The sequence below is a fragment of the Chanos chanos genome, chromosome 12 (assembly GCF_902362185.1).
Source record: "Chanos chanos chromosome 12, fChaCha1.1, whole genome shotgun sequence".
In the NCBI taxonomy this organism is placed as follows: domain Eukaryota; kingdom Metazoa; phylum Chordata; class Actinopteri; order Gonorynchiformes; family Chanidae; genus Chanos; species Chanos chanos.
In genome coordinates this window covers 2,674,406-2,745,473 of record NC_044506.1, presented here as the reverse complement: position 1 = coordinate 2,745,473, position 71,068 = coordinate 2,674,406, and the positions used below count along the sequence as shown (strand labels likewise).

The window sequence follows — 71,068 nt, the reverse complement described above, 5'->3', positions numbered from 1 at the left end:
GGAAGTGGCACCGGAGAATCTCGTGGAGGGTCTGAACGGAGGTTGGGCGCAGGGGGGCGTTCGAAGGGGCCAGAGAGAGGAGCTCGGGAGGAGACCCATTGGGCCGTTCCCGGATCACCCTTTGGGGGCGGTGCACTATCAGGAAGGAGGAGAGGATGAGGGAGAAGTCGGAGAGAAGCGGAATGAAGCTCTCACCTCCATTGCTGGCGGCCTGCAGGCCTTTAACCGACAAAAAGGCGGATTTGGATTCCGTTTCGGGAAAAAGTAACAAAAAAAAAAGAAAGAGGACAACAAAGGGTCTGGACCCAGTGAAAGTGAGAGGCGTGAAGAAGAATGAGGGGAGAATGGAGATGAGCTGAGAGAGATGACTGGGCAAAAGCAAAGCAGGCACTGGAAACATATCCACCAGGATCAATACATAACCAACATACATGTGTTTGTGTTTGAGTGTGTGTGTGTATCTGAGAGAGAAAGTAAGGCAGAGAGAATGAGCAGAAAACAATGGCAACCTTAGACAGAGACACACACAGCCTGAGAGAGAGAGAGAAAGAGAGGGAGAGGGAGAGAGAGAGAAAGAGAGAGAGGAGAGAGAGAGAGAGAAAGAGAGGGAGAGGGAGAGAGAGAGAGAGAGAGAGACAGAGAGAGAGAGAGGGAGAGGGAGAGAGAGAGAGAAAGAGAGAGAGGAGAGAGAGAGGGAGAGGGAGAGAGAGGGAGAGAGAGAGAGAGAAAGAGAGAGAGGAGAGAGAGAGAGAGAGAGAGAGAGAGAGAGGAGAGAGAGAGAGAGAGAGAGAGAGAGAGAGAGAGAGAGAGATTTTCATTTGCTTGCCTTTGTCTTATGTGTGCACTCAGCACGTTTTTTTTTTCTCTTTCACAATAGTTCAGTCTTTAAAGTTCATTATGTTACACAATTCAAGAGAAATTGATTTTTATCTCAGCAAAATAAAAGACATGCATCACATTGTTGTGAATATCTATCCACTGATCTGATGGCAAGAGAGTTTGAAATGTATAGCTCCACCATTCACTCTGATCCACCGTCTACCATTAAAGACCTGTGGAAACCGTATGCTATGGTTTACCTCATGTTTTACCTCTCATCAGGTTAAGAGCACGGTACAGCAGTCAAGAGTGTTCAGCCTTGTTTGGATTACACATTTGGATTATATTCCCACATTTGTCAGCGCTAAAATGCGATCTTTCTGGTGTTTTATACAAATCCAAAATGTAGTTTAACACACCGTAACCGTCAGCTGACAGTTATTCTCATGACTGTGTGTGGGCGCTTCGCTACAGATGTATGGGGTGTTACATGAGTAATTTATTTTATTGTATTTAAAGGTATTTAAATGTTAGTCTTTGTGTAAACACATGCTGCAATGACACATCGTTCGCAATCGCGATCTCAAAGCTTCGAGCTGTAATTCAGAGGCTCATTGCTCGGCTATTCATTAATCCTATGTCTACAAGGAGCACAACACACCTGCGGCCAGAGCACTGATGGAAATTAGAAAAAATACAGAATTTTCACGGCACGCTTTCTCTTTTAATAATTAGCCACCGTTCTTCGCTGAGAAAAAGAATAACGAATTATTAATAACATGTTTCACTTCGTCGCATGCTCCGCCAGTTTATGTCAACCCCCATCTTAATCTGCCTAGAGACAGGTGATATGTAATAATACTTATAATATTCATTGGCTGAGCGAAGTTTATGAACGTCTGCTGAAACTCCACAAACTCAGTATCAGCGTAACAGGGAATCGTCAGTGTTTGGGTCATAGCTGTGAGTCCTGCGCGTTTCGAAAGGGATTCTTTAATCAAAACAGCACAAACTGTCGTTGAGAATGGGGGTTCCAACGATTGGGTTTGTTCTGTTAGTTGTCGCTGTTCTCCCGGCACAGTGTGGTAAGTGTTTATTCATGTATTTAGTTATTTTTTAAATAAAACAAAAGAAAATGTACAAATGAAAGTGAAAGAAATTTTTATTTTATTTTATACATTCTCGCTAATTCGTCCGGACAACCCGAGTTACATGTTATTATTCTATCATGGTATTATTCTGATTATTAACTCAGTCATAAACGGTCTTACTGCAGTTTTATATAAATTATTCATAAACAGACATCTGTGATTTTAGGTAGAAATGACAGCGGAAAGAAGTGCCCTGACTGGTTAGTCGGGTCTGGTTTGCATACCTGAGTTTGGTACTTCAGAGGACCAATCACTTCCCCCCCTTTACTGTTCAAACCTGTCTTTGTTGATTTCATCACTGAAGACACAAACAAACGTTTAGAATTAATTCATCCCTCAGCAAGGGATAAATCTGCATATTTTGGCTCTTTTGAATTCGTGATCAATAAATTATTCTTTTTTTTTTTTGTATATGTTCACATAAAAATGTAGAGTAGGTTATTTCCTTAACCCTGTCAGTCTCTCTACTGACTATGTAAATGCAACTAACCAAGAGACTATATATAAGCAGCGTATATAGCGATGTATGTGCTGTACCCGGACTGTTAACGGGGTCACATCGGGAGTGATAAGCGTTTTGACCTGAGTTAAAGCTACGAGAAAGTAGCGCGCCACAGAGTCGGATTCTTTTACTTATTCCTTTGTGCATTAATTGTGGAGCACTTTTAAAAGGCTATAATACAAATGCCTTTAGAGTAACCAGATAAGTTTTATTTTCTGTTTCATATAACCATTATTTACAAAGTTTCTATTTCACTATTTTGCAAACTCAAAAAATAAATAAATAAATCAGCAATAGTTCCACGGTCACTATTGAAATGTATCAAAGCTGATGTGTTTTTTTTTTAAGGCGATTTTTCATATAGTGTTATTTGGAAGCCTACAAAACGTAAGTGTGCTCAGCATGATTAAGGAAGGCTTTTTTTTTTTTTTTTTTAATCTGATCTCAGAGCCTGCCAAAAAAAAAACAGACATGACTTTTTTTCTTTGTTAATTAACCTCAGATTAGCAGCTGGGAGAAGCGATGATGCAGTATGACATACTGTCAACACAGAAACTAAATAGTGTGTCAGTCTGAGAGAGAACTCTCTATACAAAACTCTATACTAAACAATAGTGTGTAGACTCTGATTAGTGATTTAATTTTTCTTACCTTTAATTGTATTTATTTGACTTAAACTTAGTAACTCATAGTTATCTGACTGACAGGTAACACAGATGTACAGAATCCAGTACTACCTCATCACCATTGTTTTGTAGCTCTGCAGTCTTGAGTAAATGACCCTCAGAAAAGAAGTCTCTGAAGTTCACATATCTGGCTCTTCTTTCCTCCAGAGAGACACTCTCTCTATTACATATACACCGCCCTCTCCAAACCTGTCTCTGTACCTGGAATCCATGAGTTCACTGCTATGGGCCTGCTTGATGACAAAGAGATTGACTACTACAACAGTCAGGACAAAGTCAAGATTCCAAGACAAGACTGGATGAGAGAGAGTCTGACAGCTGACTACTGGGAGAAAGGCACTCAGTCACGAAAGAGTAAAGAGCAGTGGTTTAAAGTCAATGTCAATATTCTGATGGATCGAATGAGACACAATCAGTCTGGTGAGTAAAACTTACAGAATTCAGCACAAAAACTTAACTTTTTTCTCTTCTTGATTCACAAACTAAATATTTTGCTATTTGTAATTATTTGAATCCTTTACCATTTCAGATGTCCATGTTCTTCAGTGGAGACATGGCTGTGAGGCTGAGAGACACTCTGATGGATCAGTAAGATTTGTGAGTGGTGTTGACCAGTACAGTTATGATGGTAGTGACTTCCTGTCCTTTGATGATGACACTATGCAGTGGGTGGCCCCAGTTGATCAGGCCGTTCCCACTAAAAGGAAGTGGGATGATGTGCCCATTCTCAACCAGTACACTAAGGGTTACCTTGAGAAGGAGTGTGTGGACTGGCTCTCCAAGTTCATGACTTATGGGGAAGAGGATCTCAAGAAACATTGTGAGTACATGTGGTCAGGTGAATCAGTATTATAGTGTACTACCTTTGTAAGTACATATGAACATTGTAAACCCTGGTTTGATACCGTATTGATACTCTATTGTTTACCACATGTCAGTTTACTAACACAATGATACGCCAATACCTAAGACTTAAGCATGGCAATTGACAAACGAGAAAAGTGAAAGTTAATCTGATACACAGATGGTTTTACAGACTTACATTTACATTTAGTCATTTCACACATGCCTTTGTCCATAGCAACTTACAATCAGCAAAGTAAATAGGCCTGAATCAACACATCTCAGCACCCAGAGGCTGGTGCCAAGGGACTGTGTATGGCTTTATTGGGCCAGGATTTTATATATATATATATATATATATATATATATATATATATATATATATATATATATATATATCTATATATATATATATATACACCTCAGTTCTACAGTGCAAAAATACAAAGCAAGGTTTGTGTTTAAGAAATCAAAAAGATGTGAAAGTTTTTTGAGGTGATTTTTGAATATGTTCAGCGTGTTCAGAACACAGTGAGCAACTTGCTCCTCCACCATTTAAGATCTAGATTTTAAAAAAAAGTAATGGTTGAGACCTCAACCTAGACTATAAAGTCCCATTGAGGCAGACCTTGCCGGCACCCTGGGGTGTATGGTTTGATATCAGACTGGATACAGATGGGTGTAGTTCTACTGGCTACTCTGAAGGCTTGTGTCAAAGTCCTTAACCTGACACAGGCAGCGACAGGGAACAGGTGGAAGGAGTCAAAGAGATGAGTGCCATATGAACATTTTTCTAGGTTAAAAACTGGGCAAACAGGTTTGTTTTAAATTCTTTGGAGCAGATTGATTGAACATTGAGGGAGACCAGCAGGGAGGCCATTGCAGTAGTCCAGATGAGAAATGGCCAATATGTGGACTATAAGCTGCACTGAGTGCTCTGACAAGACCGGCCCCTTGATCTTCCTTATGTTGTACAGAGCATATCTGTGTGGGTTTTTAATTGTGTGGGTTTTTTTTATTACAGCATTTCCACATCTCTCATTCTTCAGTCTTAAACAATGACAAAAAGACAATGTTTTGGTCTTTAAAACACTTTAAAGTTCTCTTTACATTACAACCTCAACATTACCTTGACTTGTCACTAAATGGTGAAGTCTAGGAGTACATGGTCTAAGGATTGGTTCTTGCATATATTATGTTCACAACTAAGATAACAAATATAATGGCACCTGTGCAAAGTGGAGCAAAAATAAACCAGTGTCAGTTAAAAAGATAGAGAAAGAAATCCCTAGAAACTAGTTTTGCTTGCTATGCTAAGTCCCTTATCAAAAAAACAACTTTCTCTCCCTCCAGCTCCTCCTGACGTTTACGCTTTTGCAAAGAAAGCTAAATCACCGGGCAAGCTGACCCTGACCTGTATGGCCACTGACTTCTACCCCAAAGATATTACACTGCTCATCAGAAAGAATCGTATTCGACTGGATGACACAGAACCCCAGAATGTCATGCCAAACGGAGATGGAACCTACCAGCTGAGGAAGAGTGTGGAGATCCCTGAGGCTGAAAAAGCAGATTATGACTGTTGGGTGAACCACAGGACCCTGGACCAACCAAAAATTGCTATTTGGGGTAATTAAAACTGCCATAGTTATAATTAGGTAATGGTCCCAAAAAGGTGTGTGTGTGTGTGTGTGTGTGTGTGTGTGTGTGTGTGTGTGTGTTTGAGTGTGTACATTTTGTTTTCTTTTCCGGATCATTACTAAATTGCCACCTGGTTATATACACATGATGATGATATGGCTACATTATATTATTATATCTAAAATTTATATTATAAATTATATTATTATATAACTATATTATTATTATTATTATTATTATTATTATTATTATTATTATTATTTGTCCTGTTTGTAGATGGGAACTGTGGGAACTGTGATGGAGAAAGAGTTCTTGGTGGTGTCATTGGTGGTGTTGTCGGAGTTGTCCTCACTCTGATGGTGGTTGGTGTCATCATCTTTGTTCTCCGTAAGAGAGGACTACTTGGTGAGTACTGTGATTCAACCTTGTCCTACAACCTACAGTCTTTCCTCATGCTGAAATGCTGTTTCAGAGTCATGGAACTGACTTAAATAATCTGCTAACATTAAACATCAGCTCTGAAGTAGACAAGTCAAAGTTTAACACGGTGTTCAGTGGATTCCCAAACAATGCTTAAGTAGATCTCACTTTTGGAATCTTGAATTTTAATGAATTTGTTTACTTATCCCACAGGCTCATCAAGACAGAGAGGTAAGCATACTCTCATTTAACAGTTTCATTTTTTTAATCTAATTTAATATTATAATAAATTGCTCAGTGGTTGAACTTGCCGTTCATCATTTGTTTCCTAAGATAAAATGTTTGTTTTTCTACATACAACAATAGGACTGTCTCTGATGATGGATTCTTTTACGTTAGAGTCACAGACTGACATTTATACTAACATCTAAGTTATTCTAGTTTAAATAGAATAACTTAGATGTTTACAGCTCTGAAAATCAGTAGATCCTTAAATTACTGAACTGTGAGGTTAATCAGAAAACATGGAACTGCCCTTGTTGGACAGAAATCGTTTCTATCATGTCTGGCTCATTCAACAGATATGTTTGGATTGTGTTTACTGATTTTAGTGTTTGAAGAATGATTATGATTTGACATTGAACAAGCTTGTTAATGAAATTCTTCCTATTTCTTAGACATAAATGTCCAGCCCAGAACATTTGATCAGTCAGGAGGAGTCTCTGTAGTGACCATGGGATCTCCACCTGGTGAGCATTTAAAACTTGAAACAAAATGTGAATTAAAAATAAGACTTTAAACACAACGTACTGTAGGAATTTTTATGTAATTAATTAATTATGTCTCTGATACTTAGGATATTTACACAGCATTAGAGTTTTACAGCTGTGTTCCTTAAATATAATCATATGTTTAAAATCATGTTACTCATGACTCTTTTTGCTCTGTCTGTCTGTGCTACAGTGAAAGCAGATGGGGGACTTCCAGTGAACACACCACTGCTGACTGAGACAGGTGAAAAGAAACACTTGTTTTGTCAAGTCTTAAACTGCAGAGATAATGAAATGATAGTTGGTCTTTGACAGGTTCTTAAACCTGTACTGTGTGAGAGTGGAAAACACCTCATTCATGTCATTCACGTTAAAGAATGACAGTTTTCAAAAGTCATTTAGGATGATTCAGGGTCTTTGTTATTTTATTTTATTCTATTTTTAAATGAGTGTATCTGAAACATCTTACTGTTAAGAGTGTGTTAAGGCTCTCCAACACCAAATGCAGTTATTACAGAGTAAATGTTTGTTGTTGTGTTAACAGACTCTTTTAAGAGATAAAACTGTACAGGCTGAATGGTGCATGGCAGTGTTAGAGGGGCTGCAACACAATGTCTTTTTCTGTTTGCCTCTGATCTGAGGTTTGGATCAGGAAGATTATTAGGGTCTGATTGGTTGATGTAGTCCACTGCTCTATGTGGACTTTTTTGAAAAGAGTAGACAAAAGACAAAGCTAACTGACAAAACACTTATTCTTAACATAGTTGATTCTCCTTTTGATCAAATTTTAAAAGGAGAAAAAAATATAAAGACCAGAGCACTAAAATGTGCCAATGAACTCCTGGTGTGGCTACAAAATATGTGCCACTTCTAAATGCACTGATATCTTTTTAGCGTTCCTATGTAATCTTTTCAGATGTGCTTTTACATAGACCATAACAGTTTTGGGAAATGGTTTATAGCTTTGTTGTAGCTACCATGGCAAGCTGTTTGAATCACTACAGTTGTATAATAGTCATCTAGCTAATACATGAATGAAATTTTTAAATACATTTCTAAACTCTGCAGCAAACAGGCATACATCTGTTGAGCTAACCTGCAAGAGAAACTTCTCAGGCCCTTAGAATTTGAATCATATTGAAGCACACGAGTCTGCTTCAGTATTTTAAACTGTCTCTTTCTCTTTCACTTTCAGGATCAGAGGATAAAAGCTCCAATCGTTCATCTGATTCAGGTAATAAAATGACAAATTTGGAATGTCTTATATTTAATTTATTCCCTGTTTTTTAAACCCCAGTTACTGGGTTTAAACCCTCAGTTACTATCACTGTATTTGCCAGTAGCTGTGCCACTTTAAAACAAAAAATGGAATGGATCTTCGATTATTGTAATGTGAAACAGTTGATCTACATCATAAGCAATATACTGATTGTCTTCTTAAAAAACTGTTTAGAATTATTTAATAAGAGTCATTAATTGATTTAGTTATAAACCCTTGTGTCATTTTTGTAAAGTGACAAAGAGTTAACACATGCATCGAGGCCTTTTGATGTATATTTTATTCAAAATATTTACCTGCAACTCTCTGCTGCCTCTTCCAGGCCAGGGGAGCAGTGGTAGTTCACCAGGAGGCAGCAACGAGAATGTTAATGAAACTGCACAAATGCTGACAGGTAACACTTTCCACTTTCCTTTAATGTCTCTTTTTAAAATATTTCACCAGAGTAGAGCTTCTTCACAGGCCTAAAAGAGACAACACACAGAGTTCAGTTTCACAAGTGACAAGCTCTCAAAAAACCAAAAAAAAACCCAAAAGAAAACTGTTTCTCTTTATGGCACCTATATTTTACAGTAACAGTATTACAGTACATCATATCTGGTCGTGTTGAGCATTTCTGTTTAATATCTTTTATTTCAATATTTCAGGATCATTAGGGGTCTTTAGGGGTCCAAAGGGGGTGACACGGGGGTGACACATAGAACTCAGTTTGATGAACTGACAGAAGTTAAACATTGTCCATATTTTACTTTGCAACCTTTTTTGATTGAACTCCTGTTGTGACCACAACATATTTCACTGGCATGTTCTTCATCGTTCACTGAAAAACTGTTTTTGTTTGTTTGTTTGTTTTGACATGGAAATTTATGTGGACCATAGCAGTTTTCACAAAAGATTAATGGTTTAATTTCCATTTACTGGAGACCTTCAAATGTTCATGGTTAGCTTGTCAAGTTTTCCCACTAAAACACTGATTTTTTTTTTTTTTAAGACAGAAACATGGTTATGCTTAGGCCTTTTTGTTAACACTCTAATTCAGCCTTGAGAATTCTATTTATGGACATGTGAAAAAATGGAGAGTTTGTTATAAATCAGTGGAATGTGTAACTGTGAATCTTCACTTTATCCACGCATGTCTAGATTACAGATAGTCAACTTCAGAAACTGTAAAAGGCACTGAACAGAATATAGAGTAGTAAGCCACAAGCTGGCAGTATCTCAAACTAATCTCAAATTTATCTCTACATTAGAGATGCTATCTTTTTAGAGTACTTTTGTTGAAGCAAGACTCCCTTCACTCCTTTCAAGGAAACCCTGTTCCTCTGTTAGTGCTTGGCAGTTACAATTCTGTCCGATATCCTTTTTCTGTAATGGCAAAATAAAGGTAGTGCACGACATTAGTAAGAGAGTTAAGCCAGTCTTTGAAAGTCTTCTAGAAATGTCTATAGGGAATAACTTCCACACTCTAAACCCCTTTGACATCACAAAGAATCCCAGTGGGTCACAAAACATTAGCGGCACACTTATAATGTTTTTACATAACTATATCTTTTATACAGAGAGGAACAGGCTGTGTGTATGATTTTGATAAGCGAATGTTGTTGCTCTGTCTTTAGTGACAACATTTTATTCTAATTATTCTAACGATATAAAGTAACTGTATGTAAATTTTTCTTTCAGCCTGGGCCCTGTCCTGAGAAAAGGTTTGTGGAAATTGACAGCAAAGGCAAACACAACTATAACGATCAACAAATTAAACCATACGAGTGACTAAACAACAACTCTTACACGACTTTGTTTACATTTAGCCACAGGAAATTGAGTTAACTTTATTGTAAAAAATCAAAATGTGACATTTAATGCAACATCAATTGTGTTATGACTCTGGGATGCTGTACAAAAACTAGGACACTGTTTTGCATTTGAATGAATTGAATGATTTTGTGTTTTCTGTTTTATCCCCTGTTTGTGCTGTTATGACTTTAATATAGTGTGGGATCTCTTGAAACAATCACAGGCTCAAGATATAAAACAGCCAGTGTCGCTGGGACATTGTTTCATTTACACTGCATACTCACAGTGATAGGGATGAATTATATGAAACATTACAGGCCTTGATTATCATTACTGATCAAATAATTATGACGATAGGATAGGATAGGGTAGGATAGGATAGGATAACTGTAGAAAAAAAAGATGGAATATTCTTGCCTGTTGTGTGAATGTAGAAGTTTGAACTTGAGGTATATCCATGTATTGTATTTCACAATATTACTAAGGGAAAAAGGCATTCTGGGATATTTCTGCATATGCTGACATATTCCTCCTGTATACTCCTGTCACTATCATGAGTACTGATCTAGTGCCTACTGTCACTTCTGTTATTTAGAAAGCACTGTAGCTGAAAGCTGTAAAAAAAAAAAATCTTTTTATCACACAAGGACAATGTTTCTGACATATGAACAGTATGAACATTTTATATAACATTTTATTATGAACATTCAGTCTGATACTAAATCATAGCACTTCTCTTACCTCTTATTTGAATATCGTAATTACCTCCAGGCATGGGCTTGTGCTATTAGAGGCTTAAGATTAAGAATTTGTTAAACCTTTATTATTATTATTATTATTATTATTATTATTATTTTGCATTTATGTTCTGTCTCTCGTAGGTCACGAGAAACGCATTCGAGCTTTTTCAGGTTTTAACAGAAAAGTAATCATTTTCGACGTAACTACCCATAATCAAATCTACTGTGCTATAATAAAACACCCTTCCTAACTCTGTACTGTCTCGTCTTCATTTTCAACTCATTTGCTTCTTCGCCTCTCTCATAGCAGAGTTATGGGGAAAATCCTTTTTTTTGGTGGGGTGTTTCCCTTGTGTTCCCTAAGGAAACGGGACAATTTACGTAGTGTAGATGATATTCGTATGCCTGCTGTATTATTGGCTGGAAAGTGTTTTACATTTAAAGCTCGTCATAATCCGTCGACAGTCCGCCATTATCACTTAGAGCAAAGCACAGGGAACAACAAGGAAGCACCAGAAAGCACCAGAAAAACGCTTTTGAAGAGAGGAAAAGCTGCTGTCCTCTAACTGCAAGCAACTGCCGTGAGGATGGAATTAATCAAGATTTGTTTTCTGCTACTCTTCGGCGTAGTCTTGCAAGCAGAGTGCGGTAGGTCGGGTTGTCGTCTTCTTGTGTCAATAAAAACGCCCACTTTGACAGCAATCGAAAGTTGCGGGTAAATTTATGCGTTGGCGGCTGAAAGTGCGTTGGCTCATTTGGAAAACTGCCTAATTACTTTAAGTCCATTTTTTAAAAAGAGGAAATGCGTTTTCACGTGAGTTGTGACCAGTTTCGTTTTCGTTTTTGCTTCAAAAACCCCCAAAACTTCAAAGCGTGGTAAAGTTGGTTATAGATTGGGATATTCAGTTTTCTCTCACCTATGTCCCGAAGACAGCCCCTCTTAAAAAAAAACAAAACTGGTAGTATACCTGTTTCAGAAGACACAGAATCCACTACAACGTGAAATAATAGCTGAAATTTTCGATATTTTTTTTTCGATATTATAGTTTGAACACAGCAGCCATCGCTTCAATTGCTTTGTTTTGTAAGGGGCCGTCAAACAACTCCACGTACTGCACTGAAGGGACCGTCAAACAACTCCACGTACTGCACTGAAGGAGGAAAGGGGTCATTGGGGTCAAGGGGTCAGGTGAAATATGACAGAAGTCTTCTTCTAGGGATACAGTACTAAATCAGTTTGTAAAAATATGCATCAACAATCGACAGAATGTCTGTTTCAAACTATGAAGGTTATAGTAAATGCACATTAAGATGATTTACTACAAGTGAAATGTTATGTGAAAATCATTTTGTTGATTTTCAGAGAATACATTTCAAAAGCTGTTTAAACAGAATCATGGATGTTCGTTTTTTGACATGCTAGTTGGTATTAAAACATATTCACTGAAAATGAATAAAATCACTTTTACACCTCATCAGTGCTCCAGTGATTCTGGAATGAAGTAACTGACGTCCCACAATGCATAGAAGAAACTCCCTGTTGTAGGAGCTTTCTTAGAGAAATATTCACTAAAAAAATCCTTTCTCATTCTGAAGGCTGTAGTAGCTCAACATTAGAGTGTGTCACTTAGTACAGGTGAGAATGTGTTGAAAAGTCAAACTGCATGGAACTGAGGGGATTTTCCCCCAGAAAATATTCACTAAAAATCAACTAAATGATTTTTTTCTTATTATGATTGACGTAGTAGTTTCCAATTACAGTGTGTAACTTACTACAGGTGACATTTTTGTGAAAAGTCCAGTGATGTGGAAGCAGGAGTCAATTATTTCTTAAAAATATTCACTGAAAATCAACCAAATGATTTTTTCTCATTATGATTGCTGCAGTAGCTCCCAACCAAAGTGTGTAGCTGACTACAGGTTACATTTTTGAGTTTCTTCTGAAAAAAAAAAATTTTGACTTTAGAATTTTCTACGAACTACAGAAATGTGTGGGCTGAGGGCTTATGTTTTTTTATGGTTGCATTTTTATCATTGGAATCCTAAAATGAGTCTTCTTTAGTGTTCATATTCAAATCTGCCAAAAATGACCAGAAAATTAACAGGAAGAACCCACACAGCGCAGACTAGTTTTATTTTCATGAGAAACTTATTAAAATTTCTGATGAAATCATTGACTTATTAAAATTCTCAGCTGTAGTAAGTGACACACTCTGATGTTGAGCTACTACGACCATCAGAATGAAAGAGGTCATCTTATGGATCTTTTAGTGAATATTTCTCTAAGAAAGCTCCTGAAACAGGGAGTTTCTTCTAAATATGCGTCGTGGGAAGTCAGTTGCTTTGCTTTGGAAGTAGTTGAACGTTGAAGGCGATTTTATTCATTTTCAGTTCACATTTTTTAATACCAACTGGCATGTCAAAAAGCAAATGTCCATGAGATGTGTAATTTGCAGACGGTCCTTTACATGACCGTGGACTATCCAGCGAATATCCGAATCTAAAACCGTCTTTACTACGCCGAGCGTCTAAACAAGATCTGACCTCGAGCTGCAGGTTACAATAAACACAACGTGTTTGTATCGTTACAGTGATCGGCGTAAACAGTCTTGGTGTTTATTTAACACTGGCAAATCAGGGCTCCACACTCACATTTTCCACTAGTAGCTGTGCTCCTTGCTGAAAATTTTCAGAGCACCAGCACAAAATTTAGGCACACTACTTAAATCGATATGCAACACAACACATTCATATTTTTTCCATATTGACTGTATTAATGATAAATGCTTTGGTAATAAATAGACAATTTACAGAATAACAATGTTTCATCACTGGCCAGAGTTGGAGTCGTATTAGGTTTGCAATTTACATTAGTATTGCATTAGTATTAGTGTTGCATTGTAAGTGCTTACTCACTCAGGCTGTATAAACGACTATCACCAGACCACACCAAAGAACTACCAAAGGATCAGGCCACGACAGCTGACAAACGACTGATTGAAATAATAGGCCCCCCCGTCTTCCCGGGGGGGATGCATTCCAAGACCCCTGCGAATACGTGAAACCGCAGATAATACCGAACCCTACATATAGCCTAATGTGCCCCCCCCCAATGATATGCGGGTAGCGTGTACAGCGTGACTCACATCCAGAGCAGGGCGACGTGAGATGATTTCATCAAGCTTCTGCCAATACGTTTGTAGCCCGCTTCCTCAGAACTACATTAGCAGTGCTACAAAAAAAAAAAAAAACGACTTGGTGAATCATTCGTACCGGTTCACCAGCACAACTGAGTCGTTCTTTTTTGTTATTATTATTATTATTATTATTATTATTATTATTATTCCCTTTAAATTCAGCTACTTTCAGTCAGTTGCGTGCCATCATTTGGAAACCTTTAGTGTCAAGCACTGTGCACAGCAACTGTGCATTCAGCGTACAGCTCAGCGAGTGCCGTAAGCTGAAGAAACGAGGGAAGAAAAAGAATCAAAACTCCTAAAAACCCCGTTCAGCTTCTCTAACTGTTCGACAGAATCGGTTCACTAAAACGAATCAAACTGCCCACCACTGCTTTTCCTGATCATAAAACATATCCTACGTTTTTTGAAGATGACGTAGATGACATCCTACGCAGGATCGTAATCAGTCCGCCTTGTTACGATGGCGAAAGCCTCGCATTAGCTCTCCACTCTAATCGCTCTATCTCGCACGCGTTCACACACCAGTTCTCGCCCCCTGTTCATGTTTCACATGATGAACAATATTGTTTTTTTTTTTTAAAAAGTGGGGGTCATATTTGCAAGTCGCACTGCTGCGCCTGGTTATAAAATTTAGTCACACTGTCTCACAAAATGGTCGCAGTCTGGAGCCCTACAAATTTACCTCTTAGGACTTCTCTGACTTCACTGTCAGAGATGTGTCTTTAGAATATAAAAAGTTTTGTTCTCCTTTTTTATTTAACTACTTTGCTTTTGTGTTGACACAAGATAGTTAGTCTTTGAAACTTGCATGATGGGACTGAATGTGTCTTGTATGTTAATAAGAAATTATGTCTTGTTTTGGGCTCAGTTCCTGGTTAATGAGTCCTTATATTTTGCCTGTCCTTTTCTACCTCCATCAACTCCAGAGAGACACTCTCTCTATTACATATACACCGCCCTCTCCAAACCTGTCTCTCTTCCTGGAATCCATGAGTTCACTGCTATGGGCCTGCTTGATGACAGAGAGATTGACTACTACAACAGTCAGGACAAAGTCAAGATTCCAAGACAACACTGGATGAAAGAGAATCTGACAGCTGACTACTGGGAGAAAGGCACTCAGTCACGAAAGAGTAAAGAACAGTGGTTTAAAGTCAATGTCAATATTCTGATGGATCGAATGAGACACAATCAGTCTGGTGAGTAAAACTTACAGAATCATGTCCTGTGTTAAAGAAATTTTCAGATTCAGCACGAAATTCTGTCCTGTGTTTAAGAACAGTTCACATTTAATATAAAAACTTAATGATACTTTTTCCCTTTTTGAATGATGAGTTAAATATCATGCCATTTGTAATCAAGCAAATCCTTCAAATTTCAGATGTCCATGTTCTTCAGTGGAGACATGGCTGTGAGGCTGAGAGACACTCTGATGGATCAGTAAGATTTGTGAGTGGTGTTGACCAGTACAGTTATGATGGTAGTGACTTCCTGTCCTTTGATGATGCCACTATGCAGTGGGTGGCCCCAGTTGATCAGGCCGTTCCCACCAAAAGGAAGTGGGATGATGTGCCCATTCTCAACCAGTACACTAAGGGTTACCTTGAGAAGGAGTGTGTGGACTGGCTCTCCAAGTTCATGACTTACGGTGAAGAGGACCTCAAGAAACATAGTGAGTACATGTGTCAGGCTTGTCAGGTGATTCTCCCTCACTGACGTCATCACTACACCACTCTGTTATACACCCTGACATCATCATTAAGAATTGTTTGGGGTTTTTTAGTTAGTTTACTATGTGATTACAAGAGCAAATAAACCAAAAACATGTATAACTAGTATGGTATAGATGAACAAGTGAAAAATAGTACAAGAAAAAAGTGCCCACATATATTCTTATATGTTAGGTCTTATTTAAAATGGATAAATCCTAGCCATATTTAAAACTACTTAATTTTAACATACCATCAAACAGGTTAATACAGTTTGTTGTCCACATGATCGAGGGGCATTTCCACGAACAGTAATGCAGAAAAGTGACAGGAGCACATGTTCCAAAGATGGTCATATTTATGACACATCATTGTTTTAACTTTTAAGCCAATCCAAGTAAAATTCCACTCTGAATTTACAAAATTCTTCTCTTTCCAGCTCCACCAGATGTTTTTGCTTTTGCAAAGAGGGCGACCACCCCCAACAAACTGACCTTGACCTGTATGGCCACTGGCTTCTACCCCAAAGATGTGACCCTGAACATCAGAAAGAACCGCATTACACTCCATGATAAAGAAGTGAATTCTACTGGAGTAAGACCAAACAGTGATGGAACCTACCAGCTGAGGAAGAGTGTGGAGATCCCTGAGGCTGAAAAAGCAGATTATGACTGTTGGGTGTACCACAGGACCCTGAAAGAACCAACAATTTCTGTGTGGGGTAATTATAAAAAAAAAAAAACACTCTTTGAATTTTCAATATATATGATAAATGTGGCTTGTTGAAAAGCTTCACAGTTTTATGCACCTGTGCGTATAACCTGCTAACCTGCTACAGTCCGTAAATTCTATTTGTAAATAAAATGATATTGGCAAAGTATGCTCACTATTGTTTTAAAGCAGTGTGCTATTACTAAGTGCTATTTATAAACATTCACAAACTCATGTGTTAAATGAAAGGGGAGTGCAAGACAGAAAACATTTTATTTATTTCTTTTACCTTTCTGAATCCAACTTGGCTTTTCAGTGACACCGGTACTTTCAAACTTGAGAAACATCTCATGAACCTATAAAGAGCATCTAATGCTTTATGTGTCTTGTCTTTAGATGGAAGGTGTTCTGACTGCCAGACAGAGGCAGCTTTTGGAGGTCTTATTGGAGGTGTCATTGGAGCCCTGTTCACGCTTGCTGTGGTTGCAGTGGTCGTGTTTGTCCTTCATAAAAAAGGCTTGATTGGTGAGTGGATTGGTGGTACACTCTTCACCCTACACTGACCTTAGCTGTGCTAGAGTGAATCCTAGTTTTGAGATACTGCTTTGGGGTATTTGTATCGTAAGTAAGGGACTAATAACCTTAAGTGAGAGTTTAATTTCTGAAGCAGGCATGTAATTAAGTGTGTTATCCAATTCATTTTCCAGAGGAATTATCTAATTTACTCACCACATCCCACATCCTCTGAGTGATATAACAGCTTGGTTTCAGACAGTATTCATTGTCTCTGTACCTTTTCTCTTTTTATTTTGTTCGTAGCAGGATGTTTGAATCTAACCTTATTGGGTATTGTGTTTTAAAATGCAAAAATTTCTGATTGAATTTAAAATGTGGTTTCTTTACAGCTCGAAATGCCAATCCCGATGGTATGTATTATCTCAAGCTGATATTAATGGAAACTTTATTATTATAATTCATTTCCCTTGATCTCCACAACCACTGCAGTAACATTTTGCTATGTAAGGTTTTGCCTCTTTTATCCAACATTTGAAGTGCTCCAGCTGCAACGGTTTTCAAAATGAATCTATGCCAGAATTTTTTGTCTGCTATCAAGTTCATTTTTTAAATTTCTGAACATTAGAAGGCCATTGATTTGCTTTAAGTTAATAGGCCTTAACGTTTTTTTTTTTTTTCACAAAATAGTTTCGTCTTCTTGTCCTCAACATTTAAGAGAGGAAATAGAGAAATTGTTGTGCTCAGTGTAATTTTCTGATTTCAGATTTGTATTATGTATGACCTCAGATGATTTTTTTTTTTATTGCTATCTTCAGCAGTCCTGTAACTATGACGATGCTGTGACATTTATTGGGTTAATTAATACAATTTCCCATAATTCTGTTACAGCCAATGGCCAGAATGGCCCTGTGAACACACCACTGATGCCAGCTGTTGGTGAGAAAGTTTCTCTTACAAACCCTTATGGGCACAATCACTCAACCGGCAGGAACCAACTAACAGACATTTTGAAGAGTTTTCCATGAGGGATCTCTGTCAGTTTGGTTAATGAATGTATTTTTGCCTCTTGTTTGATATTTACATTTGAATTTACATCAGGTAGAGAAAGAATCAGAACAACATTAGGCATGAGGTGAAAAAAAAAAAACACGCAGAGGACACAAACAAAGAAGTCTATCTGTCTGCCTGTCTCCCTGCCTGCCTGTCTGTCTGTCTGTGTAGCTATTTGTGAATCAGCCAGGACTGTGACAGGGCTCTAAAATCATGTTTGCTCTTCCAGGGCAGCAGAACAGTGAAGAAAGAGGGAGGAGCCAGGGGAGTCTTGAGGAAACTAATGGTGAACAGTCATAAGTAGTGTTTCATTGGCTGTGTAAAGCAGACCTATTCTAATTCAATGGTCTGTTCTGAAGCTTATTTTTTAATTATGTATTAGAAACGCAACAATTTAAAAAAAACAATTAACACCATTTCTTTTGGCAGATAAAACAAAGATTAAAAAGTTAGTATGACATCTTTATGACATCATAGGTCATTGCTCTGGTGTGTATTCTGTGTATTTTTTTTTTTTTAAATGTTTTCTCTCTGTCTTTCTATTTCACTCTCACAGGACTGAAGACATCAAACTCATCTGACTCTGGTACTTACACTCACATTTCAAAATAAATGTGGATCTATCATGTCCTGTGTTACAATTTTGACAACGGAGTAGTTGAATAACACCAGATAACAGCTGGGCCAGTGGTTTGAAGTAAATGTCAACCTACCCAAAACAGCCATCATCATCATCTGAAGAATATCCTCTTGAATAATTTATGTTGCACCTCAATCATTATATGAATAAACAATAAATAATAACAAAGCGGCAGCAGATCTAGACTTATAATAATAAAGAATTACAAATAGACATATAAAATGTAGATGTAGAGGAACAGACCGTCATACTAACATACATTCTCTTACTGGTATAATAAACTATATGTAAGTGTAAATGGAGAGTGGTAAAGAGTCAATTTTAAATTACTATTAGAGTGATACATGCATTGATGTCAGATGGTATATGAACTGGCCATTCTTAAAGTGACTTGTGTTTCATAGAGTCAACACAGAGGCCTATACTATGCTGCTTATTAAACTGTTCTGTGTATTTTGCAGGTCACGGGAGTGGTAATGGGTCATCAGACAGTAGCAATGAGGATGTTTCCAAGGCAAAAGAGTCACCCACAGGTAGGTTTTTCATCTCTAGGTCTGTTCCACTAACTTGTTTGTTTGTTTTAAAACAAAGGGTTTTAAAGGGAATTCCAAAGGGAATCCTGCATGTTTTCTTTTGCTTTAGTAGCATTAATATGATAGAGAAGAGGGAAACAGAGCCAGCGGTGCTAAAATATCATGGTTAACTTGTAGTACTACACAGAAGGCACCAAACAGAGCACAGAACTGTAAACCACAAGGTGACAGTAACTGAAACCAACCTCACATTTATCTCTGCATCAGAGATCTTATCATTTTAGAGGAACTTTGTTGATGAAGATCGTAAAAACACAGGTTCATTCATCAGCATGAGGGAAGGCTTGTAGTTCTGTCATTACTAGTCAGTTTAAATTTTGTTAGAGATATTGTTTGTGTAATGGCCAAATAATTGTAGTGTGTGACATAATTAAGAGATTTATGCCAGTCTGAGAAGGTGCTTATTACAGGGTCTTCTAGAAATGTATGTGGAGAAGAACTATGACACTCTAAACCCCTTTGATGTAACAGAGAATCTACCTGGGTCACAAAAGGTTAGCAGCACACATATAAGGTGTTGCCATACCATAAATTCTCATAGAAAAACAGGGTCTCAAATAATGGCCGGGATTCAAATTATAGCCCCGGGTGCTGTCTGTCTGGGCAAAGAAAGGTTGCTTCCAAATACTAATTCAACCAATAAACTGGTTAAATACCAAAATACCCAGTTTCCCCACAGGGACAAAGAGAGTATCTCTCTAAATTACAGAAAATCTCAGGTGGTCAATTCATCACATTTCCTTTCTTTATTGGTAACATTTTATTCTAATTATTCTATGATTAATATAAAGTAAGTGTATGTAAATTTTTCTTTCAGTGTGAGCCCTCGTCTGGAGAAGGTCTATGAAGATTGACAGCAGAGGCAAACAAAACTATAACAACCAACATGAATTTTAAACCAACTGTCACACTAACGTCACTGTCACACTGTCGTCATTCATTCATTCATTGATTTTCCAAACCTGCCCGGCCGGGAACCCTAACCCTAACCCTAACCCTTGCCGTTAGGTGACATCACTACTCACTACTCGCCACTGTGCTGCCTGTTACACTAACTTACTTACATTAATTCACCAGTGATTGAGTTGTCTTAGTCGCAAAAATCAAGATATGATATTTGATGCTATATCAGTTTCATTATGCCACTGGGATGCTATACAAAAAGTAGGACACTGTTTTGCATTGGAATGAATGTAATGATTTTCTGTTTTCTGTTGTGTTACCTGTTTGTGCTGTTATGGCTTTAATATGGAGTGGGAAATGATCATAGGCTCAAGATACAAAACAGCTGTAAATTTAGCTATGATTTTGTACCAATCATGTGTTGCCCTGTTTAGTTTCCCTCTGTATTTAAGTCCTAGTGTTTGCCTTGTCCTTGGTCGATCGTTGCTTGTGTATTTTGCACTCTGTTATGCTGCACCTTTCGTTATCGGTTTTTGTTCCTGGTTTGCACTTGTATTTTCATCTTTATTTTGTCAGTAAAGTCTTCTGTTTGTCACTTTCATCATCGTGTCTTTGCAGTTGGGTCCTGCACCACACCACCAGTGTGACAAATAATCATAAAGTGCTAGAAGAAAAGTTTGTATATTTTTGCCTGTTCTGTGAATTGAGAGGTTTCAATATAGGGCATATCCATGTATTTTATTTCATAATGTTACTAATGGAAAAAGACATTTTACTTTATTCTTCATATGCTGACACTTCCCTCCTTTACTATGTCACCAGAATGAGTGGTTAATTTCCTTTCTATTATTTAAAGAACACTGTGGTTGAACACTGTTACAAAATCTTTGTAGGACATAATGATGTAATGTGTATGCTATCTTGCTCATTGTACATTTTTGTCCTTTTTATAAAATGTGAAATCAGAACTTGGGCTTGTGTTATAATCTACTCAATTATGTACTGAAGGGGAAAAGGCATTTGGGGATATTTCTACATATGGTCATGTGGGCCAACTATGTTGACATATCTCTCCTATTCTCCTGACACGTTTCCTGTCATTTTTATCATCTCATTTCGGGTTTTCTGCTCGGAAGCACACACCGTAACCTCTTGTGCGTTTCACAGCTATACTGAACAGTACGGATATATTAAAGGTAACAACAAGAACCGGGACTGACTGTTTTTACCCAGTGACTAGTGATATTCCCATAGTCTGTTTTTTAATTGGTCGAAAGCTGGACGCTGTAAACATAGTCTAAAGGTCACTGCAGTGAGCCATTATCACGGAGGGCACTGAACAGTGAGACACAAAGTAGGACTGCTTGTCAAAAACTGTAAAAACCGGTCTGCTTCGGCAGCGAACATATTTGGGAAAAATGGGATTCATCAAAATATTTTTCCTGCTATTTTTCTGCGCTGTCATGCAAGCTGAATGCGGTAGGTCCGGTTTTCTTTTTCATTTCAGTCAAAACGTTGTGACAGCATTCGAAAGTTAAGGGTATAACGTCAGCACATGAAAATACGTTGCTTTAGCCTGTTTAGTATAAGGTTTAATGACTTCAATACTGTAATAGAAATACACAGTAAACAAAACCTTTCTGTTTTTGTTAGTTGTGGCTTTTTTTATTCTTTCAGAATGACACAAATGTTTCAGAATGACGTGTCAACACAGTTTCGGTTTCAAGTCATGAGCAGAAAATTCGACACCTTCGAATAAATTCGATTTATATTTATATTTATTTATATATTTATACTTAATTTTCAAATACAATCTGATATTGATTGTATTGTCTCACGGTTTAATGCAGAAATTGTGTTTAATCTGTTCAAGTAATAGATAGAAATACTCTGATTGCGAATTTAACACTAACGAATTAATTGTGTGCGCAGCGCTTCATTGGCTGCATTTCAATGTCAGAAATGTGACTGTAGAGTACAACATTTTTTTTTAATTCTTTTTTTTCTCTTGTTTTATGTTATTACAAGTTTGTTCACAATCGAAACTATCAAAGTTTAGAGTGAATTTCTAATGCACATTTATAAATATATACAATTCCTATTTCGTTGAAATAAATACATAATATTGCATTATGTTTTAAATTAAGTTTTAAGTTAAACTATAGTTATTGAATCCTTATGTTTTGCCCGTCCTTTTCTACCTCTATTAACTCCAGAGAGACACTCTCTCTATTACATATACACCGCCCTCTCCAAACCTGTCTCTCTTCCTGGAATCCATGAGTTCACTGCTATGGGCCTGCTTGATGACAGAGAGATTGACTACTACAACAGTCAGGACAAAGTCAAGATTCCAAGACAACACTGGATGAAAGAGAGTCTGACAGCTGACTACTGGGAGAAAGGCACTCAGTCACGAAAGAGTAAAGAACAGTGGTTTAAAGTCAATGTCAATATTCTGATGGATCGTATGAACCACAATCAGTCTGGTGAGTAAAGCTCACAGAATCTTGTCCAGTGTGAAAGAACAGTTGAGATTCAGCATAAAAACTCTGTGTATGTTTTCCTCTTTTTGACTGATAAACTAATGAGCTATTTGTAATTATTTGAATCTTTAACCATTTCAGATGTCCATGTTCTTCAGTGGAGACACGGCTGTGAGGCTGAGACACACTCTGATGGATCAGTAAGATTTGTGAGAGGTGTTGACCAGTACAGTTATGATGGTAGCGACTTCCTGTCCTTTGATGATGACACTATGCAGTGGGTGGCCCCAGTTGATCAGGCCGTTCCCACCAAAAGGAAGTGGGATGATGTGCCCATTCTCAACCAGTACACTAAGGGTTACCTTGAGAAGGAGTGTGTGGACTGGCTCTCCAAGTTCATGACTTATGGGGAAAAGGAGCTCAAGACACATAGTAAGTAGTCATGTTTCAGTTTGCACTGAAAGTGTTCCTGTAATTGCCTACTGACTTCATAATTACACAAATACATCATAAACCTTAGTGTACAACCCCAAGTCCAGGGGGGAGTAGTGTAATTACCCACTATTACAAACAAACTGAAAGCAAGAAAAATGCGTCAGGGAGGGGGAAGCACAATGAGTGATTGTCGCTTATATAATCAGGATACACAAACCCAACAAAACAGGTTATCAGTTATTAAGGAGTGCAAAGGAAAGACAGTAACACTGCAAAACAAATGCTCACATAACCAACATGGACATATTTCAACGTTTGACTCAAAAATCTGGATAATTAAGTGTGAGAACCACTATAATTATGAACAGAGAAATAATCTTGTTCCTGCACCCCAAGTACTACATTATGATTAAATCACAAACCAAAATGAGTCACACAAGGGCCATCCACCACTACAGCACACAGAGGGTTTGTGAAGAGGCAGAAAATCAACATGACAGCTAGACAATATATTACGAATGATCCTCAAGTCAGTTGTAAATAGCAGTTTCAGAGTCTAATCAATGACTGGAAACTATAATGAAGTTTTAACAGAGTAGCTTCTTTGATTTTTTTTTTCATAGCATGTATCAAAGGAACAAAGGTCAGTGATTAGGATAATGACATTTCAGTACCTCAGACCTCAAACCTTTGCTGCTTTCCTGAGTAGGTGAAATGAAGCACAAACTACTGACTTTAGATCATTTCCATGACCTTCTGTCTTTCTTGAGTTAGTACCAGAGAGGGGATACCATATGAGCATGGCATCTCAAGATTTGAGATATTTTAGCGCAGAAACTATTTTATATATGAAGGTGAAGTTACAGACATGAGATGTTGTTGTTGAGAGTGGATCATAAAGTAAGTAGTTTCAGTTACATAGATAAGAAACATTAGAAAACTTGATTGGCTTGAGCGAGATGTTTATTGCCGTACTTTACAGCATGTTCAGGTAAGAGGCTTATCTACTGCAGTAAAAGAGATGACTCACCATGAACCTTTGTCTCTCCCTCCAGCTCCTCCTGAGGTTTATGCTTTTGCAAAGAAAGCTAAATCACCGGGCAAGCTGACCCTGACCTGTATGGCCACTGGCTTCTACCCCAAAGATATTACACTGCTCATCAGAAAGAATCGTATTCGACTGGCTGAGACAGAACCCCAGAATGTCATGCCAAACGGAGATGGAACCTACCAGCTGAGGAAGAGTGTGGAGATCCCTGAGTCTGAAAAAGCAGATTATGACTGTTGGGTGAACCACAGGACCCTGAAAGAACCAAAAATCTCTGTGTGGGGTAATTATAATTTGCCACCACCTGTTATTCAGTTACATCCAGTTATTAGGACAAAATATGCTCATCTGATTTAAAATGTATATGGTCGTGTATGTGGCAATTGTGTAATGTTCTCAAATAAAACATGCAGAAGTATGTTATTAGGATGGGTATTGAATAATACAGGGAAAAAAAAAACTAAAAATTGCCTCAATTTATTTTTGCTTGCTTTGTTAGAGGCTCTAATATTTAATTACAATATTTGCTGAATAAAATAACAGAATATTTAGGAGACTAGTTGAAATTGTCTCTTGCTTCTGATCACAAGCACACAGACTCTAACTGGATTTGTCCTGTTTGTAGATGGGAAATGTGGGAACTGTGATGGAGACAGAGTTCTTGGTGGTATCATTGGTGGTGTTGTCGGAGTTGTCCTCACTCTGATGGTGGTTGGTGTCATCATCTTTGTTCTTTATAAGACAGGAAGAATTGGTGAGTACTCTGATACAACATTGTCCTACAACCTACAATCTTTCCTCATGCTGAAATGTTGTTTCAGAGTCATGGAACTGACTTAAATAATCTGGTAACATTATACATCAGCTCTGAAGTAGACAAGTCAGAGTTTATCAAGGTGTTCAGTGAATTCCCAAACAATGCTTAAGTAGATCTCACTTTTGGAATCTTGAATTTTAATTAATTTGTTTACTTATCCCACAGGCGTGTCAAGACAGAGAGGTAAGCATCCTCTCATTTAACAGTTTCATTTTTTGAATCTAATTTAATATTAAAATAAATTTCCCAGTGGATGAACTTGCCTTTCATCATTAGTTTCCTAAGATAAAATGTTTAGATTTTTACATACAAAATAGGACTGTCTCTGATGATGGATTCTTTTACGTTAGAGTCACAGACTGACATTTATACTAACATCAAAGTTATTCTAGTTTAAATAAAAATGTGTTTTTAACTTCACTCCAATATAACCCTTAACTGATGATGTCACAGAAGCCAGCAGCAACACACCTGATTCAAGGTGACTGTCAAATGATCAGGACCCTGGATTTAATAAATCAGTTAGAGTGGGTCTGGAGTGGAGTCATTTTAATCATATATATATATGTAAAGAGGACATAGGTGTATCTGAAAAGACTTTAGGGAAACGGTTGACTAATCTGTCACATGTCTGGGCTAAAGGACCAGAGGCCTGTTTGTCTGTGAGAGTTCAGCCTTAGGCTTTACAGCTCTGAAAATCAGTAGATCCTTAAATTACTGAAGTGTGAGGTTAATCAGAAAACATGGAACTGCCCTTGTTGGACAGAAATCGTTTCTATCATGTCTGGCTCATTCAACAGAAATGTTTGGATTGTGTTTACTGATTTCAGCGTTTGAAGAATGATTATGATTGGACACTGAACAAGCTTGTTAATGAAATTCTTCCTGTCTCTTAGACATAAATGTCCAGCCCAAAACATTTGCACAGTCAGGAGGAGTCTCTGTAGTGACCATGGGATCTCCACCTGGTGAGCATTTAAAACTTGAAACAAAATGTGAATTAAAAATAAGACATTAAACACAACTTACTGTAGGAATTGTTATGTAATTAAATAATTATGTATCTGATACACACCATTAGAGTTTTACAGCTGTGTTCCTTAAATATAATCATATGTTTAAAATCCTGTTACTCATGACTCTTTTTGCTCTGTCTGTCTGTGCTACAGTGAGAGCCGATGGGGGACTTCCAGTGAACACACCACTGCTGACCAAGACAGGTGAAAAGAAACACTTGTTTTGTCAAGTCTTAAACTGCAGAAATAATGAAATGATAGTTGGTCTTTAACAGGTTCTTAAACCTGTACTGTATGAGAGTGGAAAACACCTCATTCATGTCATTCACATTAGAGTGTCTTCTTATGATTATTCCACTCATCACATTTTCTCTCCGACACTTTCTACCTCTTTTACTGTCATCTGCAGATCAAAACCTGCAACATGTAATTTGGTGACACTATTCAAATGTCATCAGCCATGAGTCTTTGTTATTTTATTTTGTTTTAATTTATTTAATGTTATTTTATTTTATTTTAATTTATTTAAATATGAGTGTATCTGAAACATCTTACTTTTAAGGTTGCCCAACACCAAATGCAGGTATTACAGACTCTTTTAAGAGATAAAACTGTATAGGCTGAATGGTGCATGGCAGTGTTAGAGGCGCTGAAACACAATGTCTTTTTCTGTTTGCCTCTGATCTGAGGTTTGGATCAGGAAGATTATTAGGGTCTGACTGGTTGATGTGGTCCACTTCTCTATGTGGACTTCATCAGTCTTGAAGAGAGTTGACAAAAGAGAAAGCTAACTGACAAAACACTTATTCTTAACATAGTTGATTCTCCTTTTGGTCAAAATTTAAAAGAAAAAAAAAATCAAGACCAGAGCACTAAAATGTACTCCTGGTGTGGCTTCAAAATATTTGCCACTTCTAACTGTACTGATATCTTTTTTATCGTTCCTATGTAATCTTTTTAGATGTGCTTTAACATAGATCATAACAGTTTTGGGATATGGTTTATAGCTTAGTTGTAGCTACCTTGGCAAGCTGTTTGAATCACTTTAGTCATACAATAGTCAACTAGCTAAGAGATAAATGTCGACTTCTATAGTGAAGATTCTTAAATACTTTTCTTAACTATGCAGAAAACAGGCATGACAGGTGTTGAGTTAACATGCAAGAGATCCTTCTCAATCCCCTTTGAATTTGAATCATATTGAAGCACTCGAGTCTGCTTCAGTATTTTAAACTCTTTCTCTCTCACTTTCAGGATCAAAGGATAAACTCTCCAGTGGGGGCTCTGACTCAGGTAATAAAATGACAAATTTGGAATGTGTTATATTGAATTTTAATATTATATTTTTTTAAACCCCAGGCTCAGTTACCATCACTGTAACTGCCAATAGCTCTGCCACATTCTTAAAATTCAATTCAAATGGTTCTTGGATTATTGTAATGTGCAACAGTTTAGCTACAATTGTAAGCAATATACTGATTGTCTTCTTTAAAACCTGTTTTGTCATTAATTGTTTTACTCATAAACTCTTATGTTGTAAAGTGACAGAGAGTTACCATCTGCATGACAACCTTTCAGTGATTATTTTTATTCAAACTGTGTCTTTGCTTTTCCAGGCCACGAGAGCGGTAATGGTTCATCAAGAGGTAGCAGAGAGAATTGTCATGAATCTGAACAAATGCTGCCAGGTAACACTTTCCACTTTCCTTTAATGTCTCTTTTTAAAATATTTCACCAGGGTGGAGCTTCTCCACAGGTGTATTTTACAGTAAGAATATTACAGAAGATCATTTCACATCATTCACATAAGTTAATAGCATCTGCTATACAATGTCCTGTTACTACTGTTAGTTTTAAAACGAGTTAATAATATGTGTAAAACAGGTTAAGAATGTCAGTGCATGATAGCTCATACTTTTTACTTTGTGAAAAATGTTCATAACCTTTAATGTTTGTATGTGTGTGTGTATGTATGTATGTATGTATGTATCAGTTTACTTTTCTATACATTTTGCTACCACTATGTGCTTTGAGTGCTGCTTTGATCATTCAAAACGTCCGGTAAAAGAGTATCAGTGAGTGATTTTTGGATTTCCTGTTAAAGATCCTATTATTCTGGTTTGGTCATTTGTCTTTTTCGATATCTTTCTCTTTTAGCTTGAGTCCTATAAATGATAGAAGTGGCTTGAAGAGGAGGAGTCAAGGCATTACATAGATGATGATGATGTTTACTTACACACACACACACACACACACATGTTATTTGAAGGACAGGAAACTACAGTGTAGGCTAGGGGAGCAGGAGTAACAATGTGTTGTTTTAGAGTTTCATTGAGGTATAACACATTTATTTGATTATTATTTACTTGATTAATCTCTCACTTCTGAAAAATACTTTAATATCAACATGTTATAAAAATGTTAACATACTTAATTGTGTTTTTTTTTAGTTGATTATAGTAATCATTTCAATTTCATTTGTTTGTTTTGTTTTGTTTTTTAAAAATAACATATTAGGTTCAGCACTACTTGGAATATGATCAGAATTCAGAGAAGCCGAATAAGCTTGTATGTGTGTGCATTTTGTATTGAATTGTATTGAATGTAATGGGGAAAAGACACATGCTTTGAGTGACTGGCTCATGTGTTTTTTGTGTTTGTGGATTTCCCTGTGAATGTGATTGTTTGAATCCTGGATGTAATCACATACCACGTATAAAGTTATGTGTAATGAATGAATGTTAATCTAGTGCATGAGTGTGAATTATTGTATATTTCTATTCCTACTGCAGTCCTGTCAGCCCTGAGAAGTAAATGACCTGTATTTTCAGAGAGCACTTTGTGCATTCACAGTGGTAAAATCAAACACATTTCCCATTTGAAAAACTAGGAATCAAAATGATATGTGTGTTATGTGTTAAAGATTGTTAATAATTAACAGTATTGTCTCTCGATTTTACAGTAACTATATCTTGTTCATAAATAATAATTACTTGTTAAATAAAAATAAAAAATTGTCAATTCTGATGGGTTATGTCATATTTTTCAGTTTGCTTTAGTCCTCAGATCTGTATTCATAAATGAAAGTAAAATGGAAATCTAGGTCAGTCTGTGAGTCAATATGACTTTAACTAACACTTCTTACCTAAAGACTCATGATAACTGCAGGCTGGTTGATTGGCTGAAAAGAGCAGTGGTTTGCCCTAACGATCACAGCTCAAAGTAGCAACTTGCTATTGCTCCCAAGCCAAAGTATTTGTGCATGATATCTAACCAGACAGGTTCCAAACATCTCCTTTATCAAACCAAATGAACATCTCCTTTATCAAGCCAAATGCACATCTTCTTTATCAAACCAAATACACATCTCCTTTATCAAGCCAAATACACATCTCCTTCATCAAGCCAAAGGCACATCTGCATTATCAAACCAAATACACATCTCCTTTATCAAGCCAAATACACATCTCCTTTATCGAACCAAATACACATCTCCTTTATCAAGCCAAATGTTCATCTCCTTTATCAAGCCAAATGTACATCTCCTTTATCAAGCCAAATGTTCATCTCCTTTATCAAGCCAAATATACATCTGCATTATCAAACCAAATGTATATCTCCTTTATCAAGCCAAATACACATCTCCGTTATCAAGCCAAATGTACATCTGCATTATCAAGCCAAATGTTCATCTCCTTTATCAAACCAAATGTGCATCTGCATTATCAAGCCAAATTTACATCTCCTTTATCAAACCAAATGTTCATCTTCTTTATCAAACCAAATGCACATCTGCATTATCAAACCAAATGCACTCTGAAGTCATCTCACTTCATGGCCCACCCTTTAACATGCCCTAGTCTTGCCATTCTCTGTCAAGCTCTCTCATCAACAAGCTGTTTCTCCCCACAAGACAGCTGCTGATGGGATGTTTTGTAGGTTGTCATGCATGAAAACAACATTGCCTGATTCTGAGATACTCCAGGGCTGGTATGACTGCCACTGGCGTTCATACTGTCCTCAACTTTGGCTCAATCTTGGTTCATACTATCAAATGGTCATTGAATACCCTGTTGCTTGCAAACCTTCTTCATCTACCAAGTCACAGCCATCATCTACTGTTACACTGTTCCTGCTGTACTAGTATGTGATGTATGACATGACCAAGGTATCTGGCCTAGTTTACAACTGGAGAGAGTGACTATCAGTCCCTGCTTGAGCAATCAAAGTAAACCTGTCTAAATGCTGCCATACTGAGGATCACTAAGGTTTCATAACAGACATAGGATGACAGTTGCCGAACATGTTCTCCATAATGAAGTGTATATTGTTTATGGTTTCTGAATCAGACAACATGTAATCCAAAAGGCATATGATTTAATACAAATAGTCCAAAAGGGGTCCAGAAGATAATTTTACCAGATCCTTTTCTGTTAGCTTCAGTTGCCTATAGTTATTGACTGAATCAAGAGTTGAAAGCCATGTTACCCCCAGAGGGGCCATCCATGGACCCTTCAGATCTTAGCAGTGGCTCCTGGCATTTAGTTGTTGATAATCCACGCGCATCTTAACACCCTTGTCTTCCAACTGCTCCAGTGCACAGGTGAGGATGTCATTTCCCCAAGACTGTGAGATGACAATGGTGACATAGCATCAACTAATCTCATGGGTCATTTTTGTGAGGTAGAGTTCTAGAGGTTTCGAATTTTAGCATAATCATGATATTAAACTGATATTATTTATGAAAGAATTTCAAACTCCCCCTACCCACCCATTTGGCCGACTCAGTGTGCAGTTTGAAAGTGAGGACAGGGTAGCCAGGCACTGTCTGCAGCAGAAGGGTAGGCCAGTTCAGGAGCTGTGGTCCCAGTGAGAATGTGGCATATATGTCTAGTTGCATTGGAGTAGTCATGGGTTTATCTGTAATTGTGGAGACCGGTCTCTGATACTTTCTAAAACACAAAGAGTGCACAGAAGTCACAAGCTGCAATCTCTAGTTAGTCTCCTTGGCTTTTCCCTGGATGTTTCCTTTATACAGGACTTGACAAGACCCAATGATTCCCAGTTAAGGTTCATCAGAGGATGGTGTCTGAAGATTGTCTCTGCTATGCTACACAGTCTTTGTTTAAAAACAGTAACTTCGATTGAACTAAGGTGACCATACGTCCTCTTTTCCCTGGACATGTCCTCTTTTTCAGACCTAAGAAATACCTCCAGCCAGGATTTCTAAATCACCAAAAATGTCCGCTTTTGCTTTTCTTTCCACAGTCGCCATTCACTGTGTGTGCATTTGCATTATTTTGACCTTTTTCTTTAGGTCCCGCCCTCGCACACGCCACTGATGGACGGTCATGTACACTGTCATGCCATAAACATAAACATTGGTTAAACTGCGTCTCATTCATTACTGTTAACACTGCAGCAACAGCCAAGAAACCTTAAGAAAGCCGTAAGGCCACCATGCACCCCCCCCCCACACACACACACAACCTCATCCTCTTTTTTGAGAACTAAAATATTGTCATCCTACTTGAACCCGCGACCCCAATTAGGATAAGCGGCTTAGAAAATAAATAAATGAATGAATGAGCTTTGATTGAAGGTCACTCAGTCCCCTGGACAGTGCTCATGATTTCTGGGTTGATTGTTCTGACACTCCTGTCATCACACTACATTTGTGTTTTTCAGGTTAACAGTACTCATATCAATTTTTCTTGTCATGTTCAGCCTATGGCGTCTGCTAAACAATGTCTTATTACTTCTAACTGTCTGAAGTTTAATTAGTTTCAGAGTGGTTTACATTAAAACAGTTAAAATAAGACAACTACTTGTTTCTTCAATCCGTTCACCAAATTATTAATTTTCAAAACAATTACTTTGCATTACATATTAAACTACAGATTTGTCTCAGTTTTGTAGGGTAATAATGTTGCAATATCAGTGAATGGCATAACTAAGAGAGCTTGTGAACTGATTGTTTGTAGAGTACAACACATGGCAATGCTTTTACAGTCATAGGAATCAGGTTACTGAACTGTAAAATGTAACATATGAGTAGTGATGTAAGCACTGTAATATTTATACACAGTGATTGACACAAATACATCAAAAAGTGTATTGTTACAAATTACAAATACTGGTATGAGAAAATGCATTTAATTAAAATACAAGTAATTTGTAATTTGAAAATACAAATATACATACGGAATGATCTGTAACACTATATTAGGCATTTAGCAGATGCCTTTTTCAGGAGCAATTTACAATAAGTGCAGCAGTTGAGTAAACTAATTTCCGAGATCTCTAACGTTACAAATTTGAAGAAGTGCAACATATTTAGTATAGAAGATTAAACACTATACATAAAAACACCTAAATTTAGCTGTTAAGTTTAGAAAATAAGTTTGTCCTTAGGAACAAAAGTAGCTAGTCTGATTTATCTTTGATGAAGGCCTCCCTAAGACTAGCCACAAGTCACTGTTCCAGGCTGTCTGATTATGCCTGTGGCCTTATCTACAATGCCACTAGCAAGTAAATTCACAAGCTTTAGAGCACAGCTATCTGCTAATTACTCTATTCTTCTGTCGTATAATGACATTCAATGAGCAAAATCTGATAGTATATTTTAATTCTTGTTATAACTCTTTATTATCACAGTTAATTGAGCTAATCAGGGGCTTGATGATTAATTGATCAGTGGAATCAGGTGTGTCAGTCCTGAGCTCAGGAGATTTAAAACAAAGACGTGAAGGACAGTGGCCCCCAGGACTGGAGTTGAGAACCACTGTACCAGTGAGAACCACTGTCTCAAGGCAGTTTGCACTGAGCACCAAAGCAGCTTCTTTCCTTGGGTTACTGGTCATGAAGAAAACAAACAGTTCACAATGAGAGCATTGGACCCAACAGGATGCGTTACTTGCATCTAGCCGAAGACTGTGCTAGGTTATATTTAGTAGTCCTATAGTTAGTAGTCCTATAGTAAGGCTGGTGATGAAAGTTCTTGTCTTACTTGAGAATAAATTGACATATTTGATTAAGTGTTTTAAGTATTTTAAATACACAAAATGAAATCTCTCAAAGTATTTTGTTAAAAATTACACCTGATTATTTTCCATCCAGCAAAATACAAATTACAATTAGTCAAAGTAATTAAATACGTATTTTAAATACATTTAATTGAACTACTGCCCATCTCTGTTTATACACACATCGTGAGTAGCATAGTGTTGGACTATGTTACTCTAACCATTAGTCTATTGGACTGACCACTGATGGCCAGAGTTGGCTGAAAAATTGTGTATTGTAATATTCGGGCTGTATAGATCACTTATGTAAAATGGCTCCGTTAACAGGAACCCGGACTAACTCTCTCTACCTAGACACGGATGATAATGACGCATGCGTAGACTATCATTGGTCGAGCGCTGTATACTATGAACACAGTGGAAGGCGTACACGATTCTTAGACCGTCACCGTCCTCTGGGCAGCAAACAACGAGAAAAACAACGAAGACTCCATTAAAACCGAAGAAAAGCTCGTTTTTTGACTCGACTGTTCAAGACCGTTGCTACCATGAATTTGGTGACCAGTGCTGTGTTACTCTTTGGCGCTGTTTTTCAGCTTCAGGCCGAAAGCGGTATGTTATTTGTGTGTGTGTGTGTGTGTGTGTGTGTGTGTGTGTGTGTGTGTGTGTGTGTGTGTGTGTGTGTGTGTTGAATATGCAGAGTTGTTAAAGCAATCGAAAGTGAAACTAAGTTTAATCGCGTAACGTCTGGTTGAATGTTTCCATTAAGCTGAAGATAATTTGCATGTGAAATAGACGAGAAGTTAAAGAAGACAATAGTGAAGCATTTCAAATGCGATACATAACATACATTAGGTTCGGAGTTGTATAAAGCACTCAGTGGTTGTTCTCGAATAAAAGTAAAGATTGCTCTCGGTAAAATAAACGTTAAAGTAACTCATAAAGACGAATCAAGTAGACGTTTTACAGTATCTGGTATTACATGTACTTCAGTAACAAAAGAAGGCTACTTGACCTACGCAGATTAACATATTTGCAGTTTTATTGCTGTGAATTTAAGTTTCACATCTTGTTGCTACCACTTTCTGCAACTTTGGTCATCTCGCCTCAAACGCCATTTTATCGAATTCTTCGAAACGGCCGTAAACACAATACGTGACTTTTGCTCTGCTGTACCGTATAAAGACAGTGTCTGCGCCTTGTCTAAGAACATATCTGCCCCAGCTACTTTGGTTCGCAACATTGATATTCTCTATTCTTCTGTAAGTAGTTTGCAGTAGGCTCCGTTTTTTTGTTGTTTTATTTATTTATTTATTTATTTTTGCAGTCTGAGTTGTATATAAATAATTTCGCGCGTGGTAGTGTGTGATTTTAAATAAGTAAATATGCATGTAAATACGGCACGTGATTAATAAAAAATAAAAACAATACCCAGTCCAGTGAAACCCTAGAAGTTGTTCTTACTCTAAAATTTTGTAGCAGTAAGGACACAACTATGAACTGAAAACAGATACAGCAGATTTCTGGTCTGGATTTGTGGAGAGGGAGCTGGCTGGCTAGACGACTGCTACAGATTAAAGCATGCTTTAGCTTACGTTAAGCAAGAGGAGTGATGTGACTGACTGGACCATGTGTATTGACAGTGAAAAAACCCCCTGACTTCTTACCCATCAACTTTCAAATCCTGTTTTTAATCAAACTGACGCACAACTCCTGAACTGACGCTCACTGTTCCAGGCTGTCTGATTATGCCTGTGGCGTTAGCTACAATGCCAACTAGCAAGTAAATTCACACGCTTTAGAGCACAGCTATCTGCTAATTGCTTTATTCTTCTGTCGTATAATGACATTCAGTGAGCAAAATCTGATAGTATATTTTACTATATTTTTGTTTTAACTCTTCATTATCACAGTTAATTGAGCTAATCAGGGGCCTGATGATTAATTGATCAGTGGAATCTTGTGTGTCAGTCCTGAGCTCAGGAGATTTAAAACAAAGACGTGCAGGGCAGTGGGCCCCCAGGACTGGAGTTGAGAACCATTGTACCAGTGAGAACCACAGTCTCAAGGCAGTTTGCACCGAGCACCAAAGCAGCTTCTTTCCTTGGGTTACTGGTCATGAAGAAAACAAACAGTTCACAACAAGCACACTGGACAATACAGGATGTGTTACGTGCATCTAGCTGAAGACTGTGCTAGGTTATATTTAGTAGTCCTATAGTTAGTGGTCCTATAGTATAGAATACTATAGTATAGTCCTATAGTTGAGAATAAAATAACATATTAGATTAAGTATTTTAAGTATTTTAAATGCGCAAAATACAATCTCTCAAAGTATTTTGTTAAAAATTACACCTGATTATTTTCCATCCAGCAAATTACAAAATAGTCAAAAGTAATTAAATACGTATTTTAAATACATTTAATTGAAATACTGCCCATCTCTCTCTATACACACATCATGAGTAGCATAGTGATGGACTATGTTACTCTAACATTAGTCTATTGGACTGACCACTGATGGCCAGAGTTGAGGTTGGCTGAATAAATTGTGTATTGTAATATTCGGGCTGTATAGATCACTTATGTAAAATGGCTCCGTTAACAGGAACCCGAACTAACTCTCTCTACCTAGACACAGATGGTATTGGCGCAGGCGTAGACTATCATTGGTCGAGCGCTGTACACTATGAACACAGTGGAAGGCGTACACGACTCTTAGACCGTCACCGTCCTCTGGGCAGCAAACCGAGAAAAACCACGAAGACTCCATTAAAACCGAAGAAAAGCTCGTTTTTTGACTCGACTCTTCAAGACCGTTGCTACAATGAATTTGGTGATCAGTGCCGTGTTACTCCTTGGCGCTGTTTTTCAGCTTCAGGCCGAAAGCGGTATGTTATTTGTGTTTATGTGTGTGTGTGTGTGTTGAATATGCAGGGTTGTTAAAGCAATCGAAAGTGAAACTAAGTTTAATCGCGTAACGTCTGGTTGAATGTTTCCATTAATCTGAAGATAATTTGCATGTGAAATAGGCGAGAAGTTAAAGAAGACAATAGTGAACTATTTCAAATGCGATACATAACATACATTAGGTTCAGAGTTGTATAAAGCACTCAGTGGTCGTTCTCGAGTAAAAGTAAAGATTGCTCTCGGTAAAATAAACGTTAAAGTAACTCATAAAGACGAATCAAGTAGACGTTTTACAGTATCTGGTATTACATGTACTTCAATAACAAAAGAAGGCTACTTGACATACGCAGATTAACATATTTGCAGTTTTATTGCTGTGAATTTAAGTTTCACATCCTGTAGCTACCACTTCCTGTAACATCGGCCATCTCGCCTCAAACGCCATTTTATTGAATTCTTCGAAACGGCCGTAAACACAATACGTGACTTTTGCTCTGCTGTACCGTATAAAGACAGTGTCTGCGCCTTGTCTAAGAACATATCTGCCCCAGCTACTTTGGTTCGCAACATTGATATTCTCTATTCTTCTGTAAGTAGTTTGCAGTAGGCTCCGTTTTTTTGTTGTTTTATTTATTTATTTATTTATTTATTTTTGCAGTCCGAGTTGTATATAAATAATTTCGCGCGTGGTAGTGTGTGATTTTAAATAAGTAAATATGCATGTAAATACGGCACGTGATTAATAAAAAATAAAAACAATACCCAGTCCAGTGAAACCCTAGAAGTTGTTCTTACTCTAAAATTTTGTAGCAGTAAGGACACAACTATGAACTGAAAACAGATACAGCAGATTTCTGGTCTGGATTTGTGGAGAGGGAGCTGGCTGGCTAGACGACTGCTACAGATTAAAGCATGCTTTAGCTTACGTTAAGCAAGAGGAGTGATGTGACTGACTGGACCATGTGTATTGACAGTGAAAAAACCCCCTGACTTCTTACCCATCAACTTTCAAATCCTGTTTTTAATCAAACTGACGCACAACTCCTGAACTGACGCTCACTGTTCCAGGCTGTCTGATTATGCCTGTGGCGTTAGCTACAATGCCAACTAGCAAGTAAATTCACACGCTTTAGAGCACAGCTATCTGCTAATTGCTTTATTCTTCTGTCGTATAATGACATTCAGTGAGCAAAATCTGATAGTATATTTTACTATATTTTTGTTTTAACTCTTCATTATCACAGTTAATTGAGCTAATCAGGGGCCTGATGATTAATTGATCAGTGGAATCTTGTGTGTCAGTCCTGAGCTCAGGAGATTTAAAACAAAGACGTGCAGGGCAGTGGGCCCCCAGGACTGGAGTTGAGAACCACTGTACCAGTGAGAACCACAGTCTCAAGGCAGTTTGCACCGAGCACCAAAGCAGCTTCTTTCCTTGGGTTACTGGTCATGAAGAAAACAAACAGTTCACAACAAGCACACTTGCCGTAAACACAATACGTGACTTTTGCTCTGCTGTACCTTACAAAGACAGTGTCTGCGCTTTGTCTAAGCACATATCAGCCACAGCTACTTTCGTTCGCAACATTGATATTCTCTCTTCTTCTGCTCCGTTTTTTTTTTTTTGTGGCAGTCTGAATTGTATATAAATAATTTTGCGCGTGGTAGTTCGTGGTTTCAAATAAATAAATACGCATGTAAACACGGTACGTGAACAAGTAAGTAAATAAATAACTCTCTCTGTGGTCTAGTAAGTTCTTAACTTCTCAGACTGCAGTCTTTCAGGTATACTCAACATATTGGTAATTTTAACCGAATTCTGAAAACATTTAGATTATATTTTGTGATCAGAAAAACACATTGTAGTCCCAAATGTCTGTGATTGAAATGAGTTCATAATATTGAGTTATTCTAAATATTCTTATTTTACAAGTCTTAACAAGTAGATGCATTTACTCTATCCTTCTCTTGCTGTATTTCCTCCAGAGAGCCACTCTCTCTATTACATATACACCGCCCTCTCCAAACATGTCTCTGCACCTGGAATCCATGAGTTCACTGCTATGGGTCTGCTTGATGACAGAGAGATTGACTACTACAACAGTCAGGACAAAGTCAAGATTCCAAGACAACACTGGATGAGAGAGAGTCTGACAGCTGACTACTGGGAGAAAGGCACTCAGTCACGAAAGAGTAAAGAACAGTGGTTTAAAGTCAATGTCAATATTCTGATGGATCGAATGAAACACAATCAGTCTGGTGAGTAAAACTTACAGAATCATGTCCCATGTTAAAGAAATTTTGAGATTCAGCATGAAACCTTCACCTTTTTCCCATTTTAATTTAGGAGTTGAATATTGTGCTATCTGTAATCATGCAAATCTTTATATATTATTCAGCTATTTGTAATGATTTGAATTTTTAACAATTTCAGATGTCCATGTTCTACAGTGGAGACATGGCTGTGAGGTTTACAGACTGGCTGATGGATCAGTAAGATTTGTGAGTGGTGTTGACCAGTACAGTTATGATGGTAGTGACTTCCTGTCCTTTGATGATGCCACTATGCAGTGGGTGGCCCCAGTTGATCAGGCTGTTCCCACCAAAAGGAAGTGGGATGATGTGCCCATTCTCAACCAGTACACTAAGGGTTACCTTGAGAAGGAGTGTGTGGACTGGCTCTCCAAGTTCATGACTTACGGTGAAGAGGACCTCAAGAAACATTGTGAGTACATGTGTCAGGCTTGTCAGGTGATTCTCCCTCACTGAGGTCATCACTATACAAGTGGATTACACACCCTGGAATCATTCAGAATAGTTAGTTTTTGTTTACTGCAGATTACAGGAGAAAAACAAACAAATAAACATTTTTCACTAACGTTGAAACAAGTGCTGGACAAACGAGAGAAAGATAATGCAGGAAGCTCATCTTACAGATACTGTTACATTCATATCAGGATTAACATTAAACTGACATTTGTACTGAGTAGAAATCCATTAACTCTTAATTAGTCTTAATTAATGTTACCAGATTATTTTAACTTTAAGAATTCAATTTTAGTTCCACTCTGAGTTTACTAAATTCTTCTCTCTCCAGCTCCACCGGAAGTTTTTGCTTTTGCAAGGAGGGCGACCACACCCAACAAACTGACCTTGACCTGTATGGCCACTGGCTTCTACCCCAAAGATGTGACCCTGAACATCAGAAAGAACCGCATTACACTCTATGATAATGAAATGAATTCTACTGGAGTAAGACCAAACAGTGATGGAACCTACCAGCTGAGGAAGAGTGTGGAGATCCCTGAGGCTGAAAAAGCAGATTATGACTGTTGGGTGTACCACAGGACCCTGAAAGAACCCACAATTTCTGTGTGGGGTAATTAAAAAAAAAAAAACACTCTTTGAATTGTCAGTATATATGATAAATGTAGCTTGTTGGAATGCTTCACAGTTTTATGCACCTGTGCGTATAACCTGCTAACCTGCTACAGTCCGTAAATTCTATTTGTAAATAAAATGATATTGGCAAAGTATGCTCACTATTGTTTTAAAGCAGTGTGCTATTTATAAACATTCACAAACTCATGTGTTAAATGAAAGGGGAGTGCAAGACAGAAAACATTTTATTTATTTCTTTTCCCTTTCTGAATCCAACTTGGCTTTTCAGTGACACTGATTTACTTTCAAACTTAAGAAACATCTCACTGACATATAAAGAGCATCTAATGCTTTATGTGTCTTGTTTTTAGATGGAAGGTGTTCTGACTGCCAGACAGAGGCAGCTTTTGGAGGTCTTATTGGAGGTGTCATTGGAGCCCTGTTCACGCTTGCTGTGGTTGCAGTGGTCGTGTTTGTCCTTCACAAAAAAGGCTTGATTCGTGAGTATTCTGGAACACCCTTCACCCTACACTGACCTTGGTTGTAAGTAAAGGACTTGTAACCTTAAGTGGGATTGTAATTTCTGAAGCAGACATGTAATTAAGTGTGTTATTCAATTCATTTTCCAGAGGAATTCTCTAATTTACTCACCACATCCTTTGTGTGGTATAACACATACATCTGAGAGTGTTTTACTGTTCCTAAATGCAGTGCCTCTCTGTTGTTTTCCCAGGTTTCCCAAATGGCCATGCTCCTGTTATGCACAACAGCAATGGAGGTAAATGATTAAACTTCACAGTGTCACTCTACAAAAACAATGAATAATGGACATGTACACAAACTCTCTTAATCAGTTTTTTAAAACAGTTTATGTCTTTTTGAAAAATCTGGTTTGATGAGAAAAGTTTTTAATAATTGTAATATTGGGTGAATTGCAGTGTGTGTGTGAGAGAGAGATCATGCACCTGATCATGCAGGAAATGACACGTCTTTGTATTTCCAGCCAATGGGACCAGTAATGGAGTAGGAAACGGAGTGAATGGGCACAATGGCACTCATGTTGCTTTGCTGGGTAATGGAGGTAAGACACTCACATTTGTTAAATGTGAAATGGTGTCATAGCTGACCTCTTAAAGAGCCCTTTAGAATTTAGACTTCATAGGCAAAGTAAATGAATTTGCTAAAGGAATTAATAAATGTTGTTTTTCAGATTCAGAATTAAACATTAAAATGAACTGAACATTAAAATGATTTGTCTGTTAATCTCTAGCTCTCTCTTTTGCTCTCTCTCTCTCTCTTTCTTTCTCTCTCCTTCCCTCCCTAACAAACTTTGTCCCATTGAACCTCTGTGAAATTTCTGAATGCCAGCAGGATATTGATTTGCTTTTCCAGCTTAATAGGCCTTAGTAGTTTGTTTGATCAAAACTTGTCTGTTCTTGTGCTTTATATTTTATAAATCAGTTGGAGGAATTGGTGTGCTTAATGCAGTTTTTGTATTTAGATTTGTATTACATACGACTTTTAATTTTATTGCTAACATAGATGATCTTGTACATTTATCTCCTGACGATCTGCAGCCAGGCAAAGCTGAGTGTATAAATGTGCTCTTCAGTAAGTGAATCTTGTGATGGTCAGACATTAGCGGACTGCCCCACAGGCTTGGCCCACATTGCTACTCATATTGTCTGTTTTTCAACACTAGCAATGGCCATACCATTAAAGGTAGTGTTCATAGTCCACCTGTAGGCCAAATCACAGTCATTTTTTCAGGTGTTTGTTTGTCTCTTATTTGGGAAATCTGAGTTAATTTGAAATGTTTGAACACAACAGAACTGTTTTTGGAATATTGTGTAAACCAGGGGTGTCAAACTCAGCTTCAGCTTGGGCTACAGTAGCATTTTTGTGTTTCTTTAAATGGCCTTAAACTGCAGTGCTTCATATTAATGCCATTATTTATATAACTACCTCTACTCTAGATTAGATTTGACTATGTCAACAATCTAGGGTCTGAAAGCAGAAAGTAGTACGTTTTTAGGAAAAAGAAGGGTAAAAAGATATTTACTTGTACACCCTATTATGCAAATTATTATTATGCTGATGAATGCAGGATGTCAAAAGACCTGAATATCTTGGCTATTATTTCCAGAATAATAAAGGAAAGACACTGCTTTTTGTGCCATCACTACAGTAAACATGTTCTGTTGTGTGCCAAGGCTGTTTTTCAGTTATCATACTTAATGCTGTTTTTGTTCCTGAGTGTTTTCTGTCACAGTGGCTGCGTAACTTACATCCTTTCATTACTTCCACTGTGTCTTTACAAAGACACACCAAAAAAGAACAAACATGTTCTCACACTCTCACCTTTCTTGAAACCGTCCTCCCTCTTTATCAAGGTTTCCTTTTTTTTTACATTTTAATGTCACTGTGAACGAGTTGGAGTTAATGCTTACCTGACCAAAATTTTTTTATTGGGCAGATTTTAAAGGAAGGTCCCAGTTTCTTTGGGTGTTGTTCGGCTACTAATATTCCTGATGTCTTTAAGGAGGAAAGTTTTTAATAATTGTAATATTATGTCAACTGCAATGCATGTGTGTGTGTGTGTGTGTGTGTGCGAGACTAAGAGAGAGAGAGAGAGAGAGAGAGAGCAGTTTTTCTACCCACCTTTGTGTTTCTCTCCAACACCATAAACATGACATGTCTTTGTATTTCCAGCCAATGGGACCAGTAATGGAGTAGGAAACGGGGCACAATGGCACTCATGTTGCTTTGCTGGGTAATGGAGGTAAGACACTCACCTTTGTTAAATGTGAAATGGTGTCATAGCTGACCTGTTATACAGCCCTTTAGACTTTTGACTTCATAGATAAGGTAAATGAATTTGCTGAGTTACTGCCTTAAGTGTCGGAGTTAAAGCATCACGGTGTCTTGTTCATGAGTGAGGGTAAGATGGAGAGGGAGATGGACAGGTGGGTCATGGAGTCATTTTACTGGACTGTCGTGGTGAAGAGGGAGTTGAGTCAGAAGACAGAGCTCTCAATTTACCGGTCAATCTTTGTTCCAAACCTCGCCTGTGATCAAGCGCTCTGGGTCGTGACTGAAAAAATGAGATCCCGAGTACAAGCGGCAGAAATGAGTTTCCTCTGCAGGGTGGGTAGGCACACCCTTATGGACAGGGTGAGGGGCTCAGACATCCGGGAGGAGCGCGGAGTAGAGCTGGTGCTCCTCTGCATTGAAAAGAGCCAGATGAGGTGGTTTAGGGCATCTAGTCAGGATGCCTCCTGGGCGCTAACCTGTGGAGGTGTTCCGGGCACGACCAACTGGTAGGAGACCCTGGGGCAGACCCAGAACACGCTGGGAGGATTATTTATCCCGGCTGGCCTGGAAACACCTTGGGATCCCCGGGAGGAGCTGGTGGATGTGGCCAGGGAAAGGAATGCCTTGGCTGGCCTCCCCAGCCTGCTATCACCGTGACCCAGTCCTGGATAAGCAGCCGAAAATGATAATGATTATGAATTAGTAAATGCTGTTTTTCAGATTCAGAATTAAATATTACAATGAATTAAACATCAGAATGATTTGTCTTTTAATCTCTCTCTCTCTCTCTCTCTCTCTCTCTCTGTCTCTCTCTCTCTCTCAATTTTGGTATTTAAGGTCCTGCTTGAGAACTTGGCCGTAGACTGCAGTCAAACCCTTAGTCATGGATTACACGAACAGTCTGATAGGATTGATAAACATTTCAGTTGAATCAGTTTTTCACATCTGGGATCTAATTCATGCAAACCATTCATGAACCACAAAAGTGAGTACTGAAATATTTAGAAAATTCCCCCAAAAGATGTGCCAGTGTTTTGATTGGGGTAAAACAGACACTGTATCACTTTACCTCGCAGATTCAGCAAATTTGAGGGCCTTAACTTCGCTCACTTTGAAAGAATTTTTTAAATTACTATTTACCAGTTAGCACTGCAGTAACTGTCAGTGACCACATCTTTGAGAACCACTTTGTTCTGAAGATGTTAAGAAAATGCATAACTTCACATAAATGCTGACTGATTGACAGGTCATTACTGATTAAATCCATTTGTTTTCACATTGTATACTCATCATAGCTGAGAGTCAAAAGCATTTCCTATGTCAGCAAATTGCTTTTTTTCTTTTTGAAAAGTATGTTTCAGTTAATGCTTGGGTGATTTCAATTGTCAGTTACATAATAGGGTTTAGAAAAGAGTTTTAAGTGTCTAAGATAACATTTAAAAAGTCTATAAACAGAATATTAAGCTTGAGAGGGAATAATGTTAAATATTACTGTATGCAATACATTATGAATTTCATCAATCTGTTTTTATCTTTTATTTATTTCTTTCGGCTTATTCTCCTTGAAGCTGATAATTTAGTTTTCACTTTTGAGACCTCTTGTCTAAGTGCATTATGAAGAGGTCATTGTGTACAGGGATTGAGTTTCTTTCTTTAAGTAGTTTCCAACTCTTTTCCTTGAGAACCCATTTGACAGCACACATCAAATTCTGATCTTGGTGACTCTCTGAAGTAATCTCACATTGCCCAGAATGTTAGATCTCTGAAATTTTAAAATACCATAAAGCATCACCAAATGAATGAGTGACAGTGTGAATGAATGTTATGTATGATGATTAATGGACATGAAATCAGGTGTTTGAGTTTTTAACCACCACATAAATATTATATCAAGTGGATTTTTGGGTTGGAGTTGGGAAACTTTGTGTTTCTGTCTTTGAAAATCAGGGTGTTTTCTCACTGTCTCTTTCCTCAGCTGTCAATCATCTTTACCTTTTAGATTTTCTGACCACATTTAGCACTTTGGTCATAATATGATGGATTTTTTTGTTTGTTTGTCTTGTTTTTTGTTTTGTTTTGTTTTGTTTTGTTTTACATCACCTCCACCACACTCTCGTGCATAGCTACATGCATCACTCATAATGACTTAAACTTTCACTGTAAACCAGCAGTTTCTGACTGTTTTTGCCGATACCTCTTCGAATGAACTTTGTCATGTATTTCAGATCTAGACAGAGATGGGATTAATGTGATGATGTCACTTCTCTTAAAGCAGGTGAAGTGATCATACAGGTTTCATGTATATTTCATGTAGATTTGATGCAGTTTTGTCCTGTATAAAAAAACTACATGAAATATGCCTATATCACCATCACATACAGCACTTTATACAGATTAACATGTACATTTCAAAAGTCACTATTTCATACCACTGTTGCCATACCAACTTTTTTTTATCTTGGTCAGGTTCCAGTTTTCAAATCCATAGGTCAGGAGGTTATTTCAGTGTATTATAGTTTAAACCTGTGTTTGTGCTTTTCAGCTTTGTTACAACCAGTATTGTATTCTGCATCATTATGGATTTAAGCAAGCAAAAGACTTCCTGTTACTTAAACAAAAAAGTTATTCTTAAACCATTTTTTATTTCTACTTGTTACACTGTATTTGTGAAATATGTTTTATTCCTCAATAAAATTTGATCTCCATACATGTCATGTTGGGAGTTTCAGTGAAAAATTGTGCAACTATATGATGCTATCGTCACTACCCAAACAGAGGAGCCACAGTGTGCTATTCTGTCTGTGCGTCGACATAAAATGGTGTCCTTAATGAAAGTGAAACTTATTTACAGTGAATGCGTCACACAACACAGGATGTTTAGCGACAGGGGGAACTCAGCCAATGTGCTACAAGAATTTTTTTTTGTCAACGTGACTTGATGTTGCAACAAACTGATATTTGATATTAAGACGAACCCATGCCGTTTATTAGCCCCTGATTCATTAAACTCAAGTTTAAAATATTGCTTCACTGTTGCCATGTGGTTTAGCTAAAAAGTGAAGTAATGGCGTATGTTCATTGTCCTGCCTGATTTTTTCCTTCAGCACGCTTCTTTATGCTGTGTTTTCTGAGGAGGAGTGTTTGGGGACAAACAAAATAAAAAACTATTAAAAATTAAAAAATTATTTTTAAAAAATAAATAAAAATAAAAAACGCTTGAGATTTTGACATACCGAGGTACTCCACATGAAAACATTTTGTAGAATTATTGAAATAAACCTATAACACACTTCAACATTTTATTCACAACGCACGAGTACCACTTTCTGTCAAAGAATATGGTTTCATGATGCATTAAAAATTAGCCAGTTTTATTCTTCTCACCTGCACACTGAGGGTTTCCTTGAGAGGGAATGAGTTTCCAAATTCACTGACGATGGAGGAGCTGCTCAGAAAACACTAGTACATTTGGTCACACCTTTTCAGCACCTGTGCACTGTGTGTTTACCTGTGTAATGATTTTATAATGATCCTGGTTTGATGTATGAATGCTAGTTTCTTGTTTCTTGTTTACCACTCAGTGAATCATTAGAAAATAAACAATAATGAAGCACATTTGGTCATTAACCCAAGCACTTGACTAACCACATATTGCCAAAGGTGGAGTAAACCTTTCTTGTCTCTAAGGCTCTTAAACAGCATACACAACCATGGACTACTGAAATTTTTTTCCTGTATCATCTGTTTGTTTGTTTGTTTACTACCAAAGAGGATATACTGCATGTGAAGTTGACATAGTGCTGTATTATTGCATTACATTGGCAGTTCCGTTCACTGGTGAAATAACAAATATACGAGGGACCCAAGATCAACATTTCAGTGAAGTCAGTACTGGACAGATGTATGTGACATAGCCAGTAGAAACACCCAGCTGAACATGTACACCTGCATCTTATTGGGGGAGGGGGGCGGGTCCTTGGGATCTTTACGCTTTTGCAAAGAGAGTGAGATCATCAGGTAAGCAGATCTTGATCTGTTTGGGCACTGGTTTCAATGTCAGAGATGTGACACTGCTTATCAGAGAAGCCCAAAACAAGCGAACCAAATGGTGATGGAACCCACCAGCTGAGGAAGAGTGTGGAGATTCCTGAGTCTGATTCACCAGATTATTATTCTGTGGTGAACTATAGAACTCTTTTTGTAGGTGAGGTCATTTCAGTCAAGGGTTATTTTATGCTTATGCTTTCAAAAGTATAACTCCTCAGATTATCCGTTCTCCGCACACCATTTCCTCATTCAAACATGAGTTTCACGTTATAGCCTAACTATATAAATTCTCTCGTTAAAACGCGAAAAACATCTTGTTATCACAATAAACTTTTCATGTAATAACGTGATTCTGATTGGTCTTTCTTTTTCTGGCGTGGCAGCTGCCGTACCATTTCAAAGCTGTTTCTGGTGTTCACAGCTTTGGCCGATGTGGCTGAGACCACCCCTTTCCGTGCAAAACACTGAGGGGCGTGGCCAATTAGCATATTTGCTATTTAATCAGTTTTCAAATCCTACATTTAGATTTAACATTTAACATTTACATCTACATTTAACATGTATATTTATATTTAACATTTCTGTTTACATTTAATATTTACATTTATATTTAACATTTACATTTATCATTTACGTTTACATTTAACATTTACATTTAATATCTATATTTATAGAATATATTATTTTATAATTATGGTTAAATGCAGATCACTACTGTTGGAAAAGGTATTGCAATATGCAAGTTCCAGTGTCAATCTCCACAGGGCATCCATTCAGATGGCAGAAACAGTTATGTGGTTCAGACTTAGAAATTTTCATTTTGTCATTCCACCCACAACACGGATGTAATGAAATAATGGTGTGGTTCTATTGTAGAGGAAAAGAAAAGACAATTGACTAGTGTTCTTCAATTAACCGACACTGAGTTAAGACATCTCCAAACATAGGGCACAAGTACAAGGCTAAATACCACACAAACACAAAATCTATGAATGTACAACTAAGAAAATACCAATACACACATGCAGATGCATAAATGAGGCCAAACATGATCCAAATATGAGGAAAGATGCTAATCGCAATAAGTGCATTAGCATGACAGTTACCATCTACAGATTGTGTCGAGTTAACAGTCAAACATAAATACTTGTAACGGACATAATGCTCACCCTAAGATCCCCCAACACCAACAAAGGAAATGAGATTAGTGACTGTACGAGTCAACTTGCTACTACTACTGCTACTTAACTTAATCTTGCCTCTGCTGATAACTGAAAGTGAGAAATGAGGAGCAAAGATCCTAAACAATGTGCAGTAGGTGGCCTAATTTACTGCCTGACCATAAATAGGGAATGGCACTGATATAAGAGCAGAGGATGGGCTTTTGAACAGGTATAGTAGTTTTGTATACTGAAAAGTCATTGTGTGTTTGTGGTGTACACTAGGTGTGTTTTTGTGATTTATGTCAGTTGCTGCCATAACACTGCAATTTCCCCTTGGGGAAAGTAATTTACCTACCTACCTCTACCTACTTATCTATCTATCTATCTATCTATCTATCTGTCTGTCTGTCTGTCTGTCTATCTATCTGTCTATCTATCTATCTATCTATCTATCTATCTATCTATCTATCTATCTATCTATCTATCTGTGTTCAGCCTATGGCATCTGATAAACAAGGTCTGATTACCTCTGTCTAAAGTTTAGTGAGTTTCACAATAGTGTAGGTCAAAATGGTTAAAATAAGACAAAAGGTTAATTCCTCAGTCAGTCAACAAGATTATTACTTTTCAAAACAATTGCTTTATATTACCTATTAATCTACAGACTTGTCCCAGTTTTGCATTGGTGTTTAATTGGAACCATTTTTATCATTAACTTCTGGGTAATAATGTTGCAGTATCAGTGAATGGGATAACTAAGAGAGCTTGTGAACTGATTGGGAGGTAATCTAAAAATGTTTGTTGAGTGCAACACATGGTCATGCTTTTACAGTCATATAAATCAGGTTACTGAACTGTAAAATGTAGCATATGAGTAGTGGTGTAAGGACTGTGATATTTTCAGTATTTACTGTAATATTATATACACATAATGAATATCATAGTGATGGACTATGTTACTCTCATCAGTGATGGGCTGATCACTGATGGACAGACCTGAGGGTGGCTAACAAATCGTGCATTGTAATATCAGACCTATATACAAACATCACATGTAAAATAGCTCCTTCAACAGGAACACGGAGTAACTCTCCCTACCAAGACACAGATGATAGTCACGCAGACGTAGACTATATTGCTGCGTTCAAGACGACGGTAAATTCGGTAAACCCAGCTTGGGAACCTTCGATTTCTGAAAAACGTGTGTGATCACAAAACAATATAGATGCCCGCAGAAACATCTGCTGTCTCACCTGCATGGCCTCTCAAGTATGTTAACATTTTTGTTCATTTGGATCATATCAATAGCCAATCATGTTCGTATCAATCAAGCTCGAATCGACCAGTAGACTAATAGCAATTATTGCAAATGTCTCTGGAAAAAAATGATAACGATGGCAATTTCATTAATACAATCGGAATGCAAACAAATCACATACAATAGGAAGTGATCTCTTAAAAGTAATTAAAATTCTATATATAGCGTTTGAAATATTCCTGTCACGACAGAAGAAGCCTTATCGTTGTTGTGACATCTAGTCGGGTAAATCGGGGGGGGGGGGGGGGGGGGGGGGGGGGGCAAATTTCCGACCAAAAAACCCGACCTGACTATGCGTTCAGTTAATTTAGTCGGAGCCGGTATTTTCTCAGTGTCCCATGTGTCATAAACGCAGCATATCATTGGTTGAACACACTAGAAGGCGCGCACGTGTGGAGGGCGATCCTAGAGAAACCACGAGGACTTCATTGAACCCGAAGAAAACCTCAGATTCGATCCGGCTTTACTAGAGTGTTACTACAATGAATTTTATGGTGATCAGTGCTGTATTACTCCTTGGCGCTGTTTTGCAGACCGAAAGCGGTATGTTGTATGTTTGTGTGTGTGTGTGCTGAACATGCAATCCAAAGTAAGTTAAATAGTGGTTGAATGTTTCCATTAAGATGAAGATGGTTTTACATGTGAAACAGACAAAGTTAAAGAAGACAATAGTGAACTATTTGAAGTGCGATAGTCAGAGTTGTATAAAGTACTCAATGGTCGTTCTCGAGTAAAAGTAAAGATTGCTCTCGGTAAAACGACTCAAGTAATGTTAAAGTAACTCATAAGGACGAGTAAAGTAGACGTTTTAAAATATCTGGTAGGCTATTACTTAAGTAACAAAAGATGGCTACTTGAGATAAGCAGTGTAACTATGCATTTTATTGCTTTGAATCTAACTTCAACCTCCTGTAGCTACCACGTTCTGCCACCTCAGCCATCTCATCTCAAACGCAATTTTATCAAATTCTAAGAAACGGCCGTAATCACAATGCATCACTTTGCTCTGTTGTACTTAAAAAAGACAGTGGCTGTGTCCGAAATGGCATACTAGTGTACTGCATATTGCCCCAGTATATACTGTGTACTGCACACTACTACCCACCCTAGTACATATATAGTATGCGTATGAGAACTTTCGTGTAGTGTATTACACGTGTGCTGTCGGCTGGACCACTTCTTCAGTTAAAAACGAGCAACACATGACTACAACAAATGACAATCAAAAGTAGCCCTGTAAGAGAGAATATGAGGACTTGTTACATCAAAATATGCAACTGAAACATTTATATTCGGAACTGTCGCTGTCAGCCACGTTTTTGAAATATTAGGCAGTTGGAAATCACCGCTTTGCATCATGGGATGCAGTACCCAAACGAGCGAGCTCTGGTTGTATATTGAATAATTTTCGCCAGAGTAGTACATCATCCAGGTAACTGTCGTGTACTGCAAAACTTTTTTATTTTTTCGTGTACTGCATACTACTTACTACTCTTACGTCAAGGTCGGTATACGAGTAGTGAGTAGTAAGCCTGCGTCTGCGCTTTGTCGCACATGTCTGTCATATGTATATACTTTCGTTTACAATATTCTCTCTCTCTCTCTCTCTCTCTCTCCCTCGCTCTCTCTCTCTCTCTCTCTCTCTCTCTCTCTTTTTATTTCTTTCTCACTGCAAGTAGTCTGTAGTAGGCTCCGTTTTTCGTAGTAGTCTGAGTTGTATAAAAATAATTTCGCACGTGGTTTTAAATAAATACGCATGTAAATACGAGACGTGAACAGGTAAGTAAATAAATAACTCTCTCTGTGGTCTTGTAAGTTCTAACCTTTTCAGACTGCAGTCAGGTATGCTCAACATATTGGTCATTCTTAGCTGAATTCTGAGAACATTTAGATTATCTTTGTGATCAGAACAACATGGTGTTGTCCCAAAGGTCTGTGAATCATAATATTAAGCTATTCTAAATGTTCTTATTTTACAGGTCTTAACAAGTAGATGCATTCACTCTATCCTTCTCTTGCTGTATTTTCTCCAGAGAGACACTCCCTCTATTACATATACACTGCCCTCTCCAAACCTGTCTCTGTACCTGGAATCCATGAGTTCATTGCTATGGGCCTGCTTGATGACAGAGAGATTGACTACTACAACAGTCAGGACAAAGTCAAGATTCCAAGACAACACTGGATGAGAGAGAGTCTGACAGCTGACTACTGGGAGAAAGGCACTCAGTCACGAAAGAGTAAAGAACAGTGGTTTAAAGTCAATGTCAACATTCTGATGGATCGAATGAGACACAATCAGTCTGGTGAGTACAACTCACAGAATCATGTCCCATGTTAAAGAAATTTTGAGATTCAGCATGAAACCTTCACTTTTTTCCACCTTTTGATTGATGAGTTGAGCATTATGCTATTTGTAATCATACAAATCAGGATTTCTGCTAGGATTTTTTCTTGATGGTCCGATTTCCAGAAAGAATTCTTTTTACCACACAAATTTGAAACTTACCAGTGACGTCTTAAAAACAGTCTATGTTACAAATGCAAATATAATGTACACCGAGGTTGACGAAAGAATGACAACGACCTCAAATCAGACTATTGAATGAACAGTAATGATTAAGCAAAATGAACAGTATCTACCGATTGAGCAAAACCTCAACATTAGCTGCTAAAATGTAGGCTATTACACAACATCTGTAACCTGTAACATCTGTAGTCTGATTTTAAAAAAAGGTTAGGCCTACATGGCATCAAATGTTGCCTATAGGCTACCAGGTAACATTTTATTTTCTCCATTGTGTCTTTGCAGCTTGCAGTGCGCATGTATCACTCTCTCCTCCTCCAGACCACTGCGCAGTCATCTCCATTTTTGGGGGGTGGGTGGGTGGGGGGTGGGTGCTGTAGGCTGTTCATAAGCTATTTCTCTGCCAAAACACAAATGTCCTGTTTAGGGATAGCCTTCGTTATAGCTATGTTTTGCCTGAGCAGTACTGCCCGATTTGTTGACTGGCAAGTTCTTAATCTATCGTTCTTTTATAAATTTTACCAGCCAAAAAACGGTAATTACCAGCTAATGGAAACCTTGATACAAATCTTTGTGTATTATTTTGCTATTTGTAATTATTTGAATTTTTAACAATTTCAGATATCCATGTTCTTCAGTGGAGACATGGCTGTGAGGCTGAGAGACACTCTGATGGATCAGTAAGATTTGTGAGTGGTGATGACCAGTACAGTTATGATGGTAGAGACTTCCTGTCCTTTGATGATGCCACTATGCAGTGGGTGGCCCCAGTTGATCAGGCCGTTCCCACCAAAAGGAAGTGGGATGATGTGCCCATTCTCAACCAGTACACTAAGGGTTACCTTGAGAAGGAGTGTGTGGACTGGCTCTCCAAGTTCATGACTTACGGTGAAGAGGAGCTCAAGAAACATTGTGAGTACATGTGTCAGGCTTGTCAGGTGATTCTCCCTCACTGATCTCATCACTATACAAGTGGATTACTGCAGATTACAGGAGAAATACAAACAGTAAACATTTTTCACTAACGTTGAAACAATTGCTGGACAAATGGGAGAAAAATAATGCAGGAAGCTTGTCCTCCAGATACTGTTACATTCATATCAGGATTAACATTAAACTGACATTTGAATTGAGTAGAAATCCATTAACTCTTAATTAGTCGTAATTAATGTCACCAGATTATTTTAACTTTTTTAAGAATTCAATTATAGTTCCACTCTGAGTTTACTAAATTCTTCTCTCTCCAGCTCCACCAGATGTTTTTGCTTTTGCAAGGAGGGCGACCACACCCAACAAACTGACCTTGACCTGTATGGCCACTGGCTTGTACCCCAAAGATGTGACCCTGAGCATCAGAAAGAACCGCATTACACTCCATGATGATAAAGTGAATTCTACTGGAGTAAGACCAAACAGTGATGGAACTTACCAACTCAGGAGGAGTGTGGAGATCCCAGAGTCTGAAAAAGCAGATTATGACTGTTGGGTGAACCACAGGACCCTGAAAGAACCAACAATTTCTGTGTGGGGTAACTAGAGATTTTTCAATATATGTGATAAATTTGATTTGTTCGAAAGCTAATTTATATATATATTACCTGCTAACACATTCCTGAGACAAGCACAGAAATTTTATTAGTAGATAAAATGTATATTTCCAAAGTATGCTCACAAGTGTTTTAAAGCAATGTGCTATCACAAACTAAGTGTTAATTATAAACATTCACAAACATGTATGTTGGTTAGGTGAATGAAAGGGAAATGCATCTTTTTAATTTCTTGACCTTCAGAAACATCTCATAAACGCATGAAGAGCATCTGAAGGGAGTTGAGGTGATGTGTTGTTTCATTCCTGTAATACTGTACACAGAGCTGTGTTTGTCCTGTTTTTAGATGGAAGGTGTTCTGACTGCCAGACACAGCCAGGTGATGGAGGTCTTATTGTATGTGTGATAGTTCTAATCTCGGTTGTAGTGGTTGCTGTGGTTGCATTGGTCATGTTTTTCCACAAAAAAGGCTTGATTGGTGAGTACATTGGTGGTACACTCTTCACCCTACACTGATCTTGGCTGTGCTAGAGTGAGACTTAGTTTTGATATAGACCATTTGATATATACAGACCATTGATTTTCTTTACCAGCTTAATGGGCATTGTCTGACTTGTTCACACAAACAGTGATTATACTACTAATGCACTATGCTGCACTGATGCACTCACTGCGGCACACTGATACATTGTGGGCAGACAGGGAATCCTAAATCTGAGAGTGTTTTACTGTCCACACATGCAGTGCCTCTCTGTTGTTTTTCCAGGTGGCTCAAATGGCCATACTGCTGTTAGGTACCACAGCAATGGAGGTAAATGATTCAACTCCACAGTGTTACTCTACAAAAATAGTGAATAATGCACATGTGCACTAACTCTCTTAATCAGTGTTTTAAAACTGTTCGTCTCTTTTTGGAAAATCTGGTTTGATGAGAAAAGTTTTTAATAATTGTAATATTGGGTGAATTGCAGTGTGTGTGTGTGTGTGTGTGTGTGTGTGTGTGTGTGTGTGTGATCATGCACCTGATCATGCAGGAAATGACATGTCTTTGTATTTCCAGCCAATGGGACCAGTAATGGAGTAGGAAACGGGGCACAATGGCACTCATGTTGCTTTGCTGGGTAATGGAGGTAAGATACTCACCTTTGTTAAATGTGAAATGGTGTCATAGCTGACCTGTTATACAGCCCTTTAGACTTTTGACTTCATAGATAAGGTAAATGAATTTGCTGAGTTACTGCCTTAAGTGTCGGAGTTAAAGCATCACGGTGTCTTGTTCATGAGTGAGGGTAAGATGGAGAGGGAGATGGATAGGCGGGTCATGCTGTCATTGTATTGGACTGGCGTGATGAAGAGGGAGTTGAGTCAGAAGACAAAGCTCTCAATTTACCAGTCGATCTTTGTTCCAAACCTCGCTTATGGTCACGCGCTCTGGGTCGTGACTGAAAAAATAAGATTGTGGATACAAGTGACGGAAATCCGCAGGGTGGGTGGGCACAAACCTTAGGGGCAGGGTGAGGAGCTCAGACATCCAGGAGAAGCGTGGAGTAGAGCCGCTGCTCCTCTGCATTGAAAGGAGCCATTTGAGGAGGTTTGGGCATCTAGTCAGGATACCTCCTGGGCGTTCACCTGTGGAGGTCTTCCAGGCACGACCAACTGGGCAGACCCAGAACATGCTGGGAGAATTATTTATCCCGGCTGCCCTGGAAACACCTTGGGATCCCCAGGAGGAGCTGGTGGATGTGGCCAGGGAAAGGAATGCCTTGGCTGGCCTCTGCCTGCTATCACCGTGACCCAGTCCTGGATAAGCAGCCGAAAATGATAATGATGATGATGAATGAATAAATGCTGTTTTTCAGATTCAGAATTAAATATTACAATGAATTAGAATGATTTATCTTTTAATCTCTCTCTCTCTCTCTCTCTCTCTCTTTGGTATTAAAGATCCTGTTTGAGAAGATGGCAGTAGACTGCAGTCAAACCCTTAATCATGGATTACACAAACGGTCTGATCAGACTGATAAACATTTCATTTAAATCAGTTTTTCACATCCAGGATCTAATTCATGCAAACCATTCATGAACTACAAAAGTGAGTACTGAAATATTTAGAATATTTCCCCAAAAGTTGCTAGCACCCCTTTTGGGGAAATATTCTAAATATTTTTTTTATTCTAATTTTATTCTAATTATTTTTTTGTGTCATAGCAGAATATTTTGACAGACAACTTTTTACTTTACCTTGCAGATTCAGCAAAGCTGAAGGCCTAAACTTATTGTTTACCAGTTACCATTTCAGTACCTTTCAGTGACCACCTCTTTGAGAACCACTTAGTTCTGATAATGTTAAGCGTGCAATTATGTTATTTTGCATAAATGCTGACTGATTGACAGGTCATTATTGATTAAATCAATGTATTTTAACATTGTACACTCATCATAGCTGAGAGTTAGCAGCATTTCTGGTGTCATCAGATCACTTTTTTCCTTTTTGAAAAGCACGTTTCAGTTAATGCTTGGGTAATTTCAGTGTCAGATACGTAATAGAGAACATGTCTTTCAACAGAAAATTAAGCTTGAGAGGAATTACGTGTTGAATATCATGTATAGGGCTGAACAATTAATCGATTTCAAATTGAAATCGCGATTTGAAACAGTGCGATTTAGGATATACGTTATGGAGCGTGTCTGAACTACAGTTCCTCAGAATGCTGCAGAAGGTTCCTTTGAATTGAATTTTTCATTCCAACGTTCGGAGGTCCGATAATGACAGCTGAAAAAAATGAATGACCGCTGCCATTGGTAACGGGTTTTTTCACTACTTAAAAGTTCCGTTTGCTACAAGGACTATTTTTCTCAGCGGAGGCCACGAAATGGCAAGAGGATCATTAAACTGAAACACTGTGTGAAGTTTCTTTTACCGTTTTGGCAAGTAACCGTTATAATAAGCGGGGTCCTGTTTGTCCTGTTGGGATTTATTTTTCGATAATGACCGGCATACTATACATTATGCCTTACATGTTCGATTGTTCTATGCTAGTTAATAATGTAAGAAATACATTTTGGAAGCAATTCCATATCCTTAAATTATCATCTCTGCAGTAGAATATAGAGCAGTTAATATTTTGATGGTATCTCATGTGGTAATGCTCCATCACATGTTTTAAATCTGTTACACAGTGAATACTGAACTGAAGCTTGACTTTAAAAAATTATATTGCAAATCAAACCGAAATCATGATATCTGTCAAAAAAAATCGCAATTGGATATTTTCCCCGAATCATTCAGCCCTAACTATGTATTGGATTATGGATAAATTTGTTTTTATCTTTTATTTATTTATTTTGTCTGTGACTTATTTTTCCCGATGTTGATAATGTAGATGTTACATATGAGTATTCTTGTATAAATGCATTATGAAGAGACCATTGTGTAGAAGGATTGTGTTACTTTCTTTAAGTAGCGTTTCCAATTACTGTCCTGGAGAAGCCATTTGATAGCACTTGTCAGTTTCTGATCTTGGTAACTCTCTGATGTATTCTGTTAATCTGCTTTACCTTTTAGATTTTCTGACCTCATATAGCACTTGGGTCATTAGGCTATATGATGGATTTTTTGTTTGTTTGTCTTGTTTTTGTTTTGTTTTGTTTTGCATCACCTCCACCACCGTCTGGTGCATAGCTACATGCATCACTCATAATGACTTAAACTTCCACTGTAAACCAGGAGTCTCTGACTGTTTTTGGTGATACATCTTTGAATGAACTTTGTTATGTATTTCTGATCTAGACAGAGATGGGATTAATGATAGTGATGATATCACCACACTCGAAAGCAGCCGAAATGATCATACAGGTTTCATGTAGATTTCATGTAGAATTGATGCAGTTTTTTCCTGTATAAAAACTATATGAAATCTGAGAGGTCTATATCACAGAATGGCTCAACTAACCTGTGAATCCCTTCACATGCAGTCCTGCATACAGATTAAAACGTACATTTCAAAAGTCACTATTTCATCCCACTGTTCCAATTACTGCATAGGTCAGGAAGTTATTTCAGTGTATTATGGTTTAAACTTGTGCTTGTGCTTTTCAGCTTTGTTACAGCCAATATTATATTCTGCATCATTATGGATTTAAGCAAGCAAAAGATTTCCTGTTCCTTAAAAAAAAAGTCATTCTGAAGTTTTTTTTTAATTTCTGCTTGTTACACTGTCTTTGTGAAATATGTTGTATACCTCAATAAAATGATCTCCATTTGTGTCATGTTGGGAGTTTCAATGAAAAAATGTGCAACTACATCATACTAGCGTCACTAACTAAACAGGGAAGCCATGTTCTCGTTTAGTGCGCCGTTCTGTGTGCTCTCTGAGTTTTAGGGCAAAATGGTGGTCTTAGTGAAATTGAAACTAATGCGTTGTGGATGAACTAATGTTGCGACAAACCGACATTTGACATTGAGACGCTCTGAAGAGAAGTGTTTTGGGACAAAAATAAAAACACCTTGAGAATTTGACATACTCAGGTTCTCCACACGAAAACACTATTTGTATAGAATTATTGAAATAAATCTATAACACATTTTAACATTTAATCACAACGCACAGTTAGCGCTTTCTGCCGAAATATAAGGTATGGTGATACATCAAAAAGTAGCCACTTCTGTTCTTCACACCTGCGCACTAAGGGTATCTTTGAGAGGGAATGAGGGAACTGGCTCTCCAAATTCACTGACGGTGGTGGAGGAGCCGCTTCAGAAACACTGGGAGTACATTTTGTCGTATATTTTCAACACCTGTCCGCTGTGTATTTACCCGTGTAATTATTTTATAATGATCCTGGTTTGATATACGAATGCTAGTTTGTTGTTTACTGCTCACTGAATCATTAAAAATAAATAATAATACATACACATTTACAATACAAGTACATTTGATCATTAACCCAAGCACTTGACTAACAGTATGTGCGTCCACATGTTGTCAAAAGTGGAATATAGGGAGTTTATATATATATGGAAACTATATATGCATAGAACGTGGTGCATCTTGTGAAGTTATACTCTAGTATAGGTTTCACGAATAATGAAATACTTAATGTTTTGGCACATCAGCGCCACGTTGCACCAGTCTGCTTTTCTGATCCTCTTCTGCTCTCCTAAAATTATTATTGTTACGCTATACTATGACCTCATTCTCGAAATCTCCATTTTTTTTCCGTCAGTGCGTCCCTACTGCGTCGTGATGAGGAACACCAGCTATTTGACATGTCTTTTTTTATTCTTCTTCCCAAAAAGGAATGATTTTTAAAATATTTATACGAAACCCACTATTTGTGCTTTGCCGAATACCTTATTCGGATTCGGCTCCAGCCCTAATATATATGTATATATGTGTGTGTGGGTGTGTATTGTGTGTGTGTGTGTGTGTGTGTGTGTGTGTGTGTATTTTTTCCCCCCATATTATTTATTCGTTTGTTTCTCTGATGGCTGGTTTATTACCAAAGAGAAGTATTCCATGAGAAGTTGACATAGCGCTGTGTTCTTGCATTGCATTAGCTGTTAGGTTTACTGGTGAAATAACAAATATATGTGCAACCCAAGACCATAACCAAGATCAACATTTTAATGTAGTCTGTACTGGAGAAATGTATGTGACGTAGCCAGTAGAAACACACAGCCGAACCTGTACGCCTGTTTCTACAGTACGCACTGCAATAGTCCTCACAGTTTACAAAATGACACATTTAGTATTATGTGTTCCAAAAACAGTGCAGCAGTTTGTACAAACTCATCTCCTCCCATTTCCAGCTCCATCAGATCTTTATGCTTTTGCACAGAAAGTGAGATCAACAGGTAAACTGATCTTGACCAGTTTGGGCACTGCTTTCAATGTCAAAGATGTGACACTGCTTACGAGGGAAGTGTGTTTTCCAAAACAAGGCATTTATAGCTTCAGTTCGCTTTTCTGTCACGGGTCAGCGCTTGTGGAAAGCACCGTTGTGGCAAACACTGTTACAAATTGTTGGAATGACTTTAACTGTAAGTGGGGCTCTCAGATAGCTCATCTCTCTTGGAGATCAGCGTCAAAAATTAATTATCATATGTACATAATGAGCTCTGTCAGTCAGACTGATAATGATAACCAGGCAAAAAACCAGACGCTATGTCTGAACACAATAAGAACATTCAACGGGGAAACAATTATGCGTCTTCAGATTTACCTGAGTTTAACCCACCACACTGAAAACAATTTGAGCTTGCTCTGCTTTACAAAATGGAGGCAACTTCAGCTTTTTAAGTATTCCTAATGATTTATTTCTGTTTGTGAAATTTTTTTCAGTTCAACATTTAACCAAATCAGTAGAGCCAACTTGATATGATCTCTTATCAGTTAGCCGTATTTGAGTTGGAACTACTTGATTTTCCTTCTGCAGGAACTTAATTTTTAAGTGTGATTTACTTAATTCTAATTGTCACTGACATATTCTGTATAAATTGACTGTAATCATATTATTTAAGTTTAAAAAATGATTTATTTAGTTATAAAAATCTACTTAAATAAAATCAGAATGTGAATAGTTGCCTAGCTTGTTTTTAGTACACTTTGTTCAATAGCGTGGTGAGCTGGGTTTTCTTTTACAGTCATGACACTGCTTTAGTCACTTTGGCAACAACCCTTTCATTTAGCAACCAGGAAATAAAATACTTAACTTACTTACACAGTCGGACAGGGGTACCTCATTCATGAGGACAATTACATTCACAGTTACATACACAGACAACACGAAACTATCACAAGAATTAACACAACTCAAAGACTACATGATTTACAAGACACAATGAGAAACACAAACTGAACAATATAGAATTGGGGCTAAACAGCAGTCCATCGCCCCAAGGCATGCTGGGAGTCTCTGCCCATCCACCTTCCAACACACCTCAATTCTGTCTTCTGTATGTCAGCTATTACAGAGTACACTGTATGAAATTCTGTCTTCTGTATGTCAGCTATTACAAAGTACACTGTATGAAATTCTGTCTTCTGTATGTCAGCTATTACGAAGTACACTGTATGAAATTCTGTCTTCTGTATGTCAGCTATTACAAAGTACACTGTATGAAATGCACATTCTGGATTTCCATAGTCTGCCCACATTGTTTTGCATCAGCCAAAGATAGAGCAACAGAAAACATTCTAATTTCACTGAGTACTTTTTGCTTTCAACAAAGACACATCATCATCAAGAACAAAAAATGTATAATCTGCCTCGTAATTTTTTACAAAAAAGATAAAATGCAACAATTATTTTTCTCAAATAATTGCTCAGAACTTTAACAGTTAAACCTGCATAAACATTATGTTAAAAACACTGTCACCTCTACCACCCCTATCTAACTGTACTGGCTAGCAAGCATGACAATATAAAGCTTAGCTGTCGCTAAATCAAAGTTTGCAAGGCATACTGATATCAAAACACAGAGAGACATTGCACTGAATTCGAATTACAGGTAACTACAAACAGTAAGACACCATGGTTTAGCAAAATATACCAGCGAGACAGAGAAGTAGGTAACATGCATGAGCAACATCGAATGTACTAAAGATTAAACATCGGTCCTCCTCAAAATGGTGGCTGTTCTGTTGAGTGCTCTGAACTTTACAGTTATATTTAAGCAAATGCAACATAATGGATGTCAGTGGAAGAATACAACAATATAATTATGTTGGAATTATGCAGCTTCATTTGTCCTGAAAAATATATTTATTTTTTAAATCATGAAAGAAAAAACAAATGAAATTCACCCTTTGTAATACAATAATAACGCAGAGTAGGAAATACATGGGGTTTTTTTTGTTCAAATCACGCTTTTTTTTGTTGTTGTTGTTGAATTTGCTAACCTCTTGCATCATTTTTATCAGTGTATAGTGTGCACAACGCGCTTTGTTGACTGAGCTTCCTGTCTTGGGTTACTGTAGAATGTTGATAACAATAATGTTAAAATATCGTTGGTATCATCCATACTTCACCATTGGTAACACTGATCGATATGTTCTTATCATAATGTTAATTTTATGCATTGCCCTATGCGCTGGGACGAACTGCATCATAGCTGCTTAGTCTTTTAATTGATGCAGCACCCAGGCCCCCCTCCCCGCCGCCCTGTGCCGAGTACAGATGTTGCATGTGCTGTGAAATGGGTGGATTAAACTAAACCTCCATGCACTGTCTGCTGGATGAGCACATTCATAGCTCGTTCACATTCATTAAATCTCACAGGATTTAATATCAGCTTTCATAAAACGTCACTTTAACATGTACTTTCAATATTCAGTGACACTCAGAGGATTTATTTATTTATTTACGTTGCCCTCATTATGCCTGTACCAGGCATTTTAACTTGATGATAAATTCACAAGACGATCTCATACCAAATCTCACCAAAAAACTCTTGATGAATACTAGTCTGGTTTTTACTCACTGTAAACATTCTGAAAAGAATCATTTGAATATCTGGACTCTTGCAGGATTGAGGTCTGATTTAAAGAAAATTCTGCAATTAGAGCAAGTCCTCTAACGGCAAATCTGTTCAGCCACTTAGTGTATCTCTCTATAAAGAGTCACATTGACATGCATGGTAGACAGTAACTCTCTCTCACTACTTCTTACAAATACGAATGCGAATATGAAATACTTTATTAATCCTGAGGGAAATTCAAGTGTTGCAACAACACCATTAGCACACACCAAACACGACAGAGAATAAAATAGTAGAATATAATAAGATTAATAGGAAAATAGAATAATAAAAATAAAACAAAGATAAAAATAAAGGTTGTATCTGTACATTGTGCAGTAATTAATAACATAATAAGCAGCCTTTAGTAAAGTGAGTATAGTGAGGTGGATAGAAAGTTATTGCCATAGTGCAGGACTTATACACATAGTACATAATGGATATAATGAATATTCCACAATATAGAGCAGTAATAGTAAGATTATCACTATTGTGTGGTGTGTAATGTGCAATAGGGAACATTGTTGTTGTTACATGTGCAATAGAGTACTAGATAACTTTGAGAAGGAGTGAGATAGATAGAAATAGTTATTGTCCATTATGTACTTGTCAATTATGCAATTGTCCATAGTGCAATCATTATGCTGAAGGAGGAGCAGCACAGGGCATCAGGCATCAGTCTAACTCTTTCCGGCGGCAGAGAGGGGAGGAGTTGTACATTTTGATGGCCGTCGGCAGAAACGACCTTCTGTATCTTTCGGTGGAGCATTTAGGGGAGATCAGCCTGCAGCTGAAGGTGCTCCAGAGTTTAACAAGCTCGTCATGAAGGGGATGGGAGTTGATGTTCAGGATACTCACCGGTAAGCCCAGTTTAAGAACCTTCGACTTCTGAAAAACGTGCGTTCACCTGATCATCTCGGAAAACAATATAGATGCCCACAGAAACATCAGTCATCACACCTGCATGGCCTCTGAAGTATGTAAATCTTACATTAGTATTTTTGTTCGTTTGAATCAAATCAATACCCAGTCATGTTCATATCAGTCAAGCTCGATTAGACGACTAGGCTAATATCAATTATTGCAAATGTCTTTGAAAAAAACTGTCACGCTCGCAATTTCATTAATGCATTAAGAATGCAAACATATCACATGCAATAGTAAATGACTTGTTAAAAGTAATTAAATAGCGTTTGAAATATTACTGTTATGAGGGAGGACGCGTTGTAGTTGTGACGTCAAGTCGGGTAAACCAGAAATTTCCAGCGGGAGTTTCCGAGAGAAAAACCCTGACCCAACCACGCTTTCATTTTGTTCGAATCAGAGTTGATATTTTCCAAATTAACAACTTGTCTTGATCGCAGTATATCAGAGGTTGAACGCTGTAGACTATGAACACTCCTAAAGGCGCGCGCGACTCCGTCATCCTCCCGTGGGGAGCAAACCGAGAAAAACCACGAAGACCCCCTTAAACCTGAAGAAAAACTCGCTTTTGACTCGACTCTACGAGACTGCTGCCACAATGAATTTCATGATGATCAGTGCTGTGTTGCTCCTTTGCGCTGTTTTACAGGCAGAAAGCGGTATGTTGTGTGTGTGTGTGTGTGTGTGTGTGTGTGTGTGTGTGTGTGTGTGTGTGTGCTGAACATGTAGGGTTTTGAAAGCAATCGAAAGTGAAACTAAGTTTAATCGCTTGACGTTTGGTTGAATGTTTCTGTTTATCTGAAGATGTGAAACAGGAGAAAAGTTAAAGAAGACAACAGTGAACTATTTGAAATGCGATAGTCAGAGTTGTTGTATACAGTACTCAATCGTCGTACTTGAGTAAAAGTAAAGATAGCTCTCGGTAAAATGACTCAAGTAATGTTAAAGTGGGCCTAACTCGTAAAGACGAGTGAAGTACATGTTTTAAAGTATCTAGTAGGCTATTACATGTAGCCTACTTAAGTAACAAAAGTAGGCTACTTGACATACGCAGTGTAACGTATTTGCAATTCTATTACTGTGAATTTAAGGTCAACCTCCAGGTAGTGACGTGTCGGCCGCGAACGAGTCGGCTCTAAGCTAGGAATGGGACGTTCGATACTGACGTTTCGACGCCGTGCCGAGGTGGTCTAATAAGAAGCGCAGAGGTATCGAAACACTACTCCGAAGTGTGGTTCAAAACGCCCATGTCACCTGACAAGGGCTAAGCTACGGTTCATTGCGTTTCATCTTTGTTTCGAAACTGTTTCCACAGGCCGCGTACCTGCCGCTCCTACGTTTGACTGACAGTGTCAGGACCTTTTACCTTATTGATCTTCATTTTCCTTAAGCATAATTAGCTACATTCACTCAAACGTGGCGGCTGGTGAGCTGGAAACAGAAGAAGCCCAAACCTCACCTTTATATCTATTATTAATTTCCACCCGTTCCCGTTAATCCGCCTTGATTAACCGTAAAACTAATGACTCGCGGAATGATCAACACCAATCGCGTTAAAAGAGTAAATGATTATCAGTGTCATTTTGTGATAGCTACCCTTTTTTGCAAACTAGTTGTGGCCTGAGTGCTAAACTTTGTGGTGTGTTGCAGTCACCGCTGATGCATTACACAGATAAAAGATCCTGTTATTTCTAACCTAAAAGTTTATTCTCAGAAATTGAGATCGATTTCAATAACTTTACTTCCGTTCTTTAAATCTAAATTTTGTTACACAAGAAAGCTATGGTGTAAAACACACTGAGGGATTAGTTTTCCAGTACATTCAGATAATTGCCATCCTTGTTAAACAATTTCACGCTGTTGCTTTCGCTATAGCACACAAACTTCAGATAATCCACGGGCGTTTCGCGAGTATCTAAACGCCAGAATCTTAGAAATCAGACGAGCACAGCTGATGTTATGCTCTGACGCCAGACAGAGAGCGAAAAGTTCAATTATCACAAATTACAAGAACGTGTGGGTATAACAAATGCTACAAAGTTCAGTAAAGAGAAATAATACTATCACGAAATGACACTGGTAATCGTTTACTCTATTTACACGACTGGTGTTGATTATTCTGAGAATCGTTAGTTTTATTGTTAATCAAGGCGGATTAACGGGAACAGGTGGAAATTAATGATAGATTTAAAGGTGAGATTTGGCTTTCCTCTGTATCCAGCTCACCAACCGAAACTACATCATGTCCCACAAAGAAAGTACATTAAAGGGGCCTACACTTCATAAGCTATAAAGTACATTCAAACCCACAAAAGCCATGTAGTTATTTATCCCAATAAACCTAGTAGCCTTTTGTCAATAGATTATCTTCCTAAATGTCATGTCTTACACATGAAACTGAAATACCAAGCAACTGAAATAGCCTCACAGATGTTAATAAACACAACAGAAAAAAAACTAGAGATGCATTTCCGCGAGAAAACTGGAATGTGATTGCGCCGCTGCATCATCCACACAGAAAAGACTTGGGCACACAGCCAAGGTTTGAAACCTTCTTGCCGTGAGCCGGCAGCGCTACCCGCTGCGCTACAGTAGGCAGTGCACCCCTTAGCCAAACTTCCTCCGTTTGTTTCCAACGGGAAAATAAGCGATTGAATTAGCAATTAAAAACGAGTAGACCGATGAAACAAGCAACAGTCAACAATCATAGTGCTTCAGGATGAGAGCAATATACTTATTAAAAACTCTGTACCTTTTGCAAAGAACCAGATTTTATACCAGACATAATGTAAAATAATGGTATTCTGGAAATTATAAGGTATAGTATAATTACACTGAATATTTTAAGTGATATACATGCACACATACCAATCATGGGTCAAAACTATATTTGGCTATATTTGGCTGAATTATAAAAGCTAGACATAGTACTAAACGAAGAGCTGTTTTGGAGCCGAAAGAGTCGGCTCTCATTGCTGAGCTGAGCCAAATGATCCGGTTCACTAAAAAGAGTCGGAATTCACTTCACTAACTCCTGTAGCCACCACTTCCTACCACATCGGCCATCTCAACTCAAACACACTCACTCATCTCACTCATTATCTCAGCCGCTTATCCTGATCAGGGTCGCAGGGGGTGCTTGAGCCTGTCCCAGTGCTCATAGGGCGAAAGGCAGGGAAATACCTAGGGGCAATTTAATATCTCCACCTAACCTGCATGTCTTTGGACTGTGGGAGGAAACCGGAGCTCCCGGAGGAAACCCACGCAGACACGAGGAGAACATGCAAACTCCACACTACTTTCATTCATATAGATATTCTCTCTTCTTCTACAAGTAGTTTGCAGTCGGCTCCCTTTTTTGTCTGAGTTGTATATAAATAATTTCGCGCATGGTAGTGCATGGTTTTAAATAAGCAAATATGCATGTATTTATGGTATGTGAATAAGTAAGTAAATAAATAACTCTCTCTGTGGTCTAGTAAGTTCTAACCTTTTCAGACTGCAGTCTTTCAGGTATGCTCAACATATCTGTCATTTTTAACTGAATGCTGAGAACATTTAGATTGTCTTTGTGATCAGATAAACACGGTGTTGTCCCAAAGGTCTATAATTCAAATGAATTCATAATATTGAGTTATTCTAAATGTTCTTATTTTGCAAGACTAACAAGTAGACGCATTTACTCTATCCTTCTCTTGCTGTATTTCCTCCAGAGAGACACTCCCTCTATTACATATACACCGCCCTCTCCAAACATGTCTCTGTACCTGGAATCCATGAGTTCACTGCTATGGGCCTGCTTGATGACAGAGAGATTGACTACTACAACAGTCAGGACAAAGTCAAGATACCAAGACAAGACTGGATGAAAGAGAGTCTGACAGCTGACTACTGGGAGAAAGGCACTCAGTCACGAAAGAGTAAAGAACAGTGGTTTAAAGTCAATGTCAATATTCTGATGGAGCGTATGAACCACAATCAGTCTGGTGAGTAAAGCTCACAGAATTCTGTCCTGTGTTAAAGAATTTTTGAGATTCAGCACGAAACCTTCACTTTTTTCCTCCTTTTGATTGATGAGTTGAGCATTATGCTATTTGTAATCATACAAATCTGGGTTTCTGCTAGGATTTTTTCTTGATGGTCTGATTTCCAGAAAGAATTCTTTTTACCGCACAAATTTGAAACTTATCAGTGACGTCTTAAAAACAGTCTGTGTTACAAATGCAAATATAATGTACACTAAGGTTGACGTAAGAATGACAATGACCGTAAATCAGTTTGACTATTTAGCGAACAGAAATGGTTAAGCAAAACGAACAGTACCTAACGGCTGAGTAAAACCTCAACATTAGCTGCTAAAATGTAGGCGATTACACAACATCTGTAACCTGTTACATCTGTAGCCTGATTTTAAAAAAAAGGCTAGGCCTACATGGCATCAAATGTTGCCTACAGGCTACCAACATTTTATTTTCTCCTTTTTTTCACTGCGGGAAAAGTCCTCTGCTGCCGACTTGAAATCAAACATGTCCATTGTGTCTTTGCGGCTTGCAGTGCGCATGTATCACTCTCTCCTCCTCCAGACCACTGCGCAGTCATCTCCATTTTTGGGGGGTGGGTGGGTAGGGGGTGGGTGCTGTAGGCTGTTCATAAGCTATTTCTCTGCCAAAACACAAATGTCCTGTTTAGGGATAGCCTTCGTTATAGCTACATTTTGCATGAGCACTATTGCCATAGATGTTGACTGGCAAGTTTTTAATTTATCTTTATTTTTTATTTTTTTGTAAGTTGTACGACACAAAAACTGGTAATTACCGGCTAACAGAAACATTGGTACAAATCTCTACGTATTATTTTGCTATTTGTAATTATTTGAATCCCTAACTATTTCAGATATCCATGTTCTTCAGTGGAGACATGGCTGTGAGGCTGAGAGACACTCTGATGGATCAGTAAGGTTTGTGAGTGGTGTTGACCAGTACAGTTATGATGGTAGTGACTTCCTGTCCTTTGATGATGCCACTATGCAGTGGGTGGCCCCAGTTGATCAGGCCGTTCCCACCAAAAGGAAGTGGGATGATGTGCCCATTCTCAACCAGTACACTAAGGGTTACCTTGAGAAGGAGTGTGTGGACTGGCTCTCCAAGTTCATGACTTATGGGGAAGAGGACCTCAAGAAACATTGTGAGTACATGTGTCAGGCTTGTCAGGTGATTCTCCCTCACTGAGGTCATCACTATACAAGTGGATTACACACCCTGGAATCATTCAGAATAGTTAATTTTTGTTTACTGCAGATTACAGGAGAAAAACAAACAAATAAATATTTTTCACTAATGTTGAAACAAGTGCTGGACAAATGGGAGAAAAATAATGCAAGAAGCTCATCTTCCAGATACTGTTACATTCATATCAAGATTAACATTAAACTGACATTTGAACTGAGTAGAAATCCGTTAAGTCTTAATTAGTCTTAATTAATGTCACCAGATTAACCAGATTATTTTAACTTTTTAAGCAATTCATTTACAGTTCCACTCTGAGTTTACTAATTTCTTCTCTTTCCAGCTCCACCAGATGTTTTTGCTTTTGCAAGGAGGGCGACCACACCCAACAAACTGACCTTGACCTGTATGGCCACTGGCTTGTACCCCAAAGATGTGACCCTGAACATCAGAAAGAACCGCATTACGCTCCATGATAATGAAATGAATTCTATTGGAGCAATACCAAATAGTGATGGAACTTACCAACTGAGGAAAAGTGTGGAAATCCCAGAGTCTGAAAAAGCCGATTATGACTGTTGGGTGTACCACAGGACCCTGAAAGAACCAACAATTTCTGTGTGGGGTAACTACAGAATTTTCAATATGTGTGATAAATTTGATTTGTTCAAAAGCTAATTTGCTAACATATTCCTGAGACAAGGACAGAAATTTTATTAGTAGATAACATGCATATTTCCAAAGGATGCTCACAAGTGTTTTAAAGCAATGTGCTATCACTAAATAAGTGTTAATTATAAACATTCACAAACACATATGTTGGTTAGGTGAATGAAAAGGAAATGCAACTTTTTAATTTCTTGACCTTCAGAAACATCTCATGAACGTATGAAGAGCATCTGAAGGGAGCTGAGGTGTTGTGTTGTTTCATTCCTGTAAGACTGCACACAAAACTGTATTTGTCCTGTTTTTAGATGGAAAGTGTTCTGACTGCCAGACAGAGCCAGATGATGAAGGTGTTACTGTAGGTGTGATAGTTCTAATCTTGGTTGCTGTGGTTGCAGTGGCCATGTTTGTCTTTCACAAAAAAGGCTTGATTGGTGAGTGGATTGGTGGTACACTCTTCACCCTACACTGATCTTGGCTGTACAACAGTGAGATTCAGTTTCGATATAGACCATTTGATATATACAGGCCATTGATTTTCTTTACCAGCTTAATGGGCCTTGTTTGACTTGTTCACACAAACAGTGATTATACCTACTAATGCACTATGTCGCACTGCTGCACTCACTTCTGCACACTGATACATTGTGGGCAGACAGGGAATCTTAAATCTGAGAGTGTTTTACTGTCCACACATGCAGTGCCTCTCTGTTGTTTTTCCAGGTGGCTCAAATGGCCATGCTGCTGTGAGGTACCACAGCAATGGAGGTAAATGATTCAACTCCACAGTGTTACTCTACAAAAATAGTGAATAATGTACATGTGCACTAACTCTCTCAATCAGTTTTTTAAAACTGTTTGTCTCTTTTTGAAAAATCTGGTTTGATGAGAAAAGTTCCAGTAGAGTGCAACTGATCACACAAACTGACAAAGGATTGATAAACATTTCAATTAAATCAATGTTTCACATCAAAGATCTAATTCATGCAACTCATACATAAACCACAAAAATGAGTACTGAGATATTTAGAAAATTTCCCTAAAAGAGATGCCAACATTTTGTTTCATGGCAGAATATTTTGACTGTTATAACAGAGACCTTTTTACTTTACCTAGCAGATTCAGCAAATTGCAGTGTTCACATACGTAACAGAGAATGTGTGAACAGTCTTTCAACAGAAAATTAAGCTTGAGTGGAATTATGTTTTGAATACTATGTATAGGGCTAAACGATTAATCGATTTCAAATTGAAATTGTGATTTGAAACAATGTGATTAGTAAATCGCAAAGGCTGCGTTTAAAGGCTACACGTTATGGAGCACGTCTGGGCTACAGCTCCTCAGAATGCTGCAGAAAGTTCCTTTGAATTGAATGGGCCATTCCAATGTTCTGAGATCTGATATTTCTTGGTAATGACAGCTGAAAAAATGAATGACCGCTGCCATTGGCAATGGGATTTGTGCTTCTGATCACATCTTTATATCTTTCCGCAAGTGGTCTGTTCACTTATCGTAACGGAAATAAACAGCCTATCTGCATCAAGTTGACGAATCTGCGGGTAGCTTAACATATTGCTATGCAACACTTACAACTTAAAAGTTCTGTTTGCTAGGACTATTTTTCTCAGCAGAGACCACGAAATGGCATGAAGATCATTAAACTGAAACACTGTGTGAAGTTTCTTTTACCGTTTTGGCAAGTAACCGTATTATAAGTGGGGTCCTGTTCATCCTGTTGGGATTTATTTTTCAATAATGGCCGGCGTACTATACATTATGCCTTACATGTTCGATTGTTCTATGTTCTATGCCAATTAAAAAATGTAATAAATACATGTTGGAAGCAATTCCATATCCTTAAGTTATCATCTTTGCATTAGAATATAGAGCAGTTAATATTTTGATGGTATCTCATGTGGTAATGCTCCATCACATGTTTTAAATCTGTTACACAGTGAATACTGAACTGAAGCTTGACTTTAAAAAAATTATATTGCAAATCAAATCCAAATCACAATATCTGTCAGAAAAATCGCAATTGTTCATCCCTAATTATGTATTACATTATGGATTTCATAAATCTGTTTTTATCTTTTATTTATTTTGTCTGTGAATTATTTTTCCTGATGTTGATAATGTAGATGTTACATATGAGTGTTCTTGTATAAACGCATTATGAAGAGACCATTGTGTAGAAGGATTATGCTATTTTCTTTAAGTAGTGTTTTCAATTACTGTCCATTTGATAGCACTTGTCAGTTTCTGATCTTGGTAACTCTCTGAAGTATTCTGTTAATCAGCTTTACCTTTTAGACTTTCTGACCTCCTGTAGCACTTGGGTCATTAGGCTATATGATGGATTTTTTGTTTGTTTGTCTTGTTTTTGTTTTGTTTTGTTTTGCATCACCTCCACCACAGTCTGGTGTATAGCTACATGCACCATTCATAATGACTTAAACTTGCACTGTAAACCAGGAGTTTCTGACTGTTTTTGGTGATATGTCTTTGAATGAACTTTGTCATGTATTTCTGATCTAGACAGAGATGGGATTAATGATAGTGATGATATCACCACACTCGAAAGCAGCCGAAATGATCATACAGATTTCATGTAGATTTGATGCAGTTTTTCCTGTATAAAAAACTATATGAAATCTAAGAAGTCTATATCACAGAATTGCTCAACTAAGCTGTGAATCCCTTTACATGCAGTCCCTCATACAGATTAACACGTACATTTAAAGTCACTATTTCATACCACTGTTCCAATTACTGCAGTAACTTTTTTTTTTATGTTGGTCAGGTTCCAGTTTTCAGATCCATAGGATAGGAGGTTATTTCAGTGTATTATGGTTTAAACTTGTGTTTGTGCTTTTCAGCTTTGTTACAACCAATATTGTATTCTGCATCATTATGGATTTAAGCAAGCAAAAGTGAGACTTCCTGCTACTAAAAAAAAAAAAAAGTTATTCTTTAGCCATTTTTTATTTCTGCTTGTTACACTGTCTTTGTGAAATATGTTTTACTCAATAAAATGTGATTTCCATACATGTCATGTTTGGAGTTTCAATGAAAAATTGTGCAACTATGTCATAATAGAGTCACTAACCCAATCGGGAAGCCATGTTCTTGTTTAGTGCGCCGTTCTATGTGCTCTTTGAGTTTTTACATAAAATGGTGTTCTTAATGAAAGTGAAACTAATTTACTGTGAATGCGTCACACAACGCAAC

At 37.8% G+C, this 71,068-nt stretch overlaps 6 protein-coding genes across 7 annotated transcripts; all 6 read left to right on the top strand.

Moving 5' to 3' along the window:
* The first annotated feature begins 1,843 nt into the window (after nt 1–1,843).
* LOC115825441 (H-2 class I histocompatibility antigen, Q10 alpha chain-like) lies at nt 1,844–8,805 on the top strand. Its single transcript, XM_030789274.1, has 11 exons — nt 1,844–1,904; nt 3,306–3,578; nt 3,688–3,978; nt 5,355–5,630; nt 5,919–6,056; nt 6,276–6,293; nt 6,740–6,811; nt 7,026–7,076; nt 8,028–8,066; nt 8,434–8,505; nt 8,759–8,805. The coding sequence occupies exons 1-11, from the start codon at nt 1,844–1,846 to the stop codon at nt 8,803–8,805; spliced, it is 1,338 nt and encodes a 445-aa protein (XP_030645134.1).
* A 2,363-nt stretch (nt 8,806–11,168) lies between these two features.
* On the top strand, nt 11,169–20,566 carry LOC115824965 (class I histocompatibility antigen, F10 alpha chain). Its single transcript, XM_030788674.1, has 11 exons — nt 11,169–11,293; nt 14,772–15,044; nt 15,227–15,517; nt 15,994–16,275; nt 16,662–16,790; nt 17,171–17,191; nt 17,670–17,717; nt 18,061–18,117; nt 18,388–18,417; nt 18,933–19,004; nt 19,882–20,566. Exons 1-11 carry the CDS (start codon nt 11,233–11,235, stop codon nt 19,884–19,886), a joined length of 1,269 nt encoding a protein of 422 aa, XP_030644534.1. The 5' UTR covers nt 11,169–11,232; the 3' UTR covers nt 19,887–20,566.
* Nucleotides 20,567–21,298: 732 nt separating this feature from the next.
* LOC115824964 (H-2 class I histocompatibility antigen, Q10 alpha chain) lies at nt 21,299–28,769 on the top strand. The gene is made up of 11 exons (XM_030788673.1): nt 21,299–21,446; nt 22,184–22,456; nt 22,595–22,885; nt 23,944–24,219; nt 24,562–24,690; nt 24,919–24,936; nt 25,650–25,721; nt 25,923–25,964; nt 27,021–27,062; nt 27,386–27,457; nt 27,927–28,769. Exons 1-11 carry the CDS (start codon nt 21,386–21,388, stop codon nt 27,929–27,931), a joined length of 1,281 nt encoding a protein of 426 aa, XP_030644533.1. The 5' UTR covers nt 21,299–21,385; the 3' UTR covers nt 27,932–28,769.
* A 4,485-nt stretch (nt 28,770–33,254) lies between these two features.
* On the top strand, nt 33,255–44,606 carry LOC115824966 (H-2 class I histocompatibility antigen, Q10 alpha chain). 2 transcript variants are annotated; one of them, XM_030788675.1, is made up of 9 exons: nt 33,255–33,406; nt 37,691–37,963; nt 38,139–38,429; nt 38,802–39,083; nt 39,457–39,585; nt 39,819–39,863; nt 40,089–40,166; nt 41,798–41,867; nt 42,737–44,606. In XM_030788675.1, exons 1-8 carry the CDS (start codon nt 33,343–33,345, stop codon nt 41,860–41,862), a joined length of 1,227 nt encoding a protein of 408 aa, XP_030644535.1. In that variant the 5' UTR covers nt 33,255–33,342; the 3' UTR covers nt 41,863–41,867; nt 42,737–44,606. The 2 variants fall into 2 exon arrangements, with proteins under 2 accessions (XP_030644535.1, XP_030644537.1); XM_030788677.1 differs by lacking the exon at nt 33,255–33,406 and adding an exon at nt 35,537–35,685.
* Nucleotides 44,607–48,909: 4,303 nt separating this feature from the next.
* On the top strand, nt 48,910–52,491 carry LOC115825635 (class I histocompatibility antigen, F10 alpha chain-like). The gene is made up of 4 exons (XM_030789421.1): nt 48,910–48,970; nt 50,461–50,733; nt 51,576–51,866; nt 52,202–52,491. The coding sequence occupies exons 1-4, from the start codon at nt 48,910–48,912 to the stop codon at nt 52,489–52,491; spliced, it is 915 nt and encodes a 304-aa protein (XP_030645281.1).
* Nucleotides 52,492–62,553: 10,062 nt separating this feature from the next.
* Nucleotides 62,554–68,613, top strand: LOC115825440 (H-2 class I histocompatibility antigen, Q10 alpha chain-like). Its single transcript, XM_030789272.1, has 6 exons — nt 62,554–62,605; nt 65,660–65,932; nt 66,840–67,130; nt 67,515–67,796; nt 68,146–68,271; nt 68,561–68,613. The coding sequence occupies exons 1-6, from the start codon at nt 62,554–62,556 to the stop codon at nt 68,611–68,613; spliced, it is 1,077 nt and encodes a 358-aa protein (XP_030645132.1).
* The last annotated feature ends 2,455 nt before the right edge of the window (nt 68,614–71,068 follow it).

Bases quoted from the DNA above. Each gene is read 5' to 3' on its own strand.
- LOC115825441 (XM_030789274.1), top strand. From the start codon at position 1,844: ATGGGGGTTCCAACGATTGGGTTTGTTCTGTTAGTTGTCGCTGTTCTC. The intron at 1,905-3,305 runs GTAAGTGTTTAT...TCTTTCCTCCAG, and splicing joins TGTTCTCCCGGCACAGTGTG to AGAGACACTCTCTCTATTAC. The intron at 6,812-7,025 runs GTGAGCATTTAA...TCTGTGCTACAG, and splicing joins GACCATGGGATCTCCACCTG to TGAAAGCAGATGGGGGACTT.
- LOC115824965 (XM_030788674.1), top strand. From the start codon at position 11,233: ATGGAATTAATCAAGATTTGTTTTCTGCTACTCTTCGGCGTAGTCTTG. The intron at 15,518-15,993 runs GTGAGTACATGT...TTCTCTTTCCAG, and splicing joins AGAGGACCTCAAGAAACATA to CTCCACCAGATGTTTTTGCT. The intron at 17,718-18,060 runs GTGAGAAAGTTT...TTGCTCTTCCAG, and splicing joins ACCACTGATGCCAGCTGTTG to GGCAGCAGAACAGTGAAGAA.
- LOC115824964 (XM_030788673.1), top strand. From the start codon at position 21,386: ATGGGATTCATCAAAATATTTTTCCTGCTATTTTTCTGCGCTGTCATG. The intron at 21,447-22,183 runs GTAGGTCCGGTT...TATTAACTCCAG, and splicing joins TGTCATGCAAGCTGAATGCG to AGAGACACTCTCTCTATTAC. The intron at 25,965-27,020 runs CCAAGACAGGTG...CTCTCTCACTTT, and splicing joins AGTGAACACACCACTGCTGA to CAGGATCAAAGGATAAACTC.
- LOC115824966 (XM_030788675.1), top strand. From the start codon at position 33,343: ATGAATTTGGTGACCAGTGCTGTGTTACTCTTTGGCGCTGTTTTTCAG. The intron at 33,407-37,690 runs GTATGTTATTTG...TATTTCCTCCAG, and splicing joins TCAGCTTCAGGCCGAAAGCG to AGAGCCACTCTCTCTATTAC. The intron at 38,430-38,801 runs GTGAGTACATGT...TTCTCTCTCCAG, and splicing joins AGAGGACCTCAAGAAACATT to CTCCACCGGAAGTTTTTGCT.
- LOC115825635 (XM_030789421.1), top strand. From the start codon at position 48,910: ATGAATTTTATGGTGATCAGTGCTGTATTACTCCTTGGCGCTGTTTTG. The intron at 48,971-50,460 runs GTATGTTGTATG...TATTTTCTCCAG, and splicing joins TGTTTTGCAGACCGAAAGCG to AGAGACACTCCCTCTATTAC. The intron at 50,734-51,575 runs GTGAGTACAACT...TAACAATTTCAG, and splicing joins AATGAGACACAATCAGTCTG to ATATCCATGTTCTTCAGTGG.
- LOC115825440 (XM_030789272.1), top strand. From the start codon at position 62,554: ATGATGATCAGTGCTGTGTTGCTCCTTTGCGCTGTTTTACAGGCAGAA. The intron at 65,933-66,839 runs GTGAGTAAAGCT...TAACTATTTCAG, and splicing joins TATGAACCACAATCAGTCTG to ATATCCATGTTCTTCAGTGG. The intron at 67,131-67,514 runs GTGAGTACATGT...TTCTCTTTCCAG, and splicing joins AGAGGACCTCAAGAAACATT to CTCCACCAGATGTTTTTGCT.